Here is a 72,089-nt window from a genome sequence, read left to right on the forward strand (position 1 = left end):
CCTTATTAGCTTTCTATAGCAACCTATCTAAGTGGATATTGGCTCTTTCAAGCCAAGATTCTTGATCGGCATTGATCTCTTGCTCAAGCAATGTGAGCTTCACCTTCCTCCTTTGGGCAGCTTGGCGGTTTTGCTGAATGTTTTGCAATTCCATAATCGCTTGCTGATCCTCAAGCTGCTTATTTCTTTGTTCTAGGTACTTTATAATCCACTTAGCTCTTTCCAAATTGAGGGACAAGGCATTGATGTCCGCCTGCTGCTCTTGGATGATTTCTTTGAGATTTGAGCTTTGTGGGCCCAAATCAGTATCATCACCCTCAATGAGAATGAACTTAGTCTCCTGCTCGCCTAATGGTCCCTCATCCTATAATGGCCTCTTGTCTTTGTCTTGAACCTACTATGCTGATGAAGGAAGCGAGACCCCTTCCACCCCGGGTGGAGATAATACTCGCTTTACTGCTGCGAACAACCGTCTAGTGCCCTTCTGATAAGTGATAAACACCGGGATACTAGCGGTTTGTGTCTCATGACTTTCATGCTGATATGAAGGTTCACCTGTCTCATGCAAAGCCTCTAGAGGTCCCTAAGAAGCCATGAAGAACTCACGAGAAATAAAATCCTCCCAAGTGATGCCCTGCAAACCAAGCTAATGGATGACCACAATCTTAATGAGAGAAAAATGGTAAATACTGTTGAACTGCTGCTGAGGAGTCTTATGCTGTACTAGGGTGTTCATCTTCTCAATATTTCAGCACATAGAGTAGGGGAGATTCATCATCCTCACCCTGGTAAAATGCATCAGCAACCTGATATGATAGGCATATAAACGAGAAAACCGGCCCTCACAACTGAAATACTTTATTATCATTTTCATCAAAGGAGCATAAGAATCTTTCAAGTACCGAAAAGGAAAAACTCTACTGAGTTGTCTCAAATAACCGGGCTTGATGTATGGTTCGTAATTGCCTGTCAATTTGCTACCTTTTATTCCATTGTTCTCCAATATTAGGAATACCGGTTGCTAGAGAAATAGATTCTGGTGTTAAAGTGAATGTTAGACCAACTAGAGTGGCTTGACCATCATGTAAATGAAGCACAAACAAACGGGCCAACTCATGGTGAAACCGAATTCTAGCAACCATCTCATAGAACTCATAGCAGGACTCGTGTTGGAAACATGTCATGGCGAGAGGGCAGGCCTGTAGCTCAACAAGAGTAGTAGGTTCTTCTCTAATATGTTTGCCACCTTTATGAGGCCTCCTGGGTGCATGTACCTCTGTAGGAGAGTCACTGTGTGTCTCCTCTTCATGATCATATGAAGGATCAGACTCCATTTCTGCTAGTAAGTGAGTTTTCTTGATGAGGAGTAGGAAATTTATGGTGTTTTTTATTTTCTGCCACCAAGGAAAAAGTAATATGAGGGACTATAGAGGGAGGGAAAAATGAGGGATTTTGGGACTATTAAGATAGGGTTTATTTAGGGAAACAGGAGATTAGGGAGTGATATGGAGTTTTAGGGATAGCAGCTAGGGTTTGGGAATTTATATTTAGAATTTAGGAAATGGAAATTGGGGAAAAGAAGTAGATGATTTTTGGGAATATGGGAATTAGGGAATGGGGGAATAAGGTGAGAAAATGAGTGAAGGAGTGAAAATGGCAGAATGAACTTGGCAACCAAAACAACAATGCAAACCCTAGACAACAGTTTCTTGGGAAATGGCAAGAAGGTAGGGTTTTATTTTCTTTACACAATCCACCATAAACTTTATGACAAATTCCTTCACTAGCCAATAGGAGAGCTGAACTTACTTGCTCACAGGAGGTTTTGAGCAATTTTGGCGATTTGAGGAAGTTTTTGAGTGAAACAGGCTTGGCAGGTCTATGCACCGCGCCTCAAACCCAATGCACCGCGACCTTTATGTGCATCGCGCCCATTCAATTTTGCACTGGAAATCGCGGCCCTATGCGCCGCGCCTGCTATGTGCACCGTGCCACTCACCCAGTGCACCGTGCCTCCAACTTTGCACAATTTCTCTCCAATTTCACTTGCTTTGCTAAAACACGCCCTTCCTTTGCTCACACTTTGTTGCTTGAATGGAAATGAGCTTTTGAATTGAAGAAATAATGTATATATAAGGACCTCTAATTTTTGTTTCATAAAAACCCACTTTTACAATGTTTGAAATATGACTTTATTTTTTAACTCTGTTTTTTGAGATTTTGACTTTATTTGAGCTTGTGATGAACTGAATGACTTGATTTTTCTTGGTTTTTTGTTTGCTTTGCAAGGGATGGAGCTACTGAGGCTATGGAAAGTGACCAAGGTTTCCACTGAACTGATTTACATATGAAAGAAATGAAATTACATCAATTTATACAATAAAACTTGAAATACTCTATTTTTCCTCAAAACAGAGTTTTGAGGAAAAATACATCTCTTAGTACTTGATTATGAAATTTATTGGTACTGAAACCTCCTCATGTGCCTGCTGGGTGTTATTGGACATTTTGAAAACCTTTTTGATGAAACCCCAATGAAACCCTAAACCTAATGACAGTGAAACCCTAGAAAAGACTTTTGCAAATTTTAAAGACAAAAAGAGACTACAAATGATCTTGATGAGTAAAAATGGGCCAGCAGGTAAAGGACATGAGGGAAAATGTACAGCAAGCCACTACCATCAGATGATCCATGCTCCTAATGGAATGCAGCTGACTGGGTGGGACACCTAATATGCAATGCAACAAGAGGATTTGATCTCTGACGGAGGGATGAAGATACCGACACTAACACATTCCAGAAAATTTTTACATTCCATTATTCTTTGAGTTTGAGAAAGAAAGAGCCAGAACTCATAGATGGATGTAGATTTCCAAGTCCAAGGGAGTGGATGACATTTTTCACATGGAGGAGAAGCTCAAAGAGATGGGAAGGGAACTAAGTATCTTGAGGGACAGAGAGACCATCATGAAGACTCAGTTGGAGGCAGAAAATTCATGGTTGAAAGGAAAACTGCAAGAAAGAGAGAATCAATTGGCATCCATGGCCAGCCTATCTTTGGAAGCAATCCAATGTAGGATGCAAGCAACACTTTTAGTAGGGGGCTGATGATGAGCCTCATAATTGGGTAATTATATGGGCCTTAATTCACCTCCTAGCTAGTCAAATCAACTCTTCTCACAATTTATTACATGTTTTGATTATATTTTGTGTAATGAGATGAGTTAATGTGAGATATTATGCCTGGTGGACTAATATGCATTGAATGCAGGTTTGGAAGAGAAAATCAAGGAATTTTGGAAATACTAAGGTTTGAAACTCAAATGGGACAAGGGAGAGAGATTGTAGGAGGTAAATCCTCCTCATTTACTCCTCCCCCATTCGAATATTCGTCCATTAATCACACCAACTCGGAGTGTAATCAGCCAAGTGATGAAGATCAAAAGGCAGCCGAGAAAGTAATAGACAAAGAGTTAGTTCATCTCGAGTTTGGGATCTGAGCCTCCCAATATTTAAGGAATTCATTGCAGACTTCAGTTGTATAAGTAGAGAGGCCTAGAGCCTTATTAGGATTCGAATTTTTGTTGTAAAAACACTAGTTATTTTCGAGCTCCAGACTTGTGGAAGACATTGATGTAATTTTATGTTTTGATAATTAAAATGAGCTTTTTCTTGATCCAGCACTAAGTTAACTCAGAGGGCTGAAGCTCTTGGGTTAGGGCCCAACCCTAGCAGCAAAGTCTCCTCTTCTTGTATCTGTATGCTTGGCTTAGTTTCATAGATTCATCGTTAAATTGTCTATAGAAGTATTTCATTGCAAGAACTATGGATTTGATTAGTTGTTTATTAGTTTGCTTCCATTTGTGCTTTACGTCAGTAGCAGGTTAGAAGGAATAAAAGGAGCACCACAAAGTTGTCAGTAGATGTCTTGGCCTCACCTCTTCCCTCAGGGATCATGATTTGAGGAAAAGACCCTTATGCAGCTCCAAAAAGACATATTTCCATTTTCTCATAAGATTTAGATTTTACTGTACTTGAACTAGAATTTGATCATTTTTGCAAGTGTAGGATTTAATTACCATCTCTTCAATCTTTAGTCTTATAGTGGATCTCATCCATGATTCCATTTTATTCATCAATTTTCCTCATGCATGAAGTAGACAGCTAGTTCATTAAATTCTGCTTTTCTAGCTTGTTAGAATTCTTCTTGTTTACATGACTTTTTGGCAATTATAAATGTTTGATGCAGAGAAGGTGCTTCAGAAATCTAAAGAGATATCGTAGCAGACAACCACCTTCCAACTTTATCCATCCATAATTATTCGTTTCTTTCACCAAGATCTTCACCAATCTCATCATTTTACATAGAAATTCCTCCAAGCATGTTGAGTGAATCCAACCATCTCCTAACCTTGGTTTTGAGTTCTGAGTGATCCTAGGCATTTTCTCACTCCATTCCACCCATCCACCACCTTCCCTAAGCCTTCCATCACCTCTAGCAACCATCGTTTTTCTCTCGGCTGTATCCTGTAGAAATACAGGGAATCCTATAGGTTTCTAGTACATCCTGTAGGTTTTCCTGTAGTGGCCTGTTTTGAGGCCGAATTGAGGGAAAACCTCTAGGAAGCCACACTAGGTCACCCAAGGGTCTCCCAAACCTTCCAACCATCTCCTAAACCTCCCAACCATCCACCAACATCACTAAGCCACCTACCACATCACCAAAAGAGATTAGGGTTTACACTTGATTTTCTAGAAAAAGAATAAAAAGAACAAAACAGATTTATTTCAGTCCTTTACATGCACAGTAGTGATGTTTGATGTCTTGAATTTCCATGCTTTAGATAGTAGCATTTCATACATTTTATCTTGGAATTCTTGTAAAGCATAGCTTCACAGCAGTTAGTTAGAGAATGTTGTGTTTTTAGCATAGGATTTCAGTCATTTTCCTTATTTGCAGTAGACAAGCTTTCTCCTAGAGTAGATTTCTATTTCTTTCATCAACAATCAAGCTTCTTCTAAATCTATAGAAGTCTAGCTTGAAAAACCTAGTGGTCTCTCACCAGCTGAACAATGACAAAAGGCAGAACCATCACTTTTACTTGTGTATACAGCACTGTCACCTCCAAGTTTGTATGAACCCGGGTTGATAAAGTAAAGCTGGTAGCTCTAGGAGTTGCAGCATTCTTGCTGCAATACTGGTGCTCATCAGCTATAGGAGGATCTTACTCTGCAAAATATTGAAGAAGATATCCAGGAGAAGTAGAGGCAGTTCGATGAGATAAGGTCTACAGCGCAAACCTTAGCACCAGTGCAAAGGTTCACCAGATTACAGGAGGGAAAGCTCATCCAAAGTGAAATTGATGAGTTGCGTCGAAAGGAAGTAATCATATCTTCAGAACTCAGCCCTAAGCGGCTGAGGCAAGTCAGTTGACTTTTTCAATACAAATCAAGATGAAGGCGATGCAACAGACGTAGAGAATCGTGGGCCTTGCAGTCGAAGGCCCAACCACAGAAAAATTGGTTGAAGAAGTCTGTCAGGCCGCTGCGCAGGGGACAACAAACCTACAAGTGTTGAAGATTGAATTCAGTGAGTTGCAGGCAAAGATCGAGGTGCCACCAGCAGAGTGACTCAAGGACGAGTCATGACTTTGTGTTGGGGGCTTGTTGGGACAGGGTCCCCTAGGGTCAATTTTGTAATAGTTTTTGTTATTTTTGTAAATTCTTCGCATTTTGAGGAGCGGAGTGCAAAGGTTGCTAGGAGTCAAAGAGGCTTTAGGAAGGTCAAAACCCCTTAGTTTCTTCGAATTTAAGTTGTTTTATGACCCACCATGGTTCAAGGACCATGATATTGTAATGGAAGAAGCTATAAAAAGGAGTCATAGAGAGTCATAGGGGATATCTATCCATTGAATATCTATGTATGAGCAAGTGATCTAAATCAAAAGAGTCTATTTTCTACACTTAGACGAACGGGAAGGCTCTTGCAGCTATGTGCATGGAGACCTTGATAAGTCTGCAACTAAGTGCATGGGCCCCTGCAACTGTGTGTGCTAGCAAGAAAGAGTTTGTAATAGAAGATCAGAATATAATAAAGATTATTTTGAAGTAGTATTTGTGTATCTGTGTGTTTATGTTTACTTCTGTAATTACTATGTATTCGCTCTATTTACTGCATTTATCATAAGAAACACTTAATGGATGCATGAAAGTGGTAGATCTGTTAGTTTACTTGATGTTATGAATGTTTAAAGCAATCGGCGTAGGGTTAGAATCTGTTATCTGTAAGTTATTGTAATTTCCACGGTTTAAGGATTAGGGTTCGTGAAGGTCTGAATAAAGCCCTAGAAGTAATATAAACCCATCACACAAACCTCTGGATTCAGAAACTTGGTTCTTTCATCCCCCAATACTACCACGTGTGAAACTGTAGCCTGGGCTACGTGGTTTGTTGACGAAAGGGCCAACAGTGTAGGGTTTTGTTGGTTGGCATAGCTAACTCTAAACCTGGGTCCAGACCCCCTCAAGCCAACAATGTTCTGAGAGAGACAATGATGAGTGTGTCTATAAACCATTGGTCTCACCAGCATTGTTCTCTGAACTTCTGGAGAGATAGATTTGTTAGTCAAGCCCTTGCTATATAAGAGTGTTGGTTGATATGATGCTATACAAATGAGTTACAAATCTGAATTCTTTTGTAAAATCCTTGGTAAAAATTCCATGTAATAAAAGTTAAAAACAATAACCATGGATGAATGGGACACTTATTCTGAGCTGAATGTTGGGCAATACATCCTAAGGGTTGTTCATTTGGTTTTTTATGGCTAAGGAAATTGGCAAAGGCAATGGCTAAGGCTTTAGAAGGACAAAATGGAATTTTTGGCACAATTATTTATGAAATATTGGAAATTAGGAGAAAAAGGAGATGAAAGGTCATGGATTGCATGTGAGGAGGAAAATGAAGGAAAATAATGGAAAATGAAGAAAATAGAGGCCTCATTCATAAAAAGTCTTATGAGGATAAGTTGGTAACCTTTTGTTAGCTTAGCTTTGGAGCTCTTTCATTATTATCTCTCTCTCTCATACTCTTGGACACTTAGAGTTTTCTTGGAGCACTTCGACATTGGAGCAAGAAAGGAAAAGAAGGCAAGAGGAAGCAAAGATCAAGCAGGGAAAGGAAGGATCAAGAAAATATAGCAGGCTTCGTTACAGGTATCGACTTGCATGTGTATTTTCATTGCTACATTTGGCATGCATGGGATTGCATGTGTTTCTTTTCTACCATGGCATGGGTTTTGCACGGAATGACATTATTTTCCACCTAGCCTTTCTGTTTCCTAATAGCTTTGATGAGATGGGTTCTCTAATTCGGTTTATGTGGGATGGACGAATTGGATTCGAAGCTGAGTGCGGTGGATCTCAGAATTGACAAACACATGGTGTAGTGGTCCCTAAACCAGACTGAGGATGCACGAAGCCACTGGCCTAGTAACCCTTGAATTGGACTATGGGTTGCAGTAAAGCCAGATTATGTGCCTAGGTGGGCCTGGGAATCCATGTTGGTGAATGGCAAGATATACGCTAAAGCTAAGAGGTGGAATTTCTCTCAGTTGGGCCTAGTGATTCCTGGATGGAATGCACAGTAAATCCTGGAGAGTATGTCTCGGTGTAGGGCCTAGTGATCCTTGGATCTAACTGCAGATATACAATAAAGCCTGAGAGACTAGTAGGCACTCAATTTCCTCACAATGTAGGCAGAAAACGTCGGTGGCATCCACATTGATTAATGTTACTTTATGTGTTCTATGAGTCCCACATTCATGCTTGGAATATGTCATGGGGTTGATTGGCTGAAGGATACTTGGCTCAGCCAATCTATGGTCAGGTGAAACGTGGTAGTCCAATCTCTAGTTGGCTCATTGCATTGATTAATGAGAAATTCATTCCATTGATTTTCATGTGTAAATGTAATTATGTATATATGGATTTTTATGGCTAGTATGTTTATTGTATTTCTACTCCCATTATGCTGGTTATATGCACATTTTATGACAACAGCTATGTATGGATCTCAGCATGTTTTTACTTGTATATGAATCAATAATGTGATCCGGGTGAATATTGGTGACCACCCGATTATTCCACTAGTACCCCACCATTGTTTCTTTTATTTTTTCAGTTTCCTTATTTGTAGCACAGTTTACTATTTTTGGCAGTTTTTCAGGTCCTAAACTTCTGGAGCCATTTAGAGGCCCTAAGTGACATTTTCTTGGAAAATCGTCGATGAAGAATATTAGTTTTCAACTTGATTTTCACTGTCAACAGTTTTAATCCTCGTATAGATATTTCTAACGAGGTATTATGTGCGTCAAATGGAGATCGTATGCCAAAGTTACTGCCCGGGAAGTTGATGTACCAATTTACCCCAACGGGGCCCATAGTTTGGTGTTTCATCTCCTAGGGTTAGGTTTTTGCATGTTTGGGGTTTTCCATTGTTTCTCAATAATAAATATGCCCTCAAGCCTCATTATAACACAGTTCAGAGGCATGTAGCCACCACATATCTTCTCAGAGATAAGCTACCATCGTCCGAACTAGTCTTATTTCCATTCTATTTGTAAGCATATTTCAGTATCTGATATTAATGAAATGAAGTGTTATTTTTGTTGCATCTCTACATTTATTGTTATATCTATAATTTGTTGTGTTCTTATTTAAACTTTAATAAGTGGTATCAGAGCAGTCTTCTCTTTCTCTGTTTTTCTTTGCATGTTCCCAACGCGGTCGAGATATAAAGAGTTAGGGCTTGAACTAGTCGAACCTTTGCAAGACCAGCCTCGCAAATCCTAACTGCCTCCCATGGCAAAAGAAAACAAATATGAGGGGGCAGGAGATCCTTTCGAAATCTTGCTCAAAGAAGCCCTTGAGCGATAGAGGAATGCAATGATGGACAACTTCGCCCAGATCCTTTAGTGGCTAGCCAAGGGCGACGCATCTACTTCCAACGGCTACTCTGAAAGCGCCACACCCTTTAAGGTAGAAGTTAACTTTGACATTCCCATATTTTGGGATTAGATAGATGCATATGTTGTAGATAAATGGTTAAATCTGCTAGAAGGATATTTTTCTGTCCATGATTTTTCCAATCAGGAAAATATTACTTTTTCTCTACTCAAAGTCGCCCCCCATGTCAAGGATTGGTGGGAAACCTACTGTGAAAAGAAGAATGAAAGTACACCCTCACGATTTTCGGTCGCACCCAATTGGGATTCATTCTGGGAAGTGATCAAGGAGTAGTACTACCCTATCAGGAGCTGTGAGGATAAATACATAAAGTGGACCACACTGCGATATGGAAGGGACCAAGACGTACCAGAGTTTATAAATGTTTTCATATTGTTTACACAAAGTTGGGTATCAGAGATTCTGAGAAACATTTGGTACTCAAGTACCACGGCTGCCTACATAGATACATCTAGGATGAGATGGAGTTCCTAGACATCTCCTCACTTGGTATGGAGTACCGATACGCTGTCAAGATCGAGCAGAAGTTTAAATAGAAAAAATGAGACTTTGGATTTGTGAACCCAAAGCAAGGGAAAGGCACCCGCAAAACATAGAGCAAAGGGCAGAGCCAAGGTGGGGTGACCCAGTACAACCCATCAAATATACAAGAAAAGAACAACACCACAAAGACAAATAAGGACATCGGAAAGTGGTATGAGTTCCATAAGAGCTCCACTCACAACACAAGTGAGTGTCGGGCCAAGAAGTCATTGGTGGCCGAGCTGAAGGCTTTTGAGTCTGATACATGTTCCAACTCTGAGTCAAAACCTGACAAGGGGAATGACAAAGGGAAGTAGATCATTGACGCAGAGCCCAATGCCACTGTGGAAACCACCAAGATCCATAAGATTGAGCTTGAAGATCCAGAAGAGGGGGAACACCTATTCCACTCACAGATGTGGGTGAAGGGTTCTCCACTACAGTCCATTATCGATAGATGGATCCAAATGAACCTCATTTCAGCATAGTTAATGAAGTGGATGAGCCTATCGATTACAACACATCCACATCCATACACCATCGGGTGGTTTCACCAAGGATGCGATCTCTACATCAACCAACAGTGTCGCCTTCCCTACAAAATCAAGCCCTTCACAAATGAGGTACTGTGTGATGTTTCTCCTCTTGAAGTGTGTGATGTATTATTAGGTCAACCATACTTACAGAAGGGGCATGTTGTATATGAGTCTAGACCCCACTTTGTTGTTATTTTTTTGGGTACTAAGTTATACAGGATACCAGAGGTAACCCCACCTACCGCCATCTCTTTGATCTCTACTAAGCAATGCAGTAAGGTCATTTCCCAGACTGGGAAATTGTTATCTTACGAATTTTCTCTCAAATTAAGGGGAAGGTCGTAGCCACATCCATGGCCCCTAGTAGGGTTTCCTCCAAGTAGCAAAAGTAGGTAGATATGGTCGTGGAAGAATACACGGACATCTTCTCCTCATCCACAAGGGTACCCTTGCATTGTTAGGTCAAGCATCCAATCGAACTGACTTTCGGAGCACTTCTACCCAACGGGTCGACATATCATCACTACATTCTATAAAACGAAGAGATCAAGTGGAAAATCCAGGAGTTGCTCCGAAAAAGGCACATCTGACCAAGTTCCTCACGTTGTGGGAACCCGATTGTACTTGTACAGAAGAAGGATGGGACTTGGAGGCTCTGCATTGATTATCGGGCACTAAAAAAAATCACTATCAGGAACAGGTATCCAATCCCACGGATTGATGACCTGTTGGACCAAATCAAGGGGGCCAAGTATTTCAGCAATATCAATCTGAAGTCTGGTTATCACCAGGTTCCAATTGAGCCCATAGATGTATGGAAGATCACCTTTAAATCCAAGGAAGGCCTCTTTGAATGGTTGGGTATGCCCTTCGGGTTGACAAATGCCCCTACCATTTTTATGAGGCTAATCGATGACATCTTGCAACCCTTCACCAAATCATTCTTGGTGGATTATCTGGATAACATCCTCATCTTCAGGAAGAGTTGGGAAGAACACTTGCAACACATTCGATAGGTCCTTCAAACCCTTCGGCAACACAAATTGTATGCCAACTTGGAGAAATGCGCCTTTGGTATGAACCAAGTCCAATACTTTAGTTACATCATAGATGAGCATGGCGTGCATGTGGACCTAATCAAGATACAAGTCATTTGGATTGGCCATCCCTGACCACTCTAATGGAGCTTCGCAGCTTTTTTGGGCCTTGCAAATTTTTATCGAAGGTTCGTGTTGGGATTCTCCCATATCACTTGGCCATTGAGTTAGATTACTAAGGGAAGGGAAAAAGCAAAGTTCTCCTGATCCGAGTCCCAACAGAAGGTGTTCTTTGAGTTGAAGCACCACCTCTACTCTGCATCGGTACTCAAACTGCTAGACTTATAGCAACCATTCGAAATCAAGATAGATGCCTCAAACTATGCTATTGGTGCAGTCCTCACCCAACATAGGCATCCAATGGCCTATCATAGTGAGACACTTTCTGATACAATTCGGAAGTACCCCACCTATGATAAAGAGATGTATTCCATTGTGTAGGCTTCCCGACAGTGGAAGCGCTACATTCTAGGGAAGGAGACAATCATCCACACTAATCATTGACCTCTTCAGTTTATACAAACATAGGGGATGTTGTAGAACGATTTCCATCAGAAATAGTCTACATATCGGCAACAATTCCACTTGAACATTAAATACAAAAAGGGAAGCACCAATCATGTTACAGACTGCCTCAGTTGGCCCACAGTTGCAGCACTGACTACTGTTCTCAACTCTTATGGTCATGAGACCTATGGATGGCCGCAACTATACAAAAATGATCCAGAGTTCACCTCAACATACCAGATGCTAATAGATGGAAAATAAGTTCCTAATTTTCACCTCCAGGACACATTATTATGCTACCTGGGCCACAATTGTGTTCCTTGAAGCGAGAATTCCAAGCTAATTTTTGGGATGCACTACAGTCAGGTAGTAGGACACTTTGGTGTGGAGAAAACTATTGTATTACAAAAGTAATTGTATTGGCGCAAGCTCCAACTGGATGTTGGAAAATATATTAGATCCTAAATTGCTTGCACCATCGCCAAGCAAACCATCAAGAAGCAAGGCTTGTACACTCCTCTACCTACTCCCAGCCGATTGTGGGAATCAATCTCCATGGACTATATGTCAGGCCTCCCTTCTACCAAGCATGGTAACATTTGTGTATTTGTGGTCGTGGATAGATTTTCTAAGATGGATATATTGGCAGCCTGCAAGAAGAGTGTCACAACAGAGGACACTCTCAAACTCTTCTTTCAACGAGTATGGGTACATTTTGGGATCTCGTAGACCATTATATTAGATTAGGATAGTAGGTTTCTGAGTACATTCTAGTCAAGCCTCTAGACATGATTGGACACCAAGCTCACAAAATTGACTACCTTACATCCTCAAACTGATGGCCAGATGGAGGTCATCAATAGGATGATAGTGCATATTCTCTGCATGTACAACTCCAAGCATCCTCAAAGCTGGGATGAGAGTCTTCCATATGTGTAGCACAGTGATAATAGAGCTCCCCATAGATCGACTAGTCACAGTTCCTTTCAAGTGGGTCTCAGATTTCAACCATTGTGTCTGATTGATGTTGTCATGCCTCATGCAACTATGCAGACTGAATCCACGCATGTACTGTCTGAGGCTGATAAAGTGGGAGTATTTATTGAATGTATCCAACACATCCACCAGCAGGTCTGTGAAATTCTGGAGAAATCAAATCCAAGTACAAGTAGTGACATAATCAACATCAGGTTCCACACAAGTTTCAGGTGGGCAACAAAGTATGGTTACATTTGCAGAAGGAACGCCTTACCAGAGCCTATCGAAAACTTAGACCACTCTGATATGGTCCTTACACAATTACCAAGATTGTGGGAGACAATGCATTTGATCTCATCATTCCCCCATTCCGTGGTGTGCACCCAGTGTTCAATGTGGATCGCCTTCAACCATACTTCCCACCATTGTTGGACACATCAGACATTACATAAAAACTCACACCTACAGAGTTAAATCCAGACTGTATGGAACAAGCCCCAACTAATCAGATCATGGACACAAAGATCAAGAACACCTGACAACAAAGGATCCAACTATATCGAGTTGTCAAAGCAGGCCAACTCCTTCACCAAGGCAAGTGGCTCACTAGGGACCAAGTTCAAGAAGTTTCCTCATCTCATCAAGGAACTCAACACAATGGGGACCATTAATTCCTAAGGGGGGAGGAATGATCCAGGTGGATATTGGTGGCCACCCGTTTATTCCACTTGGATCCTCACCATTGTTTCTTTCATTTTTTCAGTTTCCTTAATTGTAGCACATTTTATGATCAACTTTGGCATACGATCTCCGTTTGGCTATCATAATACCTCAATTCGAAGATCTCGAAGAGAAGGCTAAAAACAAACAAGCAGGTCCATTTGGGATGTTTTTGGCCTCTCTGTTTTCCCTAAAAATGCCGTTTAGGGCCTCAAAACGGCTCTGAAAGTTCAGGACCTGAAAAACTACCAAAAATAGTAAATTGTGCTACAATTAAGGAAACCAAAAAACTGAAAGAGACAGTGTTGTGAGCCCAAGTGGAATAAGCATGTGGCCACCAATATCCACCTGGATCATTCCTCCCCCCTTAGGAAGCAATGGTCCCCATTGCATTTAGTGCCTCCATGATATAGGGAAAATTCTACTAAACTTGGTCCCTGGTGAGCCACTTGCCTTGGTGAAGGAGTTGGCCAGCTTTGACAACCCGATATAGTTTGATCTTCTGCTAGTGAGTTCTCTTGATCTGTGTGTCCATGATCCGATTAGTGGTGGCCTGTTCCATGCAATTTGGGTTTAGCTTTGTTGCTGTGCGTTGTTCTGCAATGTCAGATGTGTCCAACAATGGTGGGAAGTATGGATGAAGGCAATCTACATTGAACACTAGGTGCAGTCCAAGGAACGGTGGGATGCTAAGCTCGAAGGCATTATCACCGACAGCCTTGGTGATGGTGTATGGCCCATATCAGAGTGGGCGAAGCTTGTGGTGGGGCTAGCAAGGCGCTCTTTTTTCAAAAGAAGCCAAACTTTGTTGCCCACCTGGAACTTGTGTGGCACTCGATGTTGATCATGGCGTTGATTATACTTAGCATTGGATCTTTCCAATATATCATGCACATGTTGGAATGTGTTGAATGTGCTCAATGAAGTTGTTAGCCCTTTTAGCTTTGGACTTCATGTGGACCGAATCTACCTGAGTGGTTGTAAATGGTATGGCCACATCAATGGGGCATAATTGTTGAAATCCCAACCCTACCTGAAAGGGGTTGTGGCCTGTTGAGCTATGGAGAGCTCTGTGGCAGCTGTGTTGGACATAGGGGAGAATTTCATCCCATGTGTGTGGATGCTTCGAGTTGTACATGCGTAGAATGTGTACAATCATTCTGTTGACAACCTCTGTTTGGCCATTAGTTTGGGGATGGAAATTTGTGGACTTAGTGAGTTTTGTATCCATAATCGACGAGAGACTTGACCAAAATGCACTCAGGAATCCGTTGTCCCAATTTGAGATAATGGAATGTGGGATCCCAAAGTGTACCCACACTCGCTCAAAGAAGAGTTTAGCAGTGACCTTTGCTGAGATACTCTTCTTGTAGGCCTCCATGATGGTCATCATCTGTCAATGCCCACAAAAACACAATCATTGTCATGCTTAGTAGAAGGAAGGCCTGACATATAATCCATGGAGACAGATTCCCAAGGCTGGCTAGGAGTAGGTAGAGGAGTATACAGGCCTTGCTTCTTGATGGTTGGTTTGGCAATGGCATAGGTGGTGCAGGATCTAATGTACTTCCCAACATATTGACAAATTTTCGGCCAATAAAAATACTTCTACAATACCACCACTATTTTCTCTACTCTGAAATGTCCAGGGACCTGACTGCAATGCGCCTCCAAAATCATCTTGGCACACTCACCTGAAGGAACACATATGTGTCCCAAGTGGCATAACAGTACATCCTGAAGGTGAAACTTTGGAACTTTCTTCCCTTCGAGGAGTGTCTGGTATATGCTTCCGAATTCTGGATCACTCTTGTAAACATGCGGCCACCCTGATGTCTCATGCCCACAAGAGTCGAGCACAGTGATCAGCGCCATGACCGGTGGTCTACTAAGTCAATCAATGACATTATTGGTGCTACCCTTCTTATACTTAATGTTCAAATGGAACTGTTGCAGATAGGTGGACCATTTCTGATGGCGATCATTCTGCAACTTCCCTTGTGTCTATATGAACTGTAAAGGCCGATGTCTATGTGGATGATCATTTCTTCCCCAGAATGTAATGCTTCCATTGACGACATGCTTGCACAATGGAATACATTTCTTTGTCGTAAGTGAGGTACTTTCATACTTTGTCTGAAAGTGTCTCACTGTGGTAAGCCATTGGATGCCCATTTTGAGTAAGAACTTCCCAATAGTAGAGTCGGAGGCATCTATCTCAATCTCAAATGGTTGTTACAGGTCTTTTAATGTGAGCACTGGTGCAGAACAGAGGCAATTCTTCAACTTGAAGAATGATCGTTGCTGGGTTTCCAACCAAAAGAACATTGATTTCGCTCTACCCTTGGTGACTTGACTTAAAGTCCAAGCAATATGATAGAACCCCAACATGAACCTGCGATAGAAATTGGCAAGACCCAAAATGCTGCAGAGCTCTGTTAGAGTGGTTGGGGTTGTCCAATCTTGAATGACTTGTATCTTGGATCGGTCCACATCTACACTCTCCTCATCAATGATCTACCCTAGATATTGAACTTGGGTCAAGCCAAAGGTGCATTTCTCCAAGTTAGCACACATCTTGTGTTCTCGAAGAGTTTGAAGGACCTGTCGAATATGGTGGAGGTGTTCTTCCCAACTCTGGCTGAAGATCAAGATGTCATCTAGATACACCACCATGAATGCATTGGTGAAGGGCTACAAGATGTCATCCATCAATCTCATGAAGGTTGTAGGGGCGTTCGTCAATCCAAATGGCATGACCAACCATTCGAAAAGGCCCTCCTTGGATTTGAAGGTATTCTTCCACACATCGGAGGGTTTGATAGGCACCTGGTGATAACCTAACTTCAATTCAATCTTGCTGAAATATTTGGCCCCTTGAGCTGGTCTAGAAGGTCATCAATCCATGGGATTGAGTACCTATTCTGGACAGTGATCTTGTTCAACACCCGATAGTCAATACAGAGTCTCTAGGTCCCATCCTTCTTTTGTACCAATACAATTGGCCTCCCACAGGGTGAAGAGCTTGGCCTGATGTGCCCTTTCTGTAGTAGTTCCTGAATCTGCCTCTTGATCTCAACGTTCCCCAAAATAGAGTGTCAATATATTGGTCCATTGGGCAGTGGCATGCCCAGGGTCAAATCGATGGAGTGCTTGACGTGACAGTGCAGAAGTACCCCTGTGGGTGAGGTGAAAATTTCCTTGTACTCCTCCACGACCTTGTCCATATGTTGTTGTTGTGTAGAGGAGCCCTGCCTGGAAGTCATGGCCATAACCTTCTTCTTGCCTTGGGGGCGAATCATAAGTAAAATGAATTTCCTAGTCTGGGAAATGATCTTACTGCATTTCTTTGCAGTGATCAAAGATATGGTGGTAGGCAGGGCTACCTACAGTATCCTATACAACTTATTATCCAAAGTAATACTCACAAAAGCGAGGTCTAAACTCATATACAGCATGTCGCTTCCACAAGTATGGTTGTCCTAACAATACATCTAAAACTTCAAGAGGAGCAACATCACACAATACCTCATCCTTAAAGGGCTTGATGCTATAGGGAAGGCGGCACTGTTGGCTGACGCAAAGATCTCGTCCTGGGTGAAACCACCCAATGGTGTATGGTTGTGGATGTGTTGTAGTATTTAGGCCCAGCCGCTTCATGACTTCTGCTAAAATGAGGTTCTTTCGGCTCCCGTTGTCGACAATGAACTGCAGTGGAGAACCCTTCACCCACATATGTGAGTGGAAGAGGTGTTCCCCCTCCTCTAGATCTTCAGGCTCAATTTTCTAGATCTTTATGGTGGCCATTGTGGCACTAGTCTTCGCATCAATGATCTGCTTCCCTTTGCCAGTCCCCTTATCAAGTTTTGTTTTAGAGTCGAAAACTGCATTGATTCAAAAGCCTTCAGATTGGCCACTAGTGACTGCTTGGCCCGACACTCACTTGTATTGTGAGTGGAGCTCTCATGGAACTCACACCATTTTCCCGTGTCCTTCTTCATCTTTGTGGTGTTGTTCTTTGCTTGTAGCTTCGAAATGTTGTCCTGGGTTGCTCTGCCTTGGCTTGGTCCCTTATTCTATGGTTTGGGGGCGCCTTTTCCTTGCTTAGGATTCACAGCTCCAAAGTCTTGCTTCTTCTGTTTAAACTTTTGCTCAATCTTTACAGCGTACCTATACATCGTGCCAAACGAAGAAATGTCTGGGAACTCCATCTCTTCCTGGATGTACTTGTGTAGACAGTTGCGGTACTTGAGCACCAAATTCTGCTCAGTATCCTTGATACCCAGCTTCGTGCGAAGGGTATGGAAAAATATTTGTGAACTCCAGCACATCTTGGTCCCTTCCCTGCCGTAGCGTGGTCCACTTTATGTATTTATCTTCATAGCTCTTGACAAGGTAATATTGTTCCTTGATGGCATCTCGAAAATAATTACAAGTGGGTGCAGCTGAAAACAGCGAGGGCTCACTCTCCTCCTTTTGTTCATAGTAGGTTTCCCACCAGTCCTTGACGTGTGGAGCGGCTTTGAGAAGTGCAAACGTAATCTTTTCCCGATTGGAAAAGTCATGAACTGAAAAATATCTTTCCAATAGATTTAACCATTTATCTACGATGTATGAATCTATCAGGCTTTCAAATATGGGAATATCGAAGTTAACTTGTACATTAAAAGGAGTGGCACCTCCAGAGTGGCTGTTGGATGAAGATGCATTGCCTGTGGGTAGCCGTCGAAGGCTCTGGGCAAATTTATCCATCATTGCGTCCCTCTGTCACTCGAGAGCTTTTTCGAGCAACATTTTGAAAGGATCTCCTGCCCCCTCGTCTTTCTTTTCTTCTGCCATGGGAGCTCATCAGGTTTTGCGAGGCTGATCGAGCCCTAATTCCTTGTACCCTCACCTCATTGGGGACATGCAAAGAAAAACAGAGAAAGAGCAGACCGCTCTAATACCACTGATCTGAGCTTAAACAAGAATGCAACAACTTATAGATATAATCATAAACACAAAGATGCGGTAGAAAAACACTTCATTTCATTAATGGAAAAATACTGAACTATGCATACAAACAGAATGGAAATAAGATAGCTCAGGCGATGGTAGCTTATCTCTAAGGAGATATGTGGTAGCTACATGCCTCTAAACTATGTTACAATGAGGCTCAAAGGCCTATTTATTATTGAGAAACAACAGAAAACCCTAAACATCCAAAAACCTAACCCTAGGAGATGAAGTGCCAAAACTGTGGGCCCCACTTGGGTAAATTGGTACATCAATTTCCCGAGGTCATAACTTTGGCATACGATCTCCGTTTGGCTATCATAACTCGTTTTGAAGATCTCGAAGAGAAAGCCAAAAAGAAAAGGCAATTTGGTTTGGAATAGTTTTGGTCTCTCGTTTTCCCTAAAAACGTCGTTTAGGGCCTAAAAAAGGCTCTGGAAGTTCAGGACCTGAAAAACTACCAAAAATAGTAAATTGTGCTATAATTAAGGAAACCGAAAAACTGAAAGAGACAGTGTTGGGGGGCCAAGTGGAATAGGAAGGTGGCCACCAATATCCAGTTGGATCAATGGGTGATAGTGGATCAGATGCGGGCTATGTATCATTCCTTGTTTGTCAGTTGAGGCAAAGTAGCTTGATATGGTGGTTTGATATTTTCTTATGGTGGTTTGGTACTTGCTTATGGTGGTTTGGTATTTCCTTATGGTGGTTTGGTATATGCTATATGATGTTTTGATATGTGCTTATATATGTTGATTAGTATATGTTAAATATATGTTTTGGTATATGATTTGGCATATGTTTTAGTATCTATACTTTTGATGATGTTGCTATATGTACACCCGTGTATGGATTTAAATACCATAACAAGCTATGTTATAAAGCTCCACTATGCGGTATGGGTGTCATGTTATTATGCTATCATGTGGTTATGTTATCATGATGTTATGATGTTATATGAGTTGGCACTCAGTAGGATGATCATTGTAAATATCATAATGATCTATGTTATAAAGATCCATTATGCGGTATGTTGTCATTTTGTCATGATGTTATTCCCTTCAGCAGATATTTCATTGTAAATACACATCGAGCTATGTTATAAATCTTCGTGAGCAGTATGTCCTATTTCAGCAGGTTGCTGAGGTATATGTGTGATTGAACACCGAGGATGGTGTCCCCCAAGGGGGAGGCCTATGTAACATCCCTAGTGTGAATTCCATGTAATAAAAGTTAAAAACAATAACCACAAATGAATGGGACACTTATTCCAAGCTAAATGTTGGGCAAGACATCCTAGGGGGTGTTCATTTGGTTGTTTATGGCTCAAGAAATTGGCAAAGACAATGGCTAAGGCTTTGGAAGGACAAAATGGCATTTTTGGCACAATTATTTATGAAATAATGGAAATTAGGAGAAAAAGGAGGTGAAAGGTCACAGGTTGCGTGTGAGGAGAAAAATGAAGTAAAATAATGGAAAATGAAGAAAATAGAGGCCTCATTCAAAAAAAGGCTTATGAGCATCAGTTGGTAACCTTTTTTCAGTTTGGATTTGGAGATATTTCATTACTATCTCTCTCTCTCTCATACTCTTGGACGCTTAGAGTTTTCTTGGAGCACTTTGGCATTAGAGCAAGAAAGGAAAAGAAGGCAAGAGGAAGAAAATATCAAGCAAGGAAAGGCAGGATCAAGCAGTGACAATAGGCTTCATTGCAGGTATCAACTTGCATGTGTATTTTCCTTGCTAGATTTGGTATGCATGGGATTGCATGTGTTTCTTTTCTACCATGGCATGGGTTTTTCTAGGTGTGACAATATTTTCAGCCTAGCCTTGCTAGTTTCTGATAGATTTGATGAGATGGGTTCTATAATTTAGTTTATGTGGGATGGATGGATTAGATTCGAAGCTAAGTGGGGTGGATCTCCGAATTAACAAAAACATTATGTAGTGGTCCCTGAACTAGATTGAGGATGCACGAAGCCACTGGCCAAGTAACCCCTGAACCAGACTGTGGGTTGCGGTAAATCTAGACTGTGTGCCTCGGTAGGCCTAGGAATCCTTGCCAGTGAATGGTAAGATATACGGTAAAGCCAAGAGGTGGATTTTCTCTTTGTTGGCCTAGTGATTCTGGGATGGAATGCGTGGTAAATCCTAGAGATTATGTCTCTATGTGAGGCCTAGTGATCCTTGTATCAAACTACGGATGCACGGTAAATCCTGAGAGACTAGAAGGCACTCAAATTCCTCACGGTGTAGGTGGAAAACTCAAGTGGCACCCACATTGATTAGTGTTTTTTTGATGTGTTCTATGTGTCCCACATTCATGCTTGGAATATGGCACGGGGGTGATTGGCTGAAGAGATACTTGGTGTTATAGACATATTTGGGCACATCAGCCCCAAAATTATATGTCGATGTATTAGGGCTCATCAACCCCTAAAATATTTGTTTCATACCCTAAAGGAACATAGTCATCTGAATACATCATTCCCCAAAATTTCCATCTGAGAAACCATCCAGAAATTGCCTAAATTGAACCATACTGACTGCTCCACTGGAAAAATGTGATGCATACTGATTAGGCCTTCTATAGGGTGTGATGGGCGAGGATGGACAAATATCCAAGATAGTTTGCTAGATGGTTGCTCATGGAATCTTCTAGAAACTTCTCCTGTGTCACTTTCCTCTCTGAATTCGCCCAAGGATGAGTAAGGGATCTAAGAAAATCTCCAATCCCTTCTCTTATGGAATCAACTGTAACAAGTGGAATGACACTAATCATACCCCATGGATGACTCACACCCTTGCACACATCTATAAATGGATCCCTCATCTAAGAGATCTAGAGGCTGGAATGTTGTGAGTTGCAAGTAAGTGCTGATAGTTTGTAATTGAGGAAAGAGCATTGTATTGTTGGTGTGATCTTGCTATTTCATGAGGTGAAGAAGGATTGAAGCTAGGGGGATGATGTTGGATCAGACAACTAGGTTGTAATTCTCCCTTCTATTAATAAAGTTCTTCAAGTTTTCTGATTCTGTAATGTTTATGTTGTAATAGATCACGATGCTTTGACGGTTCTTTGTTGCTGTACTTGTGCAGGTACTCTCCAAGCATGTTAAGTATGAGGAGGAATTGCAGGATCTGTCAAAGGGGAGAGAGATCAAGTAAGGGATTAAGCGGAAGTTCCAAGTTGGTTCCATTATCTTTCTCTTATCTGTTACACATAGAAGAAATCATTGGATTGCTTTAAACTGTTGTTTCTAGGGTAGCTGCCAAACCTAGAGGGCTAGCATTCTTTAGGAATACTAGTTGTCCCAAAAACAAATTGGTGACCGTACTGGGGAGCACAAGTCCAGTATCACTTGAACCTTCATTCCATCCACCTAATAACCATGAGTAGTCTGGTGAATGTAATGAAGCTTGGGGGGCATGCACCTAACGTTAAAATAATAAGTTTCCCTCTAGGTTATGTGATTGGTCTATCACACCATTCACCTTTGTCTATCTGAACGAAGCCGAAGAGGTGTTGGATAACTGTCCTGCTTCACCACAGTGACTTCCATCTAGTTACAGGAGACTCTAGTCCTGCTTCACTACAGTGACTTCCATCTGGTTACAGGAGACTCTAATCCTACTTTACCGCAGTGACTCCCATCTAGTTACAAGAGACTCTCCTTTTCATCATGCTAGGGGCATGAAAACCAAGTCCAAGCATAGTTTCCCATGGTTCAAGCTTGTCTAAAAATGAACCCATTTTCAATTTAATTTTCAAGCATAGTTTTGTCGTTTTGAGCTTGTGTAAAAATGAAACTGACTTCAAACATAGTTTCTTCATTTTGAACTTGTGTAAAAATGAAACTGAAGCCAAGCATAGCTTGTTCATTTCAAGCTTGTGTAAACATGAAACCGAATCCAAGCATAGTTCCCCATGGTTCAAGCTTGTCAAAAAATGAACCCAGTTACAAGTAATTAACCTTTGTGATTTCCATTCTATCAACCTTTTGAACCTTGGTTGTGTACATCCCATCGCCACCATCCCTCTAGCCGATCATACGCTTTCACTTGGTTGTTTTACCCTTTTTGAGGAACAGTTGCATTGAATGCTCTTATTAGCCAGCCTCTTCACATAAATCAACATGTTTTGAGAATTTCCAACATCACCTGAACCAGCTGCTACCCTTGACACCACTCGTTCCTCAAAATAGTGTCCTCTTTAAACCCTTTTCAGACTCGTTAAATATGAAAATATTGTCGAGCGTTTGTCTTTTTCAGCTCGTTAAAGTGATTGGAAAAGTCATCCCTCCTGTATTATTTTATCCTTTTTCGAACCTGAGGGATTATTTTACAAAAAAGAACTAATGGAGTTTTCTTTTCGTCCCTTTTCAAACTCTCTAAACATGAAAAGGATTGAGTTATCCTTATCGTTAAACTCGTTAAAACAATAGCGACAAACTTGTCCATATGGACGAGACCGAGTTTCATTGTCGCTAGACTCATTAAAAAATTAAATAGTGACAAGTTTGCCTAAAGGGCGAATTATAGAACAAGCATATGTTATCCTCCTCAAGCTTGAAAAAAATAAAGAGGTACTAGTCAGCAATGACTGGGGAAAAAGGGAAGAAACTTGAAGAATTTATGGTAGCAAGTCACTCTTGAACATGACACTTTCACTTCATCTCCATTATTGAGTTGGGTTGGGTTATTCCGTTCACCGGTCATCTCACCATTGGTCTTTCATACCATCCATCTTTTGGGGTTAACACTACCAATTCATCTCAGTGTCATCGACATGTTCAAGAGAAGTCATCCAATTGAGAAATCACCATCCAGCTAATGTCTCATCCACTGCAATACCTCCAAACCTTCATTTTTTCATGACCACCATTCCTGAACCTTGTGTCGTCAGTTCATTTTCACCTCCATAAATCATTTGCTTTGTTTCATGTTGTAGATGTGGGATACATCAAGGCCCTCCTACAATGGGTCACTTCTCGTCGACATTGGCTCATTATCCAAGAAGTTGACTTAGAAACAACCCTTTCAGTGCTTTGAATCTTGCATACATCAATGGCAAGTTTCTTACTTCTGGCGACAAGTTCGCATCAATGGCCTTCGACCGAAACATTTTGCGTGGTGTTCGACATCAAATCATATATTCACACCATGTGAATTGTACTATAGTACCTTGAGGGTCATTATCATTATCGGTGATCCCTCCCGTGTCTATTAACAGCTCACATCATTGGCTGGTAATTAGGCGATGTCTTTCCATGTTCGAATTTAGAATATCTCTTCACATGGATTGACTTGTACATCGAGAAAAGATTGAACGAGTTTGAAGACCCCGGATCGAGTTTCATCCATCCGGGCTGTGATATATTCAGGGACATAAAAACATCAAATGTACAAAGGCTCTACACAGATGGTCATCCTAACCATGGATGATGACTCTATATCTAAAAAATCACCAGTCTGTATCTGCAGACGACTATCTGATCTATGTACATGAAATGAATTTATAAAGCTGAGCATGGGAATGCCTCCCTCAGCTAGATCATGAAAATTATATTATGATGATTTATTGTATTGTAACTGATGCAGGTCACCTTACAGTTCGAAACTTCAGATCCTCATGATAAAGCATTTCACCCCACATCAATATTTACGAATTCATGCTTTAGGGGCAACTGTTATAGACATATTTGGGAACATCAACCCCAAACTTATATGTCGATGTATTAGGGCTCATCAACCCCTAAAAGAGTTGTTTCATACCCTAAAGGAACATAGTCATCTGAATACATCATTCCCCAAAAGTTCAATCTCAGAAACCATCCAGAAATTGCCTAAATTGGACTATACTGACTGCTCCACTGGCAAAGTGCGATGCATACTGAGTGGTACACTGCCAGGGTGCAATGCATACTAAGCGGTACACTGTCAGGGTGCAATGGGCTAGGATGGACAAATGTCTGAGACAGTTTGCTAGATGGTTGCTCATGGAGTCTTCTAGAAACTTCTCCTGTGCCACTTGCCTCTCTAAATTCGCCCAAGGATGAGTAAGGGATCTAAGAAAATTTCCAATCCCTTCTCTTATGGAATCAACTGTAACAAGTTCAATGACACTAATCAAACCCCATGGACGACTCACACCCTTACACACATCTATAAATGGATCCCTCATCTAAGAGATCTAGAGGCTGGAATGTTGTGAATTGCAAGTAAGTGCTGATAGTTTGTAATTGAGGAAATAGCATTGTATTGTTGGTGTGATCTTGCTAACTCATGAGGTGAAGAAGGATTGAAGCTGGGAGGATGATGCTAGATCAGACAACTAGGTTGTAATTCTCCCTTATATTAATAAAGTTCTTCAAGTTTTCTTCCATATGATTATGCAATTGTGAATGTTATCATTTGTGAATGCTATCATTTGTTCATTATATATCTGATTTTGTAATGTTTATGTTATAATAGATCACGATGCTTTGACAGTTCTTTTTTGTTGTACTTGTGCAGGTACTCTCCAAGCATGTTAAGTATGGGGAGGAGTTGCAAGATCTGTCAAAAGGGAGAGAGATCAAGCAAGGGATTAAGCGGAAGTTCAAGGTTGGTTCCATTATCTTTCTTTTATCTGTTACACATAGAAGAAATCATTGGATTGCTTTAAACTGTTGTTTCTAGGGTAACTGCCAAACCTAGAGGGCTATCATTATTTAGGAATACTAGTTTTCCTGTAAACACTTGGCTCAACCAATATATGGTCAAGTGGAACATGGTAGTCCCATCTCCGGTTGGTTCATTGCATTGATTAATGAGAATTTCATTCCATTTATTTTCATGTGTAAATGTATTGTTGTATATATGGATTTTGATGGTTGATATGTTTATTGTACTTCTGCTCCTATTATGTTGGTTATATGCAAATTTTATGATAGCAGCTATGAATGGCTCTCAGCATGTTTTTACTTGTATATGAATGGATAATGTGTCTATGACCTAATAGATGAATATGCGGCAAATGACACGAGGAAACAATGGTTTATAGTGATTCTCATATAAGTATGAGATCCCTACACTTAATTATGTTGTTTACACCTGTAGGTTTCATGTCAATGATATGTTTGACGAAATTCATGTCATGGATAGTAGGGGTCTGGTTGAGCTCTTGTTGATCTTATTGATTTTGCATCATTGTCTCCACGTACTTTTAATGATTTCAAGGTTTCATTCTATTCTGGGTAGTGGCCTGGGTTCTAGGTCTGAAAAAGTGTCTTAAATCTCAGGGTCGCTGGCACATAACTGCCACGTTTGGTCCACATTCGCTAGCATGCAACCCTATGAGAGCTACTTTAGGTCTCTAGTCACTCCCTTTCCCATAGCATGAGAGTGACTATGGCCTCAGAGGACCAAAACAACAGTGGGACCCAGGGATAGGCTGTGTGAGTGGCTAACTTGTCTCCTGAGGGTTCTGTTGATGATGTTGGATGATTGTGTGTGATGTTCCATCAATTCCACTTCCTTAAGGTTACATAGGAGTTCAAATCTGGTCATAGTAGCCTCTTGTCTCATGTTTATCCCTATTGGCATGGTTACTTAGCTATATGTGGGAGGAGGGTGTTACATCTTCTTATGAGAGATTCTTGAGATTGTGAAAGTCCAAGTACCATTATGAATACCTCCCTAGTTAAGAGGGAGTGTTGAAAAGTGTAACTAGATTTGGTCTTCATAATGACATGTAAATATGATTTTATGTAATGAGATGTAAATAAGAAAAATTATTATATTGACTTGCTTCATGGGTTTCATGAGCAAGGGATTTTGTTTTTGAGTCAAGACTCCCATTGAGAGTCTTTAGGATTTTATTTGTCATCTAGTCATAAAAATTAATAGTCATTGTCATGTAAATGAAATCATGTTACACTTTGTAAAAGGTCAACATTTTCTATGTAAAGTGTTGATTTGTGTTATATTCTTTCCACAACTAGCCCACGTAGTTAACCAGGGGGTTAGAGGGGAGGCGGAGCCCACCTTCGTTGCGTCGATTGTGTAGGGGGGGGGGTCACAGGGGGTTTGAGGTGTACCCGTAACCCCACTTTATGGGGTCCAGGGTAGCACCCCGGAAAATTTTGGTTTTGGACCCTATGTTAGGTTGGGCGGACCCACCTATGGTTTTGTGCATGATTTTCCAACATGTTTTTTGAACACGATGGTTTTCGGTCCATGGTATTGGATGCTTCGGCATGTATAAATATGTATTATAACATTGAAAGGAACATAATGAAAAATCAAGTTGGTAGTCCCAGTTTTGGGACCCATGGGAAAATCTCTGTGTATATGTGTTTTATGTGTTATGCTCTCGCATTGTTTATTTTCTGTGTTTTAGAATTCGTATGCAAGTAATTTCTGTACGGGGTTAAAACCTACATAAATTATACTCCAAGAACTTGTCATCTATCCTCTTCAAGTCGGCCTACAACGATGAAGGAACTCTCTATAACAGGTCGACCTACCTTCAGCAGTCATGTCGGCCTAATGGACTTGATAAGAAGTGTATATATAGCCTACTCGGCCTTACTTGAAGGAAGACAAATTGATCAAGCAACTCGACTTGTATTTAGACAAGAAGAAGTACGAAGAAAGGAAAGAAGTAGAAGCACGAAAAAGGAAGAAGAACAAAAGTGCAAAGAAGGGTTTTTCTGGGTAATGCAAAGTTAGGGTTTCTGCTCAGTCAGCTAAAAGGACCGCATTCTAGATAGCAAAGTTTCTTCTGGGGCAGTAAAGTTTCTTCTGGGAAAGCGAAGGAGAAGTTTCTTCTGGGGCAGCAAGAGAAGGATTCTTCTGGGAAGCCGAAGCAAAGACCTAGAGACCAAGATTCTCTAGAGGAAGTCATAGAGACCAAGTTTCTCTAGAAGGAGCCGAGGAGAGAAGTTCAAGATTAAGAAGAAATGCGAGGAATGAATATGCATAGCATCAAGGTTAGTGAGAAGGTTCTTGGGAGGATACTAGAGTCAAGGGCCTGTGTCATGGTCTTGGTACTTATAAATTTAAGATCTAGAAGAATAATTTTAATGGGTTTTCCTCTTAAGAGGTGAGAGGTTTCGGCCCTGGATGGAGAAGCCTACACACTATGTCACTTGTCTTTTATTATGCATTTTGGCAATTGTCTTGATGAGAGAACACATTAATAAGCTAACGAAGAAAATACCATATGATGAGAATTAAAAGTGCATCACAAGCAATTATCAAGCAGAGAAATTGTTAACTTTGAATGCCCTAGATTTCTCAACATTCCCAAGGGTACACTAGAGTAGAGAGACACATGCAAAGGGTCTACATTGGGGAAGTACACCAAATATTCCTTTCATGATAAAGATAGTCGAGCGCATATGATCCTTGATCAAGTTTGCTCAAATGTGTGTGGACCATTCTCGACAGCATCCATGGCCAACCATAGATATTATGTAATATTTGTTAATTATTTTTCTCGTAAGTGATAGATTTTATTCATGCAAAATAAATATTATACGTTCGCTAAATTTTGTGAATTTAAAGCACTCGTCGAGAAAGATACAGGTAATAAATTTAAAGCTCTTAGAAGTGATAACGGTGGAGAATATGTGTTGAATGAATTCAAGAACTTCTGTGCATTAGAAGACAAGGAGTTAATAGCACCTCATAACCCACAACAGAATGGGGTGGCTGAAAGGAAGAACATAAGTATTGTGGGAGAGGCATGGGTGATGTTACATGATCAGGGCCTACCATTGCACTTGTGGGCTGAAGCATGCAACACAACTATTTATTTGTAGAAAATAATCCCTCATCGAATTTTCACGATGAGTACACCAGAAGAATATTTTTTAGGTAAGAAATCAAACGTGTCACACTTCAGGATCGTTGGTTCACTATTCTACTATCATGTTACCAAGGATGCACGAAAAAGGCTAGATCCAATAGCTCAATTGGCATATTTGTGGGGTACACTGATACACCTCACAACTATCGGGTGTACCTGTCATCCAACAGGATGACAATGATTCGTAGAGATCTGATGTTCGATGAAGAGAAGGCAACGAGATGTTCCCTTGAGAGGGAGATTCAGTTACATGCTGATGAGGAGCTTTTAGCTCCAAAGGAGGAACCTCAAGATGATATGGAGCAGCCACATGTAGAGGATCAGCGTGTGGAAGCACCCACTCATGCAGGGACTTCCAGAGATGGAAGGAAGGCAACAGAGAGGCTAACGGATTGATGCATGGTGCTAGAGAGAATGTACGAGCACCCACATCACAACGCAAGAAGATAAGGTCACCATATTAGTACACTGGCTACATGGCTCTAATGAGCGAGAGTGTAGAGATTGAGCCATCCTCATTCGAGGAAGTAGTGCAACAACAAATATGGGTTAATTCCATGGTGGAGTATGACTCCATTATTAGAAACAGTGTTTGATAAGTGGTCCCAAGACTAGTAGACAAGTCTGTGGTGAGTTCTAGATGACTTTGCAAGGTAAAGCAAGAAACAGATGGGAGTGTGGAGAAACACAAGGCCAGATTTGTGGCCAAATGGTTCTCTCAAGGGGAGGGAATTTATTACGAGGAGACCTTTGATCTAGTAGAAAGATACTTTTCAATCATATCTATTATGGCATGGTCAGAGCAGATGGGATGGAAGATACATTAGATGGATGTTAAGACAACATTTCTCAACAATATGATTAAGGAAGAGGTGTATATTGAGCAGCTAGAAGGATTTGAGACCTTCAATAAAGAGTTGCATGTGTGCAAACTGAAGCGAGTGTTGTATGGACTAAAACAAGCACCCTGTTCTTGGTACACCAAGATTGGTAGTTATTTCTGTAGAAATTCTCACTGTAGATTAACCTAATAATGCAATATAACTAAAGAAAAATACTTTAATCTACTTCTACAATCAAACTTTTGGAAGCTTAATAGATTTGAGTAATATCAAGCAGAACACATATAACCAGAAGAAGAATCAATTCACATGAAACACAGAAGAATACTCAGGGGAAAGCCTCAGCTAAAAACCCCACTATCTGTATTATGAAACAAGTGGAAATATATCAGGATTACACCCACAGCTTTAGCTCTCACAACTATCCATCTCTCAGTACAATCCCTCACAGATGCTCACAGACAAAATAGATTGCTCATATGCCTTCTCCTCTGCCCTCCAAGATCCTATTTCCTTGCGCGGTTTTCCTTGGGTGATCCAGCTATTACCAAGTGTAACACTGATCACTCACACTAATCTCACACCCTGTAAAACTACGCAATCCTCAAAGAATGAATTCCTTCTGCATGCATGAGTTTTCCTTATAGGAAAATTCTTGCAACTGATAGTACACTGTCCCTGTCTTTAATCTCAACGGGGTCTTTCTCTGAATAGACATGCATGAGTTATTTATGAGATAATCTTCAGTTATCTGGAGTACACTAGTTTGATGCATGAATGCATTAACTGAATGAATTCACAATTAGTTCCTCAAACTTTTTGGAACTAATTTAACTGGACATAACTCAGTTAACTGAGCTAACTAATTACAACTCAATTATAACTCATCCTTATCTCCTTAATTAAGGGATAATCTCCTTAATTTAAGGGATAATTGTTGCATGACTTCACAAAGACTTCTAGCTTGAATTTATCCAACTAATTAATTCAAGATGAATTAATTAATTATTTTTCAAGCAGTTGGTGAGACTAAATTCGAATTTTAATTCTCAATTTTAATTCAAAGACAAATTAAAATTGGAATATTCTTATTGCCACATTTCAACACTCCCTCTCAACAAGAAAGGGATTATTTTCCACCCCGATCCTGTCTCTATGGAACTCGAATTTACACTTTGACAATGCCTTAGTCAAAATGTCAACATCTTGCTCCTCGGTCGAAATATACTACAAAAACATGATCCTCCTCGCCACATAGTCTCTGAGATGATGATACCGGATATCGATGTGCTTAGACCTATCATGAAATACTAGATTCTCATAGATTTTGATATAACTCTAATTATCACAATAGATCACAGTTGGATCCATCCTCTGATCAAACAAACCAACTAAAATTTCCCACATCCAGATGGCCTCACATGTTGCCTGACTTGCAGCCATGTATTCGGCCTCTGCCGTGCTGAGTGCAACCGACCTCTATTTCCTGTTGTACCAAGAAACTTTCACTGACCCAAGGTTGAAAATTCCACCTGATGTGCTCTTCCAATCTGATGGACTCCCTGCCCAATCTGCATCAATGAAGCCCTGTAGCTTCACTCCCTCTGTCCGTCTGTACCATAATCCATATTGAGACGTGCCTCTGAGGTATCTTAATACATGCTTACCCGCCTTCCAAAACATCTTGGTAGGCTGAACCGTAGCTTGACTCAGCTGGTTCACAGCATAGCACAAATCTGGTTGTGTGTTCACTAAGTACATAAGTGAACCCACAAGCTGCATGTACATAGTAGCCTCTACTAATTCTCCTAAAGTAGCATCCTCCTTCCTCCAGTTACCTGCTAGAGGAGTCTACATAGGCTTGCACTTCTCCATGTGAAATCTCCTGAGTATCTCGTTGGCATACTTACCCTGAGACACAAACAACTCACCATCCTTCTGCCACACTTCCATGCCAAGGAAGTAATGCATGAGACCCATGTCTTTCATCTCGAATTATCTTGCAAGGTCCTCCTTGTAAGACATGATGAACTGATCATCACCTGTCAATATGAGATCATCAACATAAAGCACAATGATCAATGACTTACCTTTCACCATGATGTGGTATAGGTTCGCATCTGCTTCACTCTTTGTGAAGCCCAGCCCAGTGAAGTAGTTGTCTATCCTGGTGTACCAAGCACGAGGTGCTTGCTTCAACCCGTACAAAGCTCTCTTGAATCGACACACATGCGACTCACGATCAAAGGTCTCAAAACCTTCCGGCTACTCTATGTACACCTCTTCCTCAATCCGACCATTGAGGAAAGCAGTCTTCACATCCATCTAATGGATCTTCCAACCCATCTGTGTTGATAGTGCCAACATCGATCTGATAGATGAGTACCTTGCCATAGGTGAAAAAGTCTCATCATAGTCAATCCCCTCAACCTAAGAAAAGCCACGGGCAACAAATCTTGCCTTATGCTTCTCCACACTACCATCAACAGCTTACGTTACCTTGTAAATCCAACGGGAACTCACAACTAACTTGTTCTCTAGTCTTGGAACCACATCCCAAACATTGTTCTTAAATATGGAGTCTTACTCCTCCACCATAGCATCAACCCAAGTCGGCTGTTGTACTGCTTCCTCAAAGGAAGATGGCTCGGTCTCAACACATTCCCCAATAAGGGCCATGTATCCAGTGTACCTCTCAGGTGACCTCCTCTATCTGCGTTGAGAAGATGGTGTAGAGCTATAACTAGGGTCTCTCACACCACCAATTATTCCACATTATTAAGTCAATCCGGGATCGTTTTGTTCTTTCAAGGAGTAACTCAATCCGAGGCTGTTCTGTCCAAGTAGTGCTTGGTAGCATAGCATTCTAACGACTTGAAAGGAAACAAACACTAAGTTGTAACTAAACCAATTCAGGAAATGAAATCACACAAGGCAGATGATCAGTCAAGGGTACAGAACCAATAACCCTTCCTTTAGAAACTGATAAAGAAAGAAAACCAAAGCATGGGCTTATAGGTCAGGGAGCTAGGCAGCGTCTTGCTGAGCTCACGACAGCCTTAGGCCTGCTATCACGCGAAAGCAATAAAGGCAGATTAGCGAAAGTAAAATGGAACAGCAAATCTGTAAAATGGAACAGCAGTAGTGAAATGGAACATCAATAATGAAATGGAACAGCAAACTATGATAAACAGGAAACGTCAATCATATAAAATGGAACAGCAAACCCAAAAGGAACAGCAACTCCAAATGGAACAGCAAACCCAAAAGGAACAGCAACTCCAAATGGAACAGCAACTCCAAATGGAACAGCAAACTCCGAAGTATGTACACGGTCTATACTACTGCAGCGATCTGAGAGTGATGTATGATGTGACTATGTTTCTGAACAAAGCGAGATTATCTTCAAGTCTCTCAAATCCTTATTTCATATGAATCCAATAATGATAACATTCATACCAATAACTTGCTGTAGAAATGGATGCAATTCAAATAGCTTCAGTTCGTGTAATACAGAGACGTGAATTAAAGAATTTATTCAGATTCAAGTATTAATTAAGAAGCATAGTCTATCATAGCAAGGATATATCGGATTACTGTAATAAGAGAAGTAAGCAAACCACACAAATCACCGTATGATACAACAGCGAGTGACCGTCGGAGCTGGGCCCTTGGCTACGATGGTACACTGCTGAGAGTTACTTCAGATGTAGAAACGAAGTGAACACCAACTCCTTTATATTAATTGCATTAACAAAAGTGTACAAAATCAGATCTTACAAAATCTCAGTGATCAAAATCGTTCTGAGTTTATAATCATAACAACAGTCGTCCCCCACGCTTGATGGCGTGGTACCTTTATATAACAGAAATGACGGAGATGTCTAGATACAAAAGATAAACTTAAAGCAGCGATCCCTTAGGATCGAAGATCCTGAGGGATTCGCTAATCGTTCGGGTCTCCTCTTTCCTTCTTGCGTTCTCCGTCACGATATCCTGCGCTCTTTTCCTGGATTATTCGGCTCCAATTTTGCTTGATCTTGTCTGCATCCGGTTCCCTGTCGACGGGGTAGCAGTTACTTTCCTTGTGCTTCTTGTTTTTACTCGATAATTCCCTATTTCCGCGTCTTTCTACATAGAAAACATCGATTATTAGTGATTGAGCTTTGTATGTCCATTTTCACCCAATTTACCAAAACCTTTATATTTTTAGGCTCATAATGCAGAAAAGATCAGAAATAGTATTGAAAAACCACTAGATTACTTATCAAAAAGCATACCTTCCAGGTGCTCCACACACCCCCCTGCTTACCCTGTTTCATGTCCTCATGAAAACGTTGTAATTGACATGCAGGGTTGTGAGAGAGTAGGCCAGAGAAGGGATCTCACGAAGAGGCCGACAACCATGATTAGCAACTAGATGGTCAAAGAACTGGTCTAACTGATCTGCAGGCATCTCATATAGAGCCTGATATCCAGGTGCAGGATGCCAAACAATTGGGCTGCGAAACCGATACCCTAACCAAAATGGGCCTGCTCGCAGAATCCGTTCCCCATAGAGACTCAATCGACTGGCAGCCAATTCAATATTCTCAAAGTTAAAGGGTTCCCTGAGCTGGATGTTTGGGTTAGAGGTTCGGTATCGAAACTTTGCAGCATGGAAGGCCTGGTCTTTAATAGTCAGGAAATACTCTAGACCATTTCGGATCAAGTCTCCATGCATGGGACCTAATATCTTCATGACACCTGGGATCCTCATCATACTCCTATGCTCTCTCAATAATGATGCTGGGTCCCTAGGTTCAGCCCGTACCCATAGGTCTAAACTATTTTCTTGCCTCTGAAAGATGTTGTAAGCTTTAAGCCATTTTAACTGATTCACCCCAAATGAGATAAAGGCTTGAAATTGTATATCGCCAACGAAAGGGCCAGGATTCAAATCAGTTTCCTGGTCTAAGACAAGATTGTGCAAGTAGAATTCACATAACAACCTTTGAACTTTAACTCCATAGTGCTTGCAGCAATCTATAAAATCATTAACTGTGTTGATATGGATGGGTGCTCCTGCCCTAACATCTTTTATTTTTAATCTCAAATAACGTTCAAGCAAAAACAAAGCATAATTTTTAGCAGGGGCTCTACAAGTCAAAACATCAGTATACAAGGAACACAAGGTGTCCATCTGCTTAACAACACTATCTAGTCGACGAGTTACCTTAGCAACCTTTTCCTGCTCCTTCTGCCATCCTTCAAAGGCCTGGCTCTCAGACTGACTGATGTTTCAAAGTTGTTGTTGGAGCTCCTCGTATCTTTCCTTGGGGACCGTCTATTCTCGTAACTGCTCGGCCTCCTGCTGGGCTTCCTTCATCATTTTATGCAAGGTTCTGGTTTTCAGGTCTTTCTTCCACAGAGCCGTAGAAGCTGGAAATTTAACCTGGACCTTCCTATTGCGTTGTTTGGAATTTAGGACCCGAATTACACCCGAGGGGGGTGCTTCTGTTTGAACCTCTTTGTTGTATGTTTCCTTTTTAATACGAACAAAGGGTTGTTGCGGTCTTCCTACCACCGGAGCCTCTTGCTGTTCCATTGGAATATCCATTTGTTCCTCCGGGCCAGATGGAACAACAGTTTCTATTGGAACAGCACCCTGTTCCTCATTGTCATTCGGAACAGCGGACTGTTCCTCAACAGTAGGTCTCCTGATGGGGTTTCGTCCATCAAAACGAACCCTAACCCTCGGGGTTCTTGCTGCCATGGTCCTTTTCCTTTGCCTTGCGGTTTTTTGTATTCTCAGACTGGCTTTCAACATTCTGATTTGTTGCCGAAGTCTGGCTATCGTGCCCAGCATCCTCTGGTGCTTTTTCTTCAATTTTGCAATTTCCCTAGCCTCGGCAGAGGGTTTGGCCTTCAATCTTACTTCTTCTTCCTCTCCTGGAGCATCTTCCGGTGCCCTGGGGACAGATTGTCCCAAATTGATGTCTTCTGCTTCATTACCAGGCAGGTTTTCTTCCCCTGCTTCTTCTGCATGCCCTTCTTCAGGTAACTCTTCTTCTGTGGGACCATCAAGGATGCCTCCTGGACTGGAGGCTTGGCCGTATTCTCCCATATTGGCCAGAACTGCTGCCAATTCCTCTTCTCCTAGATGGTCTTGCAACGGACTACCCATGGATTGTGCATTTTCTTCCTCAATTCCTTCTTCTAGCTGGTTAGTTCCAGCCTCTAGTTGCTCAGCATTTCCTTCGGGTAATTCACCTTCCTCTTCTGAGGGTTCGTCCTCGATTTCAATTGGTTGGGCCGCAGTTTTCTGAATCTTTTCCAACCTTCCCCGTATTCGAACCAATCGAGCTGACTTCCTGGGTCTTTCAGGCAGGTTGGGAGTTCCAACAGGCTCTCTAAGTTCCTCTGGTCGTTCCGGCGTATCGGAGGATCGCTTACGTTTCGAAACAGCATGCTTTTCTGCTGCTGGCTTCTTACGTTTCTCAGATTGTTCCGGCGTGCTGGAGGACTGCTTTCGTTTTGAAGCAACATGTTTTTCTGCTGCTGGCTCCTTGTGTTCTTCTGAACGTTCCAGTGTGCTGGAGGTTCGAGGTAAAGCCAGTCCCATTTTGACTGTTTCGACCAATTCCTCCCAGGTGTCTTGCTGTTGGGCAAGACTGTGGCTTATTATTAGCCGAATCAGTCCGTGGTGGCTAACAACCGTCTCTGCGTGCTGAGCCTTCTTCAAACTTCGGGCCGCATCATGTAATAGTGAATTTAAAAAGGCAGGGAGATTTACAGAGCATTTTCCCTTCAAAACAGCTAGAAGTTTTAAGTGACGAGCCCTTACCACATATTTTCTCCCTTCGTAGGTGATATAGCTTTGCACTATCTTCGCCAGTTCGGTCCAGGGTTCCCCCAGTTTTGTCGGCAGAACTCCTTTCCCTTTGACTGTCAGACTTTGGCCTTCGCTTTGGAAAATTTCCATTGCTTTCTGCAGTCTTTCCTTCTTCAGCTCCCATCTGGGTCCAACAGCTGGTAATCCTGTGGTTTCTGCAATAATGTCCTCCGTGACTTCTATCCGCTTTCCTCCGACTATAGAGTGGTTTTCTTGCAGATTTTGCAGGAATTCCAACGCTACAGCCTCGTTCAATTCTTGCAGGCGGTTGAAGTAATTCAACCATCCTGCATTTTCCAAAATTTCGCGGGCAGCAGCAGACGCGGTCAGCTTGTGTGGTTCACTTCGGATTGTTTTCCCGCCCATAGCTTACTCTCAGGAATGAACTCGGGAATGACACAGCAACTGTCCGCAGTATTTACCGAACTGAGGGGATACTCGATGCTCTTTTTAGGAAGGATTTTCGCAGAGCATGCAGCAAGGAGAAAGATCGTGGATGGCAGTCCGTAGAATGAGATCATCATACCGTTAAATCATGTTATTATCTTGCCCGAATGATGTGCAGCCACGTAACCATTGGAGTAATGAGGTCACCTCCCCCCCCCGCGATCTGATAGGTTGCCCCCAGCGGTCAAAGAGAGGAGCAGCAGCCAGTCGGGAGTCAAATCATAAAGTACAGCAGGTGGAAATTATGCCATGTTGTAAAAGGACAATGAAGTACCGAAATCGAGGCATAAAAAATGGATCGCTTTTAAGATAAGCCAGTGTGATATAATGAGGAACCGAGGGTTGGACGTCTGTCAACTGTACCAAGTCTCCAGTAGTCATTGTCAATTCCGTTGCCATGATTGGTGATAATGCTCATGCGATAATTATATCAGGGTGTGACATATGATACATGCAAAGGAAATAAAAGACAAACAGACTTAATATCATACCTGTTGGTGTAAATATTACGACTCCAATGCCATTAACAGAGCTCTGCTGCCAACAGGTGTTCATAACCTTGGCAAAGTTGTTTATCTCACCCTCCGGAACCATTATCCTTTGTGTATCTACTGAAGAGTGCTTTGTCAAAATGCAGGCCATTATGCTGGCTTGGTGACCAGATAATCATAATGCCATTCACAAGGTAGGCACGAAACGTGGTCAGGCCGGCTCGTGATGAGACCTCCTGTTCCAAGGTTTGCTTGTTACTTTACCTTTGGACCATATCCTTGGTGTGGTGGCCGTAATGGGAATGCCACTTCGCTTCCATCCTTATGATCATGGTAGGCTGGCTCCGAATGAGACCCCCTATCCTGCATTTGACGATTTCATGTCTTGTTCTTATTTTTTCTTTTATTCTTCTTTTGCAGCACACTTCTTTTTCTTTGTTCAATTACACATAAGGGTGGTTCCGCACTCCTTAAGAGTGGGGAATGGTGGAAGAAGTCTTACAATCCCAACAGACAGATATAAATGTTTGCTCATATTCCTCATTGATGATCAAGAAAGTTTTTAGGGAAATCGACATGATAAAAATTGCCAAACCATGGTTCGGGAACAAGATAATGACAGTAAAGACGAAAGTTAATGTCGCTCCTCTTGTCTTCTTATATCTGCTGACTGTTAAAACAATAGCGATTTATGATATGCAGGTTTCGGTATAACATGCTTTTATGTTCATTGCATAATGTCATTGCTATATCTAAAGGATTTAGGAGAGCATAATCGCAAAACGTCCAAATAGAAGCAGAAAGGTTCTGATGGTGTCTTCTCTGCACTAAGCATATAGATGACTCGTCTTGCGGAAAATAGCGGAATTAACCAAATTCTGTATCTAAAAAAAGAAATATGCGAGTGCTATTCCTCAAAGGAACAGCAAAAAATTCACACTGGCTGTTCCTTTTCGCAAAGGAACAGAAAAAATCCACACGGGCTGTTCCTTTTCGCAAAGGAACAGCAAAAATCCACACGGGCTGTTCCTTTTCGCAAAGGAACAGCAAAAATCCACACGGGCTGTTCCTTTTCGCAAAGGAACAGCAAAGCCCAAAAAGTGTTGTTCCTTTTCGTAAAGGAACAGCAAAACCAAAAAGTGTTGTTCCTTTTCGCAAAGGAACAGCAGAACAAAAAGTGTTGTTCCTTTTCGCAAAGGAACAGCAGAACCAAAAAGTGTTGTTCCTTTTCGCAAAGGAACAGCAAAAATTCCAAAACGCAGACGTGTTGTTCCTTTTCGCAAAGGAACAGCAAAAATTCTCAAAATGCAAACGTGTTGTTCCTTTTTGCAAAGGAACAGCATAATAAAAAGTGTTGTTCCTTTTCGCAAAGGAACAGCAAAGCAAAAAGTGTTGTTCCTTTTCGCAAAGGAACAGCAAAAACAACAAGTGCTGTTCCTTTTTGCAAAGGAACAGAAAAAACAACAAGTGTTGTTCCTTTTTGCAAAGGAACAGCAAAACACCAAAAGTGCTGTTCCTTTTAAAAAGGAACAGCAAAATCAAACGGGTGTTGTTCCTTTTTAAAAAGGAACAGCAAAATCAAACCAGTGCTGTGCGAAATAAGGTAATCAAAATTCTGCAAACAAAAGACGAAAAGAACATATGTACAAGATGTTATGTACAGATTATGGAAAACAAATTGCTTAAGTTATGGGTGAGGAAGATTTCACTTCCTCTCCTAAGATCTCCAAATTGGTATCTTGCTGAAGCTGTTGACAAAAGGATTCTCGAGTAAGAGGCTTTCGATAGAGGTGAACTCGGTGGCCATTCACTTTGAACGTATGTCCAGAACCGTCAATCGTGATTAGAGTGAGGGTCCCATTGTCGTGCACCTTCTGGATCTCATACGGTCCTAGCCAGCGAGTCTGGAGCTTCCCCGGGAAGTCCTGGAACCGAGAATCGTATAACAGAGCCCAATCTCCCTCATGGAAGACTTTATTCTTTATAAGTGCATCGTGCCACTTAGCTCGCTGCTGTTGGATTAATGCTGTGTTTTGTAATGCAGAGAGCCTAATCTCATCCAATTCGTTGATTTGTCGTAGTCGATTGATCTGTGCCTCATTCAGATCTAGGCCGACCTCTTGTGCAGTTCGTAGTGTTTGGATCTCAAATTCGATAGGAAAAATTGGTTGTTTCCCAAACACCAATTGATAAGGTGAATAGCCTGTCGTACTTCTCCATGTGGTTCTATAAGCCCACAGTGCTTCAGGTAGCTGAGCAGCCCAATCACGCCTGTGTGAGGCGATGGTCTTTTTTAAGATTGACTTGATTATCTTGTTACTGTTTTCTACTTGTCAATTTGCCTGCGGATGGTAGGGGGTAGTAATCTTATGTTGGATATGATAATTGTTAAATGTTGCAGCTAGTTTGTTTCCAACAAATTGAGGTCCACCATCTGTAATTACTTCTCTCGGAAGTCCATAACGTACAAACAAATGGAACAAAAATTGTATTATCGAATCTTCTGTAGCCCTAGATAATGATTCAGCCTCAACCCATTTAGTAACATAGTCTGTTGCCACCAGGATGTATGTCCTTTGGTTTGATGGTGGATTAATGGGCCCGACGAAATCGAGAGCCCATCGTTCAAATGGCTCAATAACCACTTGTGGTCTCAGAGGCATTTCATCAGCTTGACCAGGTTTTCCTGCTCGCTGGCAGCTATCACAGGCCTGTACAAACTTTTTCGCGTCCTTAAAGATTGTAGGCCAATAGTACCCTGCCTGTAGTATTTTATGTGTTGTTCTCTTGTCGGCAAAGTGCCCCCCGCATGGTCCACTGTGACAAGCCTTTAAGATGTCTAGGATCTCATCCTCTCGAATACACCTTCTGATTTGCATGTCTGCCCCTGTATGGAATAATTGGTCTCCAATCCATGAAAATCGAGTGCTTTTTTGAACAATTTGTTTTCGTTCCTGAGGGGTTAGGTGTTTTGGTAACTTACCTACTGCAAGGTAATTGGCGACATCAGCATACCAGGGTGTGCGAACGGCAATGGAAAACAGATGTTCGTCAGGGAATTGATCTTCCACTGCTGCTGCTTCGATTGATTTGGGTATTCTTGAGAGGAAGTCGGCTACAGGGTTCTCCTTGCCGGGTCGATCCTTAATTGTAATGTCAAACTCCTGCAACAGGATCAACCATCGAGTTACTCTAGCATTCGTGACAGGTTTGTTTGCTAGATATTTAATAGCAGAATGATCTGTATATAACACAACAGGGTAACCTGTAATATAATGCCTAAATTTATTAACAGCATGAATTACAGCCAGAAATTCCTTTTCAGTAACAGTATAATTGATTTCGGCAGAGGATAAATTTTTGCTAATATAGTAAATAGCGTATGGCTTCTTATCCTCTTCTTGTCCTAGGACTGCACCGATTGCTGTATCCGAGGCATCCGATGAGATCTGGAATGGCAGATTCCAGTTTGGTCCTCGAAGGACTGGCGCTATTGACAGCAACTTTTTCAATTCTTTAAAAGCCTGGTCGCATTTGTCTGTCCACAAAAAATCGACATTACCTGTCAGAGCATACAGAGGTGCTGCAATTCGTGAATAATGTTCTATAAAACGTCTGTAATATCCGGAAAATCCAAGGAAACTACGTACCTCTGTTTGAGTAGTGGGGGTTGGGATGAGAAAAAGAATCTGAATTTTAGCAGGGTCTACCTGGATGCCAGCTGCTGAAATGTAGTGCCCCAGAATGAGCCCTTCCATCATCATCATGTATCACTTCTCATGGCTCAGGCAGAGTCTGGTAGCAATGCAGCGTTGTAGAACTTTTTCCAGGGTGTCCAGAGCTGGATCAAATTCATCCCCATACGGTGTGAAGTCGTCCATATACACCTCAAGTCCATCGTTTATTAGATCTGCAAAAATACTGAGAATAGCCCTTTGAAATGTAGCAGGGGCGTTACATAGGCCGAAAGGCAAGACACGATAGGCAAACGTTCCCCAAGGGCACGTAAAGGTAGTTTTATCCTGGTCTTCAGGGGCAATTTGGATTTGGTTATATCCACTGAAGCCATCCAAAAAGGAGAAAAATTTCTTCCCTGCTAACGTGTCCAATACTTGATCTATAAATGGGAGGGGAAAGTGATCCTTTTGTGTAGCCTTGTTTAACTCCCTGTAATCGACGCAAATCCTCCATTTTCCATGTTTCTTGGGTACCACCACAAGGGGAGAGACCCATTTACTGTCAGAGATAGGGTAAATAAAGTTAACATCTAAGAGCTTCTGAAGTTCATCTTTTACTATCTCTTTTAGGTGAGGGTTGAGTCTTCTTTGTGGCTGACGGACAGGTCTTGCGTCTTTCTCTATATAGATGTGATGGGTGCATAATTGAGGATCAATCCCCTTCATGTCGGGGTAATCCCACGCAAATGCATCTTTGTATTTTTGTAGCAGATTAACGAGTTTTATCTCTTGATCTGGTGTAAGATTGGTGTTAATATTCAGAGTTTTACCAGGTTCAATTTCCACTACTTTAGTATTAGCAACAGCAGTTACTGGTATTGTCTGATCGTGCGGATCTTTTAAGGGATCTTCTTCTAGCTCGCTGTCAAATGCTGCCTCTATCATAAGACACTGCATATGTGTTCTAGCTTCAGCTTGACTAATAAAATTGTTAATGGCGTCGTCTTCTGTTTTATCTTTGAAATCTAACGCCTTCTGTATAGTTAATGGAGATCTAATATTGTTAGCAAGATATGATACAGGATAAGAGTTAGTTCTAATCATTGGCAGGCTCGGCTGAGCTGGAGGATATAGAATTAAATTTTTAACATCGGGTCCTTTAGCTATAGTCATGTTTCCCTGCCAACAGCCAATGTAGGCATCGGCAGTAGCAAGCCAGGGTCTGCCTAGGATTAACGGATGTCCATCTAGTCGGGTTTTAGGATTAATTACCAAGAAATCTGTGGGATACTCCCATGAATCTACGGAAACCATGACATCATTCAAAGTACCTTATGGTCGAACTACAGATCGATCTGCCAATTCTAACAGAGTAGAGGTAGGTTATACTGACGTAATGCCAAGCTTTTGGCAGGTGGAGGTTGTCAAGATGTTGATTGCAGCTCCCAGGTCTACTAGAGCGTTAGTCAGGGTTTGGCCATAGATTTGAACGGTTACAATTGGGTTCCCGGGATCTTCATATTTGATAGGTGTCTCCTTTCCTGATAATAGGTCGGATAAAGTACCAACTACTTGGACTCTAGGGTTAGTATTTGTATTCCTCCTTGATTTTTTTATGCATAATTCCTTTATGGTTTTCGCATATATAGGAATATCTTGTATGGCTTGGAGGAATGGGATCTTTATATACAAATTTTGTAACTCTCCCAAAATGTCAAAGTCTGGAGGTTGTATAGGTCGAGATATGACTAATCATTCTAGGAAAGGAGGAGAGGATGTACTTGTTTGTTTATTATTTTGCTCTTTGTTTTGATTCTCCCGTTGTGGGGGTTGTTCTACTGGTAACTGATTTTCAATATGCACTGTTTTGTCTCCCTCTGTTTCTATTATTCGCCCCGATCTTAACTGAAGATCGTTGCACCCCCTTAGGTCAGACTCAATCTCTGATGTGTCTATGATTTGGATGGATTGGACTGGCCTATTATTAGTATTGGGATTGGGTTGGGCTGGGAGTTGCGGTCTCAGATTAGACTGGGGATTTTGTGGTAAAGCTGGCAGAGTTGGTTGAGGGAGTGGGATTGATCCTGCTGGCTGATATGTCGATCTTGGCCAGCTTGTCTGCCAGGATGAGATTTGCGAAGTGGAAGGGGTCCACTATGGAGGATAGGAACTGTTCTGCCAATATGGTGGAGGATAAGGGCAGTTTGGCCAACCAAATTGGGACATCCAAGGATTCGGAGTAGGAAACATTTGAGGTGACCAATTTGAAAACGGGGGTTGGGACTGATTTTGCCACATGTTTTGTTGCTGAGTATTGAATTGCGGGGGTTGAAAAGAAGAGGAGGGGTCTGAAAACATACCTGGTTGCCTAGGCTGCCATTGACGACGCTGGTTAACAAAATATGCTGGTTCTGACTCCTCTTCTGCTTCTTTGTATACTGCCTTCAAACCAGGAAGTGAAGGGCAGCTTTCGGTCAGGTGGTCCTTGGTGCAGATAGCACATATTTGGACTGTATCCAACGGGCATTCTTTGTGGCTGTGCTTCTTCCTGCATCGTGGGCAAAAAATGGCTAGATTCTGCTCTGCCTCGGCTTGCTTCTGTTTAGCCTGCACAACGTCAAGTTGTGTAGTTAGTGTTCCCAGGATATCAGTTTTAAAATTTTCTAGCAAATTTCCAAGTTCCACTCGTGTTACTCCCTCTGTTAGTGTTCTGTTATCTCTGGGGAAGCGATCATATTCCGCTGGTTTTATCCTCGTGCTGCCTCTTGAGCTCCTGATACACAGATCAATGATATCAGCAAAATTTTCCTGATAAATGTCTCATTTCCCCATGATGTTTAACGTTTCGATCCATTGCTCTCTCATACCTCTAATTAATGCAGTTTTCAACACGTTATCCGGCAGAGGTAGTGATGCATAAGGGGATCTTTGCAAGTTATATTGGAAACGTTCCACATATTCTTCTAAGGTTTCGTTTGGTCTGGCTGACATTTGAAAGATTTCATCTTTTAGTTCCCTCGATCTACAGTAATCTTGGTATTTCTTTAAAAAGGCTTCTTTCATTTGATCCCAATTGTTAATAACCCCACCACCTAAGCCCATAAACCATCTTAACGCAACCCCTTTTAATGTAGAGGGGAACAATTTCAATTTCTGGGGATCAGTGGTGTAATCGTATCCTCTAAATAATACATCAAATTCAAACAAGAATGCGTCCGGATATTCTGATGTGAGGCCATGGAATGTGGGAATATGTTGGAGAGGGATGGCTTTCATGGGCGCATTTGCTGCAGAATCTACTATCGGATATTGCAATGTGGAGGTCTGGGTGTTTGGCTGATTCTGCGCCATGGAATCGAATATATGCCAGTAATCTTCAGGAATTTCCAAGAGAGTGTTCCTTGGTTGAGGAGGGGTAGTCTTAACAGGGTTTGTCTTGACACCACTCCCTTGATCAGGGATGATAATGGCCCCAACTGTCTACGGTGAATGAATTCCTTCAACAAGGATCTTCGCAGCGCTTCCCTTGTCCGGGCTATTCAAAGGCTGGTTTAATTCAATAGGAGATCTAGGTTCCTCAATTTCCCCTGTTTCTCCTTCTCCTTCACAAAGGTTACTTTGGGTCCCTTCGTGCAATGGTCCAGGAGTCAAATTTTCAATCTCTTGAAAATCCTGCTCCTCTGTTCGACTGTGCACCTCAGCAAAGGCTTCGGATGGTGATCCCAAGGCCTGAAGGGAACTAGTAGGCTGTTTAGAGTTGACTTTCTTATAACCTACTGATGGCTGAGAGTCGGCTTTCTTATAGATTTCGTCTATAAAGGTCGTCCGTCCAAGGGTCACCGGCCCCTTGGCTTTGGATGGAGGCTTTTGATCTTTTTCTAACTTTTTCTGCTTAGTCATGCACTCCAATTAAACTGCTAAATCCTATTTAACCAGCAATTCTACTAAGAGAGCGGACGGTGGAGTAGGGCTTTTACATGCTCCGTACGCAGGTTCCTACCTTCCATTTTTAAAATCCAACTCCCTCCTAGCAGATTTGCGCACTACTCTATAAAGGACAAATGGCTATTACCCCTTCCCCGGCAACGGCGCCAAAATGTAGAGCTATAACTAGGGTCTCTCACACCACCAATTATTCCACATTATTAAGTCAATCCGGGATCGTTTTGTTCTTTCAAGGAGTAACTCAATCCGAGGCTGTTCTGTCCAAGTAGTGCTCGGTAGTATAGCGTTCTAACGACTTGAAAGGAAACAAACACTAAGTTGTAACTAAACCAATTCAGGAAATGAAATCACACTAGGCAGATGATCAGTCAAGGGTACGGAACCAATAACCCTTCCCTTTAGAAACTGATAAAGAAAGAAAACCAAAGCATGGGCTTATAGGTCAGGGAGCTAGGCAGCGTCTTGCTGAGCTCACGACAGCCTTAGGCCTGCTATCACGCGAAAGCAATAAAGACAGATTAGCGAAAGTAAAATGGAACAGCAATTCTGTAAAATGGAACAGCAGTAGTGAAATGGAACAGCAATAATGAAATGGAACATCAAACTATGATAAACAGGAAACGTCAATCATATAAAATGGAACAGCAAACCAAATGGAATAGCAAACCCAAAAGGAACAGAAACTCCAAATGGAACAGCAAACCCAAAAGGAACAGCAACTCCAAATGGAACAGCAAACTCCGAAGTATGTACATGGTCTATACTACTGCAGTGATCCGAGATTGATGTATGATGTGACTATGTTTCTGAACAAAGCGAGGTTATCTTCAAGTCTCTCAAATCCTTATTTCATATGAATCCAATAATGATAACATTCATACCAATAACTTGCTGTAGAAATGGATGCAATTCAAATAGCTTCAGTTCGTGTAATACAGAGACGTGAATTAAAGAATTTATTCAGATTCAAGTATTAATTAAGAAGCATAGTCTATCATAGCAAGGATATATCGGATTACTGTAATAAGAGAAGTAAGAAAACCACACAAATCACCGTATGATACAACAGTGAGTGACCGTCGAAGCTGGGCCCTTGGCTACGATGGTACACTGCTGAGAGTTACTTCAGATGTAGAAACGAAGTGAACACCAACTCCTTTATATTAATTGCATTAACAAAAGTGTACAAAATCAGATCTTACAAAAGCTCAGTGATCAAAATCGTTCTGAGTTTATAATCATAACAACAGTCGTCCCCCACGCTCGATGGCGTGGTACCTTTATATAACAGAAATGACGGAGATGTCTAGATACAAAAGATAAACTTAAAGCAGCGATCCCTCAGGATCGAAGATCCTGAGGGATTCGCTAATCGTTCGGGTCTCCTCTTTCCTTCTTGCGTTCTCTGTCACGATATCCTGCGCTCTTTTCCTGGATTATTCGGCTCCAATTTTGCTTGATCTTGTCCGCATCCGGTTCCCTGTCGACGGGGTAGCAGTTACTTTCCTTGCGCTTCTTGTTTTTACTCGATAATTCCCTATTTCCGCGTCTTTCTGCATAGAAAACATCAATTATTAGTGATTGAGCTTTGTTTGTCCATTTTCACCCAATTTACCAAAACCTTTATATTTTTAGGCTCATAATGCAGAAAAGATCAGAAATAGTATTGAAAAACCACTAGATTACTTATCAAAAAGCATACCTTCCAGGTGCTCCACAGATGGTTCTCCCACATTCTCTCTCACATCTGACAACAATCTGTCAGCTTCTCTTGTGCGCTTACGTCTATCTCTGGAATACTCTACTTGAGTGGATGTCTCCACTCCTGGAACCTCTACATGCGGCTACTCCACATCAATCTGAGGCTCCTCCTCCTCAAAAACCAACAGTTCCTCCATAGCCTGTAGTTGGAGCTCCCTCTTAAGGGAAACTCGCATGGCCTTCTGCTCATCAAAATTGAGATCTTTGCAAACAACTGTCCTCCAACTGGTAGGCAACTACACTCGATAGTTGTGGGGTGTATCCCTGTACCCCACAAGTATCCCCAACTCAACTGTCGGCTCAAGCTTCTTCCGTGCATCCTTTGTCACATGGAAATATATCGATGAGCTAAAGATCCTGAAGTGACCCACATCTGGTCTCCTACTAGAGAAAACTTCCTCTGGTGTTTTCATCCCAAGTATGTGATGCAGGCTTCTATTCTGCAAATAGACCGTTGTGTTGCATGCCTCAGCCCACAAGTGAAGTGGTAGGCCTTGGTCATGCAGCATCGCCCGTGCTACCCCTACAATCATTCTGTTCTTCCTCTCGGCCACCCCATTCTGCTGTGGGTTATGAGGCACCATCAACTCCCATTTAATTCCTTCCGCTGTGCAGAAGTCCTTAAACTCTTGAGAGACAAATTCTCCACCCTTGTCGCTTCTCAAGGCCTTGATCTTCTTCCCTGATTCTTTCTTAACCAAAGCTTTGAACTCACAAAACTTTGAGAAGGTTTGTTCCTTCTTCTGCATGAATAAATCCAACATTTACGAGAATAATCATCAATTAAAATCACATAATACCTTTTCTTTATGGTCGATGCCATCGAGAATGGTCCACACAAATCAGTATGAACTCGCTCTAAGATTGCTTCTGCTCGACTGCCTTGATCATGAAAGAAAGACTTGGCGTACTTTCCCAACGTACGACCTTTGCATGTGTCAACTTGCTCAAGTTTACCTTTGGGAAGTCCTGTAGATATCTTTTGCATTATCTTCAAGGCCCCATGATGCAAATGGCCCAACTTCCTGTGCCATAACTCGCGAAATGTCTTGGATTTGCACCAATTTTGCTTTCGAACTCAATGCTGCACAATCATCTACCTCTAGTTTATAGAGATTCTTCACTCGAATCCCAATCCTCTTGGTCTGACCCGTGGCTATGTGTCTTAGGAACACCTTTCCTTTACTGAATACAACATCGTAGCCTTTATCCTCCAACATCGCAACCCATACCAAGTTCTTCTTCAGTCCAAGCACATACTTCACATTTGTCAAGGTGAGAGGATCTCCATGCTCCCTCTAAAAAGCAACCGTGCCCACTCCTGAAACATTGTACTTCCTATTGTCACCTATCTCTATGCGCATCTTGAGGTCTTTCTCCTCCAACGTACTAAATAAACTTTTATTGTCGATCATGTGGAATGAGGCTCCACTGTCAAGATATCAAACACAACCCACCATCGATGAAACCATGCATGCGATGAGGGTAAAGTCTATTTTGAACTGAGAGGCTAATGCCTCACCTTCCAATCCTTTTATCGATCCCTTCTTGGACTTCTTTGATGGGAAATTAGTTGCATAATGTCCCATCTTGTGACAATTAAAACATCTCACTTTAGATTTGTCACCCTTCTTCCCTCGATGAGAAGAATTCGATTTGGAAGGGGAAGCCTTCCCTTTCCCTTTCCTTGCCTTACTTGCTAAGGCCATATTTTCTTCATCATCATTATTTGATGAAGAACCATCTCGAGTGCTCCTCCTGATCTCCTCTTGCATGAGATCTGACCACAGTCGTTCCAAATCCGACATTTTCTCCCTTCCATTCATAGAGTCCTGGTAGCTATTCCAGCTCTTTGCAAGACCGAGGAGAGCAAGGCTCACCATATCATCATCGACAATAGTTATTCCCACACTACCAAGCTCATCTCTACAGGTGGTGACCTTGTTCAGATATGTGGAAATAGTATCGCCCTTATCCATCTTGCTTTTTCAAAGCTTATCCTTAAGCACTAGTTTCCTCTGGTCGCTATTGTTCTAATAGAGGTCCTTCAATGTCTTCCACATTGAAAACGGAGTATCCTTCCCATGGAGACTCGAGACAATATAGTCTCAAACTCCCTCTAGGATGATCCGTCTTGCCTTCACCACACACTTCTTCCATTCAACCAATTCTTGTTCATTAGCTGCAGCTGGCTTGGGGATTTCTTGATCAACGAAATCCTTCAAGCCATTGTCTTCTAATACAACTTCCATTCTATCCTTCCATGCTATGTAATTCGAGCTGCCTTCCAAGGCATACTCGAGTCTCAAGCCATAGAACTCCATTGACCAACCTGAAATATGAGATGAATTCGATTTGTACCTGCAATCCCAAACTTCAAACTTCGAATTCTCTTCTCCATATACTATTCACAGCTCTGATAACCTTTGCACTCATACCATGTAGAAAGTCTCACTGTAGATTAACCTGATAATGCAATATAACTAAAGAAAAATACTTTAATCTACTTCTACAATCAAACTTACAGAAGCTTAATAGATTTGAGCAAGATCAAGTAGAACACATATAACTAGAAGAAGAATCAATGCACATGAAACAAAAAAGAATACTCAGGGGATTGCCTCAGCTAAAAACCCCACTGTCTGTATTATCATACAAGTGGAAATATTTCAGGATTACACACACAGCTTTAGCTCTCACTGCTATCCATCTCTCAGTACAATCCCTCACAGATTCTCACAGACAAAATAGATTTCTCATACGCCTTCTCCTCTGCCCTCCAAGCTCCTATTTCCTTGCGCAGTTTGTCCTAGGTGATCCAGCCATTACCAAGTGTAACACTGATCACTCACACTGATCTCACACCCTGTAAAACTGCACAATCCTCAAGGAATGAATTCCTTCTGCATGCATGAGTTTCCCTTATAGGAAAATTCTTGCAGCTAATAGTACATTGTCCCTGTCTTTAATCTCAACTGGGTCTTTCTCTGAAGGGACATGCATGAGTTATTTATGAGAGAATCTTCAGTTATCTGGAGTACATTAGTTTGATGCATGCATGCATTAATTGACTGAACTCACAATTAGTTCCTCAAACTGTTTGGAACTAATTTAAGTGGACATAACTCAGTTAACTGAGCTAACTAATTATAACTCATCCTTATCTCCTTAATTAAGGGATAATCTCCTTAAGTTAAGGGATAAATGTTGCATGACTTCACAAAGACATCTAGCTTGAATTTCTCCAACTAATTAGCCCAAGATGAATTAATTAATTATTTTTCAAGCAGCTGGTGAGACTAAATTCTAATTTTAATTCTTAATTTTAATTCAAGGACAAATTAAAATTGGAATATTCTTGTTGCCACATTTCAACAATTGCACTGAGTTGGGTTCCACCAAAAGTGAAGCAAATGCGAACCTTTACGATATTGTGGTTGAAGGTAAATTGTTGGTTATAGTATTATATGTCAATGATTTTATTCTAATAGGTGATGAGAAGATGATAAAATCTTGCAAAGAGGATATTGTAAGAGAATTCGAGATGAAGGACCTAGGGCTCATGCATTACTTTCTTGGTATTGAAGTATGGAAATAATATGAGTAACTCTTTTTCTCTTGGGGAAATTATGCCAATGAGATACAAAAGAAGTTCCACATGGAGAGCAACAAACCCATGGAAACTCCTCTAGAAAGTAACTGGAGGAAGGAAGATTCTCCTTCAAGTGAAGTAGTGGAGGCTACTATTTATAGACAGCTTGTGGGTTCACTTATGTATTTGGTGAACACACGATCGGACATGTGTTTTGCAGTTAACCAGCCTAGTCAAGCCATGGTTAAGCCAACCAAACTTTATTGTAAGGCAGCTAAACATTTGTTGAGATAACTTAGAGGCACCACTTAGTTTGGTCTTTGGTACAAACGAACAGAGGGAGTGAAGCTTCAAGGCTTCACAAATGCATATTAGGTAGGGAGTCCATCCAACATGAATAGCACATTAGGGGGAATCTTCAGTATTGGGTCAGTAGCAGTTTCTTGGTAGAGTAGGAAGCAGAGATTAGCTGATCTCAGTTTAGCAGAAGCCAAGTACATGGTTGCTAGTCAAGCAGTTTGTGAGGCTATCTAGATGAGGAATACCCTTGTTGGGTTATTTGGTCAACATATAGATCCTACAGTGATTTACTATGAAAATCAGAGTTATATCAAAATATCTGAGAATCCATTTTTTCATGATCGGTCCAAGCATATCGACATCTAGTATCACCATCTACGAGATTGTGTGCAGAGGATAATCTTGTTGCTGGAATACATTCCTACACAGGGGTAGGATGTAGATATTTTGAAAAAGGCATTATCAAGATGCAAATTCAAGTTTCACAGAGGCAAGATCGGGGTAGCAGATAATCCCTTTCTTATTGAGAGGGAGTGTTAAAAAATGCAACAAGAAAATCCTAATTTAATTTTGTCCTTGAATTAAATTAGGAATTAAATTCTAATTCTAATTCTCATAGCAACTTGTAATAGTTAACTAAGTTAATTTGACTTATTTGCGTCAGTTAATTCGAGTTGGGAGTCTATCTCAAGTCATGTAGAGTGGTTCCTAAATTTTAGGGGCCGAGGTTGAGTTCTTTTGAGTTGTAATTATTTAATTCAGTTTAACTGAGTTAAATTCAGTTAAACTAGTTCCAACTGATCAAGGAATTAGTGGGAGATCCCTTAGTGGGGTGTAACTTGTAGTAGTGGGGTGTAACTAGCATTGCTCAACCAGTAAACTAAATATTCACTCATAATTAACTCATGCATGTCAGATCAGAGAAAGACCCAGTTGATATTAGAGTTAAGGGACAATGTACTATCAGTTTTCATCTAAATTATATAGATGGTGCATGCAATCAGAGGAAGGCCTATGATGGATTGCGGAGATATAAATGAAGAATTTACCAATTAAATATGGGCTAATTCCCTGGGAAATTGCACGAGAAAATAGGAGTTTGGCAGACAACAGATTTGGCTAAGTATTGGCTAGAGCTTGTTTGTGAAACATTGAGATAGATTGAGATAGTGCAGAGGTTGCTCATGCTTGAGCAAAGCATTGTAATCTTCTCATATTTTCTAATTAATGCAATATACAGATAGCAGGGGTTTTTAGCTGTGTCTTTTCTCCATAAAATTATTGTGTTATGTGTGATTGAATTCTCTCTCTTTTATGATTCATGATTTCATCAATCGTTTATTGTTTCTGTTGATGAGTAGAGTAGATTCAAGTCAATTGTTTTAGTATATTACAATCTACAGTTTGAATCTACAAGGAATTTCTACAAAAACGTGTGTCTCCTTATGATGTGATGGTTTCTTTATTTGTTGATAGCTTCTTAATATGTTTCTTATATGATGATGCATTGTTAGAGCCGATGATATAATGGTTATGATTCATTTCTATAATGTATATTTAAGAAAGGTTGTGAAATTACAAAATTGATCTCACACTAATTCACCACCCCCTCTCAGTGTCACATTTAGGCCAACTAAAATATCACATGGGAACTTTCTATGGGATACATGGCCTCTATGTAAGATATGGTTTCCATCAATTGGTTTTAGGAAATAGGAATTGGTCTAGTGACCTAGATCATAGTTAAGAAGCAAAATGAGGGATTTGCACAAGAAAATGAAACTTATATACATCAAGCGTTGTGAACAAACCCTATAACCATGACACATGTGTTCTATGTGGGGTATTTCATCTTTGAGTGGTATTCTAGATGCCTAAAACAATTTTTTGTGAAGAGGATGAATCTAGAGGCATTGAATATGCTCTAGAGAGGAACATACATCCTCTACCCCTAAAAGTAAGTTTTATTACTAAAGATTTATTTTTGAACATGTCAAGACGGGGGAATTTTGCACCATTTTTTTTATTATTTAACAATAACATGTATGCTCATCTTCGTTTCTCTACATGATGGATGAGTTGAATTCTTTAGATTTAATTTCAAATTGGAAAACCTAGTCATTTGAGCTACATAAACAAAAACACACTCATTTTCCAACTCATTATTATCTCCTTTTTCAATGAGATTTTTAGATAACATATTCATCACTAATAAAGTTACACAAACTTATCAAGCTATATATGAAGATTCCAAAATATATTTTTTTGGCAAAAAATATTGTTTTTTATTTTTAGTTATATATATATATATAGAGAGAGAGAGAGAGAGAGAGAGAGAGAGAGAGTCTAACGAATAGACAAAATGACTTTTTTTGTCACAAAACAACAATATATTTTTTAGTAAAATTGTGATTTTTGTTGTTTAAAATGAAATTTTAAATGCATAAATAGATTCAACACCATGAAAGACCCCTAAATCACTTGAACTCTACAAAGTAAACGCCTTCAATTTATAATTCTTAAAAATCTCTACTTGATTTTGAGCAAATTCACCATAAAAGAATACCTAGAAAAAAACTAATTTCATTTATTAACTAGACTCTTTGTGTGTTATTTATGGATTTACTTTTTATTGCATTGCAGAATTAGAAAACAAATGATATGTTATGCAAGCACACATCGGCACCAATACATACAAAAATAAAAAATAAAAAATATTAATTATACTAAAATCCTTAGTCTATCTTAATACTTGATCTCATAATTTCAAGGTTTCACTCATTTTATTAATATTAAAAATATATTTATAATTGACATTAAAAAAACAAAATGGTAATGCACAAGAACTTACTATTATCTACAACTATTAAAATTTGTTTGAAAGCATTATTTCATTTGGTTTCACTCATTTTATTAATATTAAAAATATATTTATAATTGACATTAAAAAAATAAAATGGTAATGCACAAGAACTTACTATTATCTACAACTATTTAAATTTGTTTGAAAGCATTATTTCATTTAAGTAGTACTATTATTTACAACTATGTAAATTTGTTTGAAAGTACTATTATCTTCCCACAAACATATGCATTACATTTAAGAGGAAAAGTAACATAAGAATTTTAAAAGAATATGATCTTTTTAAAGTTCTATAAATATTTCATACATGAAGTTACATATTTCTAAAGCTAATTCATTTTGGTATGTTTTATTTTTTTCTATTGCTTTCTAGTAAATTGCACATGTATCTCAAATGGTTCTTCTTAGTCAAGATATTGTTGTTTGCCTATATTTCCATTGGAACTAACATGTTTTGAGAGGGGAGCATTAGCTTGCACTAGCTCATATATATATAAATACAAAGAGAGGATTGCAACTATAGTCTCCATAAGCATGTCTAATAGTCTAAAAGAAAAAACACGGTCTGTCATGATTAAAACACCTACTTGCATAAAATCTACATGATATTGTCCATGAACATAATATAAAGAAATAATGGGCAATTTTTTGAGTAAAGTTGCAAGTAAAGATTGGTCATCATCATCTAATGCAGATTCATAACTCAAGACTAGGGGGTCAACATCGACATGTTAGAGCAAGTTCCACCCATCAAAGGGAGGCATTGGCAGCGTGGTCCCCTTTGATATGGCATGAGCCAACTTCCAAATTTACTTTTCATTGTATAATGAGCTAGGGACTAGCTTTTATCACACATGATTCTCACGAAGTTGTTTCAATACCTATTGGAGGGACTAACTATTAGAAGAATTCTAATGAAAACAAAGCCATCTAGCAAGCCCAAAAAAACTAATTGAACGCGGATTTTCTTACAACCCACTTATCTATTGTGTTTTTTTATGTTAGTTTTCCTCTCTCAAAAGCCATCTAGCAAGCAAAAGAAAACTAATTGAATGCAAATTTTCTTACAACCCACTTATCTATTGTGTTTTTTTATGTTAGCTTTCCTCTCTCAAATTTAATGGCACTTTCTAATTCTCATTATCAAATTTATTATTATCATTTTTCTTTTATTAAATTTTTATATTAATAATTTTTCAAATAAATATAAGTAATAAGGTGATTATTAAAATTTTAATATATTATTCTAATGTTTATTGAAAAAATTCAAATGATAACATATTTATTAAAAAAATTCAAATGATAACGTGTTTATTAACATTTTAATATATTATTCTAAATTTCAAAAATAATATATATTATTCTATATTTTCTTGGTCTTCAAGTCTTGCAATCCAAGGAAGGTATTTACCGCCCACTTGTATGTTCCCCGCTCACTATCATCCGCGTACTTTCGACCCTCAATCAACGTCGGATCTACCTGATCGCGATTCGATGGCCCATGATTGTCTGCCCCTGCTTCCTCCTGATAGCTCCCTCTGATTCAATCTCTGCCATTAGTCTGTTGGATCCAACGGCTGTTGTTTGTTCCCCAACCTTCTCATGCATCCGCCATGCTATACTTGTGTCTTCGACCTGTATCATACACCCGAAGGTGGCCAGCTACCTGTACCCAGCACAATTAGATCCTCAACAACTACATTTAAGGAAGAGGATGGCTAAGAAGAAAAAGGACAACCTCAAGCAGATCTCAGCATTTATCAGTTATGGAGCTTTTTTCAGTCAACACTCCACCAGTTCGTGAAGTACAGAAGAGTATCAGAAAAGGTAAATTTGTTCATTAAAGCTAGCAGATCGTAGCAGAGACTCCATCAAAGAGTTAATGTGGTTGGTGGTGCATTATGACCCCTCCACACATAGGATAGCAGAGCATTTTTTGTAATCGATCTCTATATAAACCCAGAAACAAGATGTAATCGGGTTGATGGTTGTTGTTTTGATGTAAGGTTCAACTTCTGGAGACTGTAACTACTGTGATACCTGCAACGTCTGGTCTTCATTTTCAGCTAATATAAGCTTATTTTGTTGTTAATTGCTCACTTACCACTTCTATTCTATTCTAGGTTGTGCCTGTTATGTATTTTTCATGTGCTCTTGATGTTTAGCATTAGAGGGGTTGTCATCCCACCTTTGTGTTAGAATCTAGTATGTATCATTGAATGTGCTATATAGGTTTTTGTTTACTTAGTGCCAGAGAACTGTCATCCTGTCTGTGCACTAGGAAATAGATTCGCAGACCTCTTTTATTGGTTGCAACTGGCCATCACATGGTCTTGTGCATCTGATGGTGTGGTCAGTATTCTCCATGTTCACCTAATCCTCAAACTGTGAGTAATTGGTGGTCTAAAGCCTTGTAGTCTGGGGGTGTTCACCCATGTCTGGGGTTAAGCATAGTAGAAGTGGTTACCTAGTTTGAATATGCATCATTCCTTCAACACATATTTCATTAAATTTGGAAATTTTTTATTACACAGACATCAATAGAATTAACTTTTTTAGTTATTTTGAAATTATAGATCCACTATTTAATTCCAAATTTAATGAAATATGTGTTCTTCCATTCATCCACCTATTTCCAACATTTTTGTTGAGTTTGTAATGTTCCCGAGCATCTCTGAGATACAACCTAGGAGAGTTTCTTGGGGTGATAACAAGTGGCTGACTTGTCTCTTGAGGGTTCTGTTGATGATGTTGGATGATTGTGTGTGATGTTCCATCGATTCCACTTCCTTAAGGTTACATAGGAGTTCAAATCTGGTCATAGTAGCCTCTCGTCTCATGTTTACCCCTGTTGGCATGGTTACTTAGCTGGATGTGAGAGGAGGGTGTTACATCTTCTTATGAGAGATTCTTCAGATTGTGAAAGTCCAAGTACCATTATGAATACCTCCCTAGTTAAGAGGGAGTTTTGAAAAGTGTAACTAGATTTGGTCTTCATAATGACATGTAAATATGATTTTATGTAATGAGATGTAAATAAGAAACATTATTATATTGACTTGCTTCATGAGTTTCATAGCAAGGGATTTTGTTTTTGAGTCAAGACTCCCATTGAGAGTCTTTAGGATTTTATTTGTCATCTAGTCATAAAAATTAAGAGTCATTGTCATGTAAATGAAGTCATGTTACACTTTATAAAAGGTCAATATTTTCTATGTAAAGTATCCTCCAAGAACTTGTCATCTATCCTCTTCAAGTCGGCCTACAATGACGAAGGAACTCTCTATAATAGGTTGCCCTACCTTCAACAATCATGTGGGCCTAACAGACTTGATAATAAGTGTATATATAGCCTACTCGGCCTCACTTGAAGGAAGACAAACCGATCAAGCAACTCGACTTGTATTTAGACAAGAAAAAGTGCGAAGAAAGGAAAGAATCAGAAGCACGAAAAAGGAAGAAGAACAAAAGTGCAAAGAAGGGTTTTTCTCAGTAATGAAAAGTTAGGGTTTCTTGTCAGTCAGCTAAAAGGACTGCATTCTGGACAGCAAAGTTTCTTCTGGGGCAGTAAACTTTTTTGATCAGGTGCTCATGTCCTAAGTGTTGTAAAATGCTCAAAATTTAAAGTTCTTAGAACTAGTTCAAAGTTGAATGACTGGAAAGTGCTCATATTCCTGATTCTGGTGCCGCAAACGGTTCGAAAAACGGTCGTCGTATGAGGAAGTTATGGCAAAAAGAAGAATTTGTCCATAACATTAGAAATTTTAATTTTTCAAAAAAAAAAATCAAAAAAGGAATATTCCGCCTGGCACGAAATCTGAGGCAACCACCAAACATTAAATGTAACTACAGCTAAGTTGGCGGAATTTTGGCAGGAGCGCCAAATTTGGCGGACCCGCCATAATTGGCGGAGCTAACTGGAGTTAACTAAAGTTAGCTGGAGTTTTTCTAGGGACAAACTGGAGAAACTTTAAATGGCCATAACTTTGGCTAGGAAAGTCGGTTTTGGACAAATGATTTTTTGATTTTGGGTATTTTTGACCTTCTAAAGCCATTGGTGTGGGTCTCACAGCCATCTGAGGTCGTTTTCAGAGGTTTTGGAGCCGTGAAAGTTCTAGGAGCCACCAGGGCCCAGTTTTGTGAAGACTGTATAGGGTTGCAGGTATCCATTGGAGGTGATCCAATAGCCAATCCTGAAGGATTCAAGTGTTCTGAATCCATTTTTTCCATCTATTTCACCTGTAGATGCTTCTATTTAGCTGTATTTTCAATTTGAGCATTTAATAAAAACAAGGACAAGCCCGGTTGGGAGCTTTGGACCCAGCAAACGTAGCCCTGGAGGGGGTGAACTGCTTTATCAACTTCTTTTGCATTTGTGGTTGATTTATTTTGTAGATCAAATTCATTTTAATGTGTTAAACAGTAAAAGGAAATAACTCTGCTATGCTTGAATGGGTCATGAACAGCTGAAAATTTCATGTGTTTTCTTTCTACAAGACATGGAAATCTTTAAAACATGTTTAATTCTGAATTGAATACCTTGCAAACAAATTTCAAGTAGTTTCAAATTCATATCAAGTTGGTATCAGAGCTCAGGGTTTTTGTGCAAAGATCTTCTAATTGTCTTGCAAAGTATTGGTGCTTACCAGGTTGAAACTTAAAAGAGGGGAAGGACAGTTGACTAGAGAATGAGAGAATCCTCAGTCAAGGAGGGCCAGAGAGCCATCACTTCCACCTTCAATTTCACCCTCAAGAGTCTCAGCAGAAGCTTCAAAGATGTCTGAACATGAAGGAGAAATTCCTACAGAGACAGATCCAAGAGAAGAAGAAAGAGTCTTCAGAAAGGCTTTCTTGGACCTCACTGAAATGGTGAGGATATTGTACCAAGAAAGAAATGAGAAATTGGCTGGAGAAGGGTCCAAACATCCACATGAAGGAGAGGGCTCTTCAAGAGGTAAGAAGGATGATGATCATTCCAAGAAAGGACATGGAGGAAATGGTGATCCACCACCCCCATCTTCACCTTCTTCCTCTTCATCCTCATCTTCTTCTGTTCATAAGCATAGATCCTCTGAAAAAAGTCCTTTTTTGAAGCTTGATGTAAAATTCGAATTACCTATGTTTAATGGTGAAGTGAATGCAGAAAAGCTTGACAACTGGATTAGGCAGTTGGAAGTTTACTTGAGGATCCAGAATATGCATGATGATGCCACAAAGATTCAGTTGGCTTCTTTGAGAATGGATGGAGCAGCATTGGTCTGGTGGGAGGCCAAGACTACAGAGGAGATCAAGAAATTTGGTAAGGTTACCTTAACATGGCCTGAATTTTTGTTAGCCTAAAAAACAGTTTTATCCTCTTGCTCACATGCAGAAGGCCATTATGAATTGGCAAAATTTCAGACAACTTAAGGGTCAGAGTGTCCAAGACTACACCCAAGAATTCAGGAGAAGAGCTCCCTAGTTAGGGGTAGATTTACAGACCCAAGAAACCTTGTTGAAATACATCGGTGGCTTGCATAGCTACCTTAGACACACCATCTTGATGTTTAACCCTACCAGCCTGGACGAGGTTTGTGTCCAAGCTACCCATTTAGAGGCAAGGGGAAAAAACACATTTGAAGAGGGTAGAAACAAGCCCCCCAAGGGGAAAAACAAAGAGAAAAACTCCAAGGGAAAGGGAAAAAAGAATGCATCTGTCAAACAAGAGAGTGAGAAAGTGATCTGTAAACACTGTTCTAAACCAGGTCATGAGGAGAAAAACTGTTGGAAATTATATCCTGAAAAAAGACCTCAATTTAACAAATCCAAAGGGAAACGGAAAACTGTTGCTACTACATCTACACCACAAGATTTAGGGGAAGATTCAGGTGATGAAACCAAAATTGCAACCATGGGTTTGAAAAACTTAAGGGAAAAGAAATTGAAACTCAAGCCAGCACTAGTACCTCAAACTGCCATGTACAAGCTCCTAATGAGGAAGAAAGAATTGAACTGTTTCATGTGAGGGTGATTTCAAAACATACTAAAATTGACACACTTTTTGATAGTGGGTCACAAGAAAACCTTATATCAGAGGACTTGGTCAAGCAGCTTAAACTTGAGACCGTTCCTCATCCGAAGCCATATCCACTTGGATGGATTTGCAAGGATGCAAATTTACAAGTTTCAAGAAAGTGCACATTACGCTTTGCAATTACTGCACATTTTATTGACACAATTGAACTTGATGTCGTACCTTTTGATATAGCAGGAATTGTTTTGGGAAATCCTTACTTGTTTGACAGGAAAGCTATCTTTCATCGCCATGAAAACAAATATCATTTGTTCAAAGATGGCAAGGAGTTCATTATTAGAGCTCATCACAAGAAGACAAATATAGCGATGGTGAATGTAGGACAGGTAAAAAGGCTAGTCAATTCAAGTAAGAATTTTGTTCTTCTTATGATTAAACCCAAGGTTGATGTGAATCATGAGTCATTTGACAATTGTGATCCAGAACTTAAATCAAATCTGTATGATGTAGTTGATGCATATCATGAGATGTTTCAGGAGCCAACAGGTTTGCCTCCTAAGAGGGAGATTCAGCATGAAATCCATTTGCATCCAGATTGTCCTCTTCCAAACATAGGCATGTACCGCATGTCTATTATGGAGAATGCTGAAATAAAGAAGCAAATAAAGGACTTGTTGGACAAGGGTTTCATAAGGCCAAGTACTTCGCCATGTGGGTCACCGATTGTATTGATTCCAAAGAAAGATGGCACTTGGCGTATGTGTGTTGATTTCAGGGCCTTGAACAAGATAACGGTAAAGAATCGTTACCCACTCCCAAGGATAGATGATTTGCTAGACCAGCTGAAAGATGCTCGATATTTCACTAAGCTATACTTGCGCAGTGGATATCATCAAGTAAGAATTGAAGAAAGTGACATTTGGAAGACAACCTTTAAAACCAAACAAGGACTCTTTGAGTGGCTTGTGATGTTGTTTGGTTTGTGCAATGCACCTGCAACTTTCATGCGGGTAATGGATGATGTCTTCCATCCTTTTCTTGATGATTTCGTTATTGTCTACTTAGATGACATCTTAATTTTCAGCAAGTCTAGAGAAGATCATGTCATGCATGTTAGAAAAGTACTTGATGTTTTGAAGAAGAATCAGTTATTTCTTAAAATGTCAAAGTGTGAATTTGGAAAGACTTCTTTGGTTTATTTGGGACACATAGTAGGAGGAGGTGCTTTGAGAATTGATCCTGCTAAGATTGAGGCTATTGTGAAGTGGCCTACTCCCAAATCCATAACAGAGGTAAGAAGTTTTTTGGGTGCAACTCAATATTGGAGGAAGTTTATCTCTAACTTCTCTTCTATAGCAGCTCCTATGCATGCAGTGAAAAGTGTGAAGCATACTTTCCAATGGGGAGGCAAGCAGCAAAAAGCTTTCAAATCTTTGAAGGAGAAGATTAGTTCAGCTCCAGTCCTTGCATTATTGGATTTGAGAAAACCATTTGAGATACAAACTGATGCTAGTGATTATGCTATGGGTGCAGTTCTTCTACAGCATGGTAAGCCTAGTGCTTTTCATTCTGAAACTTTTAATGGTGCTGTTGTAAATTATCCTACATATGATAAGGAGTTATATGCGTTGGTACAAAGCGTCAAAAAGTGGAAACACTACTTGGTGGGCAAAGAAATAGTTATACATACCGACCATCAGCCCTTACAGTACTTGCAATCACAAAGCAAGTTACAACAGTCACGACACTTCAGATGGATGGGCTTCTTGCAACAGTTCCATTTGGTAATAAGGTATAAGAAAGGTACTTTGAATAAGGTTGTTGATATGCTTTCAAGGCCTATTATTGGTGTTGTTACTTTACTTAAGAATGATTCCATTGTACATGATAGTTACATAGAACAGTATGCATCTGATGATGACTTTAAAGATGTGTATGCTAACTTGAGTAAAGGAAATCATGTAGAGGAAAATGACTATCACATGCATAAAAATTTGTTGTTTCATTTGGGCAAGTTGTGTATACCACAGGGGGAGAGGATAAATGTCATAAGAGAAGCTCATTCTTCTCTTATTGCTGGCCATTTTGGTGTGAGCAAAACAGTTGCACATCTACAGAGGTATTGCTATTGGCCTCGCATGGTAGATTCTGTTTCAAGGTTCATAAGAGGTTGTTCATTATGTGCTACAAGCAAGCCTAGCAACAGGAAGCTTGGTTTGTATACTCCTTTGTCGGTACCTTCTAGACCATGGGAGAGCATCTCTATGGATTTTGTAGGAGGTTTGCCAAAACCTAGAAAGCAACATGATTATTTATATGTAGTAGTTGATCGGTTCAGCAAAATGTGTATACTTATGCCTTGTAAGAAAACTATAACTACTAAACAAACTGCTGAATTATTTTTTCATCATGTATGGATTCACTTTGGTTTGCCTACTTCCATTATTAGTGACAGGGATTCCATATTTGTGGGTAATTTTTGGTCCAACCTATGGGAGATGATGGACACAAAGTTGAAGAAAAGTACTGCTTTCCATCCGCAAACAGATGGACAAACCGAAGTTGTGAATAGAACCATTGTGCACCTCTTGAGAGGTTATTGCAACAAGCATCCCAAGCTTTGGGATGAACATTTGCACTACATACAGCATGCTTACAATCATGCCAAGCACTCTTCCACAAACACCTCATCGTTTGAAGCTTGTTTTGGTTATTTTCCAAAATCACCTCTTGATTTCATTCTTGAGAAAGATGTTGCCATTGAGGGACATAGTGACATTGACAAAGCTCATCCATTCATTGAAAGGATTCAGCAAATACATCAGCAAATTCAAGAATAGCTTGAGAAGAGTCAAGGCAAGTACAAGGAAAGACACAACAAGCATAGAGTCGATCACAAGTTTCAAGAAGGAGATGAGGTATGGTTGTACATTAGTAAGGAAAGGATGCAAGGAGAAGGTAAAAAGCTGAAGCCTATTCGTTATGGTCCATTCAAAATCCTCAAGAAGGTTGGAAATAATGCTTTTCAATTAGATTTGACTTCCTACATGCAAATGTATTCTGTTGTCAATGTGGAGAACTTATGTTTGTATGAACCTCCTTTGATTGTTGATCATGAAAATGTTGTTCATCTGCCATCTATAGAAGATTTCTCGACAGAATTCTTAGATGATCTGAAAGAAGATACAATCCTTAACAGAAGGACATGCACTTCAAGGAGGGGCAGTGTAGATTATGTTCGGGTTGGTTTCAAAGGCAGCAAACCAAACAAGGCAAAGTGGATGGAGGTGGACAGAGTTAGGGAGCTATACCCTCACCTCTTTAACAGGTAGTTGAAGGCTTTTGGGGTCCAAAAGCTTCCCAATGGGGAGGCGTGATCAGGTGCTCATGTCCTAAGTGTCGTAAAATGATCAAAATTTAAAGTGCTTAGAACTGGTTCAAAGTTGAATTATTGGAAACTTCTCGTCTTCCCGATTCTAGCACCACAAACGGTTCGAAAAACGGTCGCCGTATGAGGAAGTTATGGCAAAAAGAAGAATTTGTCCATAACATTAGAAATTTTAATTTTTCAAAAAAAAAATTAAAAAAGGAATATTCTGCCTGGCACGAAATCCGAGTCAACCACCAAACATTAAATGTAACTGCAGTTAAGTTGGCAGAATTTTTGCAGGAGAGCCAAATTTGGCGGACCCGCCATAATTGGCGGAGCTAACTGGAGTTAACTAAAGTTAGCTGGAGTTTTTCTAGGGACAAAATGGAGAAACTTTAAATGGCCATAACTTTGGCTAGGAAAGTCGGTTTTGGACGAATTTTTTTTTTTATTTTGGGTATTTTCGACCTTCTGAATCCATTGGTGCAGGTCTTACAGCCATCTGAGGTCATTTGTAGAGGTTTTTGAGCCATGAAAGTTCTAGGAGCCACTAGGGCCCAGTTTTGTGAAGACTGTATAGGGTTGCAGGTATCCATTGGAGGTGATCCAATAGTCAATCCTGAAGGATTCAAGTGTTCTGAATCTATTTTTGCCATCTATTTCACCTTTAGATGCTTCTATTCAGCTGTATTTTCAATTTGAGCATTTAATAAAAACAAGGACAAGCCCGCTTGGGAGCTTTGGACCCGACAGACGTAGCCTTGGAGGGGGTTAACTGCTTATCAACTTCTTTTGCATTTGTGGTTGATTTATTTTGCAGATCAAATTTGTTTTAATGTGTTAAACAGTAAAAGGAAATAACTCTGCTATGCTTGAATGGGTCATGAACAGCTGAAAATTTCATGTGTTTTCTTTCTGCAAGACATGGAAATCTTTTAAACATGTTTAATTCTGAATTGAATACCTTGCAAACAAATTTCAAGTAGTTTCAAATTCAGATCATTTTTGCTAGGCAAGTGAAGGAGAAGTTTCTTATGGGGCAGCAAGAGAAGGATTCTTCTGGGAAGCCGAAGCAAATACCTAGAGACCAAGATTCTCTAGAGGAAGTCATAGAGACCGAGTTTCTCTAGAAGGAGCCGAGGAGAGAAGTTCAAGATTAAGAAGAAATGTGAGGAATGAATAAGCATAGCATCAAGGTTAGTGAGAAGGTTCTTGGGAGGGTACTAGAGTCAAGGGCCTGTGTCATGGTCTTGGTACTTATCAATTTAAGATCTAGAAGAAGAATTTTAATGGGTTTTCCTCTCAAGAGGTGAGAGGTTTCGGCCTTGGATGGAGAAGCCTACACACTGTGTCAATTGTCTTTTATTATGCATTTTGGCAATTGTCTTGATGAGAGAACACATTAATAAGCTAACGAAGAAAATTCTATATGATGAGAATTAAAAGTGCATCACAAGCAATTATCAAGCAGAGAAATTGTTAACTTTGAATGCCCTAGATTTCTCAACATTCGTAAGGGTACACTAGAGCAGAGAGACACATGCAAAGGGTGTACATTGGGGAATTACACAAAATATTCCTTTCATGATAAAGAGAGTCTAGCGCATACGATCCTTGATCAAGTTATGTGTGTGGACCGTTCTCAACAACATCCATGGCCAACCACAGATATTATGTAATATTTGTTGATGATTTTTCTCGTAAGTGATAGATTTTATTCATGCAAAATAAAGATTATACGTTCACTAAATTTTGTGAATTTAAAGCACTCGTCAAGAAAGATACAGGTAATAAATTTAAAGCTCTTATAAGTGATAACGGTGGAGAATATGTGTCGAATGAATTCAAGAACTTATGTGCATCAGAAGGCAAGGAGTTAATAGCACCTCATAACCCACAACTGAATGGGGTGGCTGAAAGGAAGAACATAAGTATTGTGGGAGAGGCATGGGTGATGTTACATGATCAGGGCCTACCCTTGCACTTGTGGGCTGAAGCATGCAACACAATTGTTTATTTAAATAAAATAATCCCTCATTGAATTCTCACGATGAGTACACCAGAAGAATATTTTTCAGGTAAGAAACCAAATGTGTCACACTTCAAGATCGTTGGTTCACCAGTCTACTGTCATGTTACCAAGGATGCACGAAAAAAGCTAGATCCAATAGCTCAGTTGGGCATATTTGTGGGGTACACTGATACACTTCACAACTATAGGGTGTACCTGTCATCCAACAGGATGACAATGATTCGTAGAGATCTAATGTTCGATGAAGAGAAGGCAATGAGATGTTCCCTTGAGAGGGAGATTCAGTTACATGCTAATGAGGAGCTTTTAGATCCAAAGGAGGAACCTCAGGATGATATGGAGCAGCCACATGCAGAGGAGCAGAGAGTGGAAGCACCCACTCATGCAGAGACTTCCAGAGATGGAAGGAAGGCACCAAAGAGCCTAACATATTGATGCATGGTGCTAGAGAGAATGTACAAGCACCCACATCACAGCACAAGAAGATAAGGTCACCATATCAGTACACTAGCCACATGGCTCTGATGAGCGAGAGTGTAGAGATTGAGCCATCCTCATTTGAGGAAGCAGTGAAACAACAAATATGGGTTAATTCCATGGTGGAGTATGACTCCATTATTAGAAACATTGTTTGATAAGTGGTCCCAAGACTAGCAGACAAGTCTGTGGTGAGTTCTAGATCGCTTTGCAAGGTAAAGCAAGCAACAGATGGGAGTGTGGAGAAACACAAGGCCAGATTTGTGGCCAAAGGGTTCTATCAAGTGGAGGGAATTTATTACAAGGAGACCTTTGATCCAGTAGAAAGATACTCTTCAATCATATCTATTCTGGCATGGTCAGAGTAGATGGGATGGAAGATACATCAGATGGATGTTAAGACAACATTTCTCAACGGTATGATTAAGGAAGAGATGTATATTGAGCAGCTAGAAGGATCTGAGACCTTCAACAAAGAGTCGCATGTGTGCAAACTGAAGCGAGTGTTGTATGGACTAAAACAAGCACCCTGTGCTTGGTACACCAAGATTGGAGGTTATTTCTGTAGAAATTCTCACAGTAGATTAACCTGATAATGAAATATAACTAAATAAAAATACTTTAATCTACTTCTACAATCAAACTTGCGGAAGCTTAATAGATTTGAGTAATATCAAGCAGAACACATATAACCAGAAGAAGAATCAATTCACATGAAACATAGAAGAATACTCAGTGGAAAGCCTCAGCTAAAAACCCCACTATCTGTATTATCATACAAGTGGAAATATATCAGGATTACACACATAGCTTTAGCTCTCACAGATATCTAACTCTCAGTTCAATCCCTCACAGATGCTCATAGACAAAATAGATTGCTCATATTCCTTCTCCTCTACCCTCCAAGATCCTATTTCCTTGCGCAGTTTTCCTTGGGTGATCTAGCTGTTACCAAGTGTAACACTGATCACTCACACTAATCTCACACCCTGTAAAACTACGCAATCCTCAAGGAATGAATTCCTTCTACATGCATGAGTTTTCCTTATAGGAAAATTCTTGCAACTGATAGTACACTATCCCTGTCTTTAATCTCAACTAGGTCTTTCTCTAAATAGACATGCATGAGTTATTTATGAGATAATCTTCAGTTATCTAGAGTACACTAGTTTGATGCATGCATGCATTAACTGACTAAACTCACAATTAGTTCCTCAAACTTTTTGGAACTAATTTAACTAGAAATAACTCAGTTAACTGAGCTAACTAATTACAACTCAATTATAACTCATCCTTATCTCCTTAATTAAGGGATAATCTTCTTAATTTAAGGGATAACTGTTGCATGACTTCACAAAGACTTCTAGCTTGAATTTCTCCAACTAATTAATCCAAGATGAATTAATTAATTATTTTTCAAGCAGCTGGTGAGACTAAATTCGAATTTTAATTCAAGGACAAATTAAAATTGGAATATTCTTGTTGCCACATTTCAACACTCCCTCTCAACAAGAAAGGGATTATCTGCCACCCCGCTTCTGTCTCTATGGAGCTCGAATTTACACTTTGACAATGCCTTAGTCAAAATGTCAACATCTTGCTCCTCGGTAGAAATATACTACAAAAACATGATCCTCCTCGCTACATAGTCTCTGAGATGATGATACCAGATATCGATGTGCTTGGACCTATCATGAAATTTTGGATTCTCATAGAGTTTGATACAACTCTCAATATCATAATAGATCACAGTTGGATCCATACTTTGATCAAACAAACCAACTAAAATTTTCCGCATCCAGATGGCCTTACATGTTGCCTGACTTGCAGCCATGTATTCGGCCTCTGCCATGCTGAGTGAAATCGACCTTTGTTTCCTGCTGTACCAAGAAACTGTCGCCAACCCAAGGTTGAAAATTTCATCTGATGTGCTCTTCTGATCTGATTGACTCCCTGCCCAATCTGCATTAGTGAAGTCCTGTAGCTTCACTCCCTCTATCTGTCTGTACCATAATCCATACTGATATGTGCCTCTGAGGTATCTCAATACATTCTTAGCTTCCCTCCAAAACATCTTGGTAGGCTGAACCATAGATTGACTTAGTTGGTTCACAGCATAGCACAAATTTGGTCGTGTGTTCACTAAGTACATCAGTGAACCCACAAGCTGCATGTACATAGTAGCCTCTACTACTTCTCCTGAAGTAGCATCCACCTTCCTCCAGTTACCTGCTAGAGGAGTCTGCATAGGCTTGTACTTCTCCATGTGGAATCTCCTGAGTATCGCATTGGCATACTTGCCCTGAGACACAAACAACTCCCCATCCTTCTACCACACTTCCATGCCAAGGAAGTAATGCATGAGACCCATGTCTTTCATCTCGAATTCTCTTGCAAGGTCCTCCTTATAAGACATGATCAACTAATCATCACCTGTCAATATGAGATCATCAACATAAAGCACAATGATCAATGGCTTACCTTTCACCATGATGTGGTAAGGTTCGCATCTACTTCACTCTTTGTGAAGCCCAGCCCGGTGAAATAGTTTTCTATCTTGGTGTACCAAGCACGAGGTGCTTACTTCAGCCCATACAAATCTCTCCTGAGTCAGCACACATGTGACTCACGATCAAAGGTCTCAAAACCTTCCGGCTGCTCTATGTACACCTCTTCCTCAATCCGACCATTGAGGAAAACAGGCTTCACATCCATTTGATGGATCTTCCAACCCATCTGTGTTGATATAGTGCCAACATCGATCTGATAGATGAGTACCTTGCAACAAGTGAAAAAGTCTCATCATAGTCAATCCCCTCAACCTGAGAAAAGCCACGGGCAACAAATCTTGCCTTATGCTTCTCCACACTACCATCAATAGCTTACTGTACCTTATAAATCCAACGGGAACTCACAACTGACTTGTTCTCCAGCCTTGGAACCACATCCCAAACACTATTCCGAATTATGGAGTCATACTCCTCCACCATAGCATCAACCCAAATCGGTTGTTGTACTACTTCCTCAAAGGAAGATGGCTCACTCCCAACACATTCCCCAATAAGGGCCATGTATCCAGTGTACCTCTCAGGTGACCTCCTCTATCTGCACTGAGAAGATGGTTCTCCCACATTCTCTCTCGCATTCGACAACAATCTGTTAGCTTCTCTTGTGTGCTTCCGTCCATCTCTGGAAGACTCTGCTTGAGTGGATGTCTCCACTCCTGGAACCTCTGCATGCGGCTGCTCCGCATCATTCTGAGGCTCCTCCTCCTCAAAAACAAAAAATTCCTCCACAACCTGTAGTTGGAGCTCCCTCTCAAGGGAAACTCACATGGCCTTCTGCTCATCAAACTTGAGATCTTTGCAAACCACTGTCCTCTGACTGGTAGGCAACTACACTTGATAGTTGTGGGGTGTATTAGTGTACCCCATGAGTATCCCCAACTCAACTGTCGGCTCAAGCTTCTTTCGTGCATCCTTTGTCACATGGCAATATACCGATGAGCCAAAGATCCTAAAGTGACCCACATCTAGTCTCTTACCAGAGAAAACTTCCTCTGGTGTTTTCATCCCAAGTATGTGATGCGGGCTTCTATTCTGCGAATAGACCGTTGTGTTGCATGCCTCAGCCCACAAGTGAAGTGGTAGGCCTTAGTCATGCAACATCGCTCGTGCTGCCCCTACAATCATTCTATTCTTCCTCTCGGCCACCCCATTTTGATGTGGGTTATGAGGTACCATCAACTCCCGTTTAATTCCTTCCGCTGTGCAGAAGTCCTTAAACTCTTGAGAGACAAATTCTCCACCGTTGTCGCTTCTCAAGGCTTTGATCTTCTTCCATAATTCTTTCTCAACCAAAGATTTGAACTCACAAAACTTTGAGAAGGTTTGGTCCTTCTTCTGCATGAAATAAATCCAGCATTTACGAGAATAATCATCAACTAAAATCACATAATACCTTTGTTGTGCTGTGGATGCCATCGAGAATGGTCCACACAAATCAGTATGAACTCACTCTAAGATCACTTCTGCTCAACTGTCTTGATCATGAAAGGAAGACTTGGCATACTTTCCCAAGGTACAACCTTTGCATGTGTCAACTTGCTCAATTTTACCTTTGGGAAGTCCTGTAGATATCTGCTGCATTATCTTCAAGGCCCCATGATGCAAATGGCCCAACCGGTTGTGCCATAACTCGCCAATGTCTTGGATTTGCACCAATTCTGCTTTCAAACTCAATGTTGCACAATCATCTACCTCTAGTTTATATAGATTCTTCACTCGAATCCCAATCCTCTTGGTCTAACCCGTGGCTATGTGTCTTAGGAACACCTTTCCTTTACTGAATACAACATCGTAGCCTTTCTCCTCCAACATCTCGACCCATACCAAGTCATTCTTCAGTCCAGGCACATACTTTACATCTGTCAAGGTGAGAGGATCCCATGCTCCCTCTAAAAAGCAACCGTGCCCACTCCTGAAACATTGTACTTCCCATCATCACCTATCTCTATGCGCATCTTGAGGTCTTTCTCCTCCAAGGTACTGAATAAACTTCTATCACCGATCATGTGGAATGAGGCTCCACTGTCAAGATATCAAACACAACCCACCATCGATGAAACCATGCATGCGATGAGGGTAAAGTCTATTTCGAACTGAGAGGCTAATGCCTCACCTTCCGATCCTTTTATGGATCCCTTCTTGGACTTCTTTGATGGGAAATTAGTTGCATAATGTCCCATCTCGTGACAATTAAAGAATCTCACTTTAGATTTGTCACCCTTCTTCCCTACATGAGAAGAATTCGATTTGGAATGGGAAGCCTTCCCTTTCCCTTTCCTTGCCTTACTTGCTAATGCCAGATTTTCTTCATCATCATTCTTTGATGAAGAACCATCTCAAGTGCTCCTCCTGATCTCCTCCTCCAAGAGATCCGACCACAGTCGTTCCCAATCCGACAGTTTCTCCCTTCCATTCACAGAGTCCTGGTAGCTATTCCAGCTCTTTGGAAGACCAAGGAGAGCAAGGCTCACCATATCATCATCGACAATAGTTATTCCCACACTACCAAGCTCATCTCTGCAGGTGGTGAGCTTGTTCAGATATGTGGAAATAGTATCGCCCTTCTCCATCTTGATTTTTCGAAGCTTATCCTTGAGCACCAGTTTCCTTTGGTCACTATTGTTCCGATAGAGGTCCTTCAATGTCTTCCACATTGAAAACAGAGTATCCTTCCCATGGAGACTCGAGATAATATGGTCTCGAACTCCCTCCAGGATGATCCATCTCGCCTTCACCACACACTTCTTCCATTCAACCAATTCTTGTGCATTAGCTGCAGCTGGCTTGGGGATTTCTTAATCAATGAAATCTTTCAAACCATTGTCTCCTAATACAACTTCCATTCTATCTTTCCATGCTATGTAATTCGAGCTGCCTTCCAAGGCATACTTGAGTCTCAAGTCGTAGAACGCCATTGACCAACCTGAAGTATGAGATGAATTCGATTTGTACCTGCAATCCCAAACTTCAAACTTCAAATTCTCTTCTTCGTATACTATTCACAGCTCTGATAACCTTTGCTCTGATACCATGTAGAAATTCTCACTGTAGATTAACCTGATAATGCAATATAACTAAAGAAAAATACTTTAATCTACTTCTACAATCAAACTTACGGAAGCTTAATAGATTTAAGCAAGATCAAGCAGAACACATATAACCAGAAGAAGAATCAATGCACATGAAACACAAAAGAATACTCAGGGGAAAGCCTCAGCTAAAAACCCCACTATCTGTATTATCATACAAGTGGAAATATATCAGGATTACACACACAGCTTTAGCTCTCACAGCTATCCATCTCTCAGTACAATCCCTCAAATTCTCACAGACAAAATAGACTGCTCATATGCCTTCTCCTCTGCCCTCCAAGCTCCTATTTCCTTGCACAGTTTTCCCTAGGTGATCTAGCCATTACCAAGTGTAACACTGATCACTCACACTGATCTCACACCCTGTAAAACTACAAAATCCTCAAGGAATGAATTCCTTTTGCATGCATGAGTTTCCCTTATAGGAAAATTCTTGCAACTAATAGTACCTTGTCCCTGTCTTTAATCTCAACTGGGTCTTTTTGTAAATAGACATGCATGAGTTATTTACGAGAGAATCTTCAGTTATCTGGAGTACATTAGTTTGATGCATGCATGCATTAACTGACTGAACTCACAATTAGTTCCTCAAATTGTTTGGAACTAATTTAACTGGACATAACTTAGTTAACTGAGCTAACTAATTATAACTCATCCTTATCTCCTTAATTAAGGGATAATCTCCTTAATTTAAGGGATAATTGTTGCATGACTTCACAAAGACTTCTAGCTTGAATTTCTCCAACTAATTAGTCCAATATGAATTAATTAATTATTTTTCAAGCAGCTGGCCAGACTAAATTCGAATTTAAATTCCCAATTTTAAATTAAGGACAAATTAAAATTGGAATATTCTTGTTGCCACATTTCAACAATTTCACTTAGTTGGGCTCCACCAAAAGTGAAGCAAACCTTTATGATATTGTGGTTGAAGGTAAATTGTTGTTTATAGTATTATATGTCAATGATTTTGTTCTAATAGGTGATGAGAAGATGAAAAATCTTGCAAAGAGGATCTTGTAAGAGAATTCGAGATGAAGGACCTAGGGTTCATGCATTACTTTCTTGGTATTGAAGTATGGAAAGAAGATGAGGAACTCTTTTTCTCTCGGGGAAATTATGCCAATGAGATACAAAAGAAGTTCCACATGGAGAGCAACAAACCCATGGAAACTCCTCTAGAAAGTAACTGGAGGAAGGAAGATGCTCCTTCAAGTGAAGTAGTGGAGGCTACTATTTATAGACAGCTTGTGGGTTCACTTATGTATTTGGTGAACACATGATCGGACATGTGTTTTGCAATTAACCAACCTAGTCAAGCCATGGTTAAGGCAACCAAAATTTATTGGAAGGCAGCTAAGCATTTGTTGAGATAACTTAGAGGCACCACTTAGTTTGGTCTTTGGTACAAACGAACAGAGGGAGTGAAGCTTCAAGGCTTCAAAAATGCATATTAGGTAGGGATTCCATCCAACAGGAATAGCACATTAGGGGAATCTTTAGTATTGGG

Source organism: Pinus tabuliformis, chromosome 9, assembly GCF_031772625.1.
Source record: "Pinus tabuliformis cultivar Carrire ecotype Pingquan chromosome 9, CPIR1, whole genome shotgun sequence".
In the NCBI taxonomy this organism is placed as follows: domain Eukaryota; kingdom Viridiplantae; phylum Streptophyta; class Pinopsida; order Pinales; family Pinaceae; genus Pinus; species Pinus tabuliformis.